A 72,089-nucleotide genomic window follows, 5' to 3' on the forward strand; every position below is an offset into this window, starting at 1 on the left:
TTGTCTATATCTATAAAGCATAGATACAATCCCCTGTTCCACTCGTAACACTTCTCCATTATTTGCCGTAAGCTAAAGATCTGGTCCTGACAACCTCTAAGAGGCCTAAACCCACACTGATTTTCATCCAATTTCTCCTCAACTAATACTCGCACTTTCCTTTCAACAATACCTGACAAGATTTTACCCACAATGCTGATTAAAGAGATACCTCTGTAGTTGTTACAATCTTTTCTGTTTCCATGTTTAAAGATTGGTGTGATTACTGTTTTCGTCCAGTCTGATGGAACCTGTACCGACTCCCACGCCATTTCAATTATCCTGTGTAGTCATTTAAGACCTGACATTCCACTGTATTTGATGAGTTCCGACTTAATTTCATCCACCCCAGCCGCTTTATTGCACTGCAATCTATCGACCATATTCTCCATTTCCTCAAATGTGATCCTATTTCCATCATCACTCGTACCCGTTTGTACATCGAAATGTGAAACTTTACTGATCGTATTTTCATCTGCATTGAGCAACTCTTCAAAATATTCCCTCCATCTGCCCAAGGCATCAACAGGATTCACCAGCAGTTTTCCTGAGCTGTCCAAAACACTTGTCATTTCCTTATTACCTCCCTTTCGAAGACTGCTAATTACACTCCAGAATGGTTTTCCAGCAGCTTGACCCAAAGTCTCCAACCTGTTTCCAAACTCTTCCAAGATTTCTTCTTGGATGCTGCAATTATCTGTTTGGCTTTGTTTCTTTCTTCAACGTAACTTTCTCTGTCTACCTGAGTTCTAGTATGTAGCCATTTTTGATACGGCTTCTTTTTCCTTTCACAGGTTGCCTTGACTGTGTCATTCCACCAAGCTGTTTGCTTCATCCTACCTTTATACACTACTGTTCCAAGACATTCTTTAGCCACTTCTAGTACTGTGTCCCTGTATCTTGTCGATTCCTTTTCCAATGACTGTAATTGACTACGTTCAACTAACTGGTACCTTTCTGAGATCACTGTTATGTACTTGTGCCTGATTTCCTTATCCTGAAGTTTCTCTACTCTTATCCTCCTACATATGGACCTGACCTCCTGCACTTTCGGCCTTACAATACCAATTTCACTGCAGATTAAATAGTGATCAGTGTCAGCAAAGAATCCCTGAATACACGTGTGTCCCTCACAGCCTTCCTGAATTCCTGATCTGTTATTATATAGTCAACGACAGGTCTGGTTCCCCTGCCGTCCCAAGTATACCAGTGAATGCTCTTATGTTTAAAAAAGGAGTTTGTGATTACTAAGCCCATACTGACACTGGAATCCAAGAGTTGTTTCCCGTTCCTGTTGGCCTTCATATCCTCTCCAAATTTACCCATAACCTTTTCATACACTTAGATTTCAAATCCTGGCATTAAAATCACCCATGAGCAGAACACTGTCCTTGTCCTTTACTCTAACAACTACATCACTGAGTGCGTCATAAAACCTATCCATCTTATCTAGATCTGTCCCTTCACAATGCGAATATACTGACACAATCCTAATTTTCTTGCTAGACACTGTCAAATCTATCCACATGAGTCGTTCGTTTACATACCTTATTGCAACTACGCTGGGTTCCATTTCTTTCCTGATGTAAAGCCCTACGCCCCATTGTGCTATTCCTGCTTTGACTCCTGAGAGGTAGACCTTGTATTCTCCCACTTCCTCTTCTTTCTCACGCCTTACTCCAATATCACTAACGGCTAAAACGTCCAACCCCATGCTACTTGCAGCCTCTGCCAGCTCTACCTTCTTCCCAGAGTAGCCCCCATTGATATTAGTAGCTCCCCACCCTCGTCACCATTCGTTTGCCGAGTAGTACCTTAGGAGTCCCTGATTTGTCTATCAGAGGTGGGACTCCGTCACCTCCAAAGGTCCGAGGCATTTTGCTCCGATTGTTGCCAGCATCATATTTAAAGTACCAGGGAAGCAGGTTGCTAGCCTTACTTGCCCCGGGTGACATTGAGTTTTACCCCTAACGGTTGAGGGACTAACCGGTGGATTTGGTAGTCTATGCCGTCTGAGCACAATGGTGACCACGACTCAGAATATGTCCGAGATGCCCAGCCTTATTCCAAAATAACTGGTATCCCGACTGTCAGGACCACTTACTTGGCCACTCATACTTGGCCCGTGGTTCATGAACTAGGACATGACAACAGGAACCCATACCATGAACCACATTCTTTCTAAATCGTTCTGCAACTTGTTTTGACCTTCTGATGACGTTACTAGTCGATAAATGACAGCATAATCTGCAAACAGTCTAAGAAAGCTGCTCAGATTGTTTCCTAAAACGTTTATATACACAGGGAACAGAAAATATCCTATACTCTACCTTGGGGGACGCCAGAAATCACTTGTGTTATACGCGACGACTCTCCGTCAATTACAACGAAGTATGACTTCTCTGACAGGAAATCACGAATCCATTCACGTAACTGAGACGATATTCCATAAGCACGCAATTTGATTACAAGCTGCTTGTGAGGCACAGTGTCTAAACACTTCTGGAACTCTAGAAATACAGAATCAATTTGAAATCTATTGCCAATAGCAGTGAACACTTCGTACGAGTGAAGAGCTAGTTGTGTCTCACGAGAACGATGTTTTCTAAATCCGTATTGACTGTGTGTCAATATATCCTTCTCTTCGAGGTAAATCGTAATGTTCGAGCACAATATGTGTTGCAAAATCCTGCTGCATATCGACGTTAATTATATGGGTCTGCAATTCTGTGGATCACTCCTACTACCTTTCTTGAATACTGCTGTTATCTGTGCAAATTTCGAGTCTTTAGGTATGCATCTTTCGTCGAGCGAACGGTTGTAAATGGTTAAGTGTGGAGCTATTGTATCAGCATACTCTGAAAGGAACCTAACTGGTATATAGACTGGACAGCTGGACAGAAGACTTGCTTTTGTTAAGTGATTTCAGTTGCTTCACTACTCCGAGGATATCTACTTTTGCTTTACTCATGTTGACAGCTGTTCTTGATTCGAAATCTGGAACATTTACTTCGTCTCCATTGGTGAAAGAATTTGGGAAGGCAGTGTTTCGTAACTCTGCTTTGTCATCACTGTTGACTATAACACTGCTATCGCCCAGAGAAGGCATCGTTTGTGTTTGTGGTTGGAAGGAGCGGAGATTGTCTCTCAGGAAGGCGTCAAGTGTATTTTTATTTGCTTTTTTGAATAGGTACATTTTTCGTTTATATTTGTAGGATTTAGCGGGTTACAATATTCAATCTCGCTAAGACAACCTTGTGTTCGCTAACCCCTATATCCGTTTTGCTTGTTATTAGCTCAGGATGGTTTGTTGCTAAGAGCTCAAGTCAGTTCTCACAACCAGGTCTGCTCATGGACTAACTGTTCTAAATAGTTTTCAGAGACTGTATTTAGCACAATTTCAGACGATATTTTATGCGTACCTCCGTATTTAAACATGTATTTTCGCCAACATATCGAGAGTGAATTAAAGTCACCACCAACTTAAATTGTACGAGTTGGGTACGTACACTCCTGGAAATTGAAATAAGAACACCGTGAATTCATTGTCCCAGGAAGGGGAAACTTTATTGACACATTCCTGGGGTCAGATACATCACATGATCACACTGACAGAACCACAGGCACATAGACACAGGCAACAGAGCATGCACAATGTCGGCACTAGTACAGTGTATATCCACCTTTCGCAGCAATGCAGGCTGCTATTCTCCCATGGAGACGATCGTAGAGATGCTGGATGTAGTCCTGTGGAACGGCTTGCCATGCCATTTCCACCTGGCGCCTCAGTTGGACCAGCGTTCGTGTTGGACGTGCAGACCGCGTGAGACGACGCTTCATCCAGTCCCAAACATGCTCAATGGGGGACAGATCCGGAGTTCTTGCTGGCCAGGGTAGTTGACTTACACCTTCTAGAGCACGTTGGGTGGCACGGGATACATGCGGACGTGCATTGTCCTGTTGGAACAGCAAGTTCCCTTGCCGGTCTAGGATAGGTAGAACGATGGGTTCGATGACGGTTTGGATGTACCGTGCACTATTCAGTGTCCCCTCGACGATCACCAGTGGTGTACGGCCAGTGTAGGAGATCGCTCCCCACACCATGATGCTGGGTGTAGGCCCTGTGTTCCTCGGTCGTATGCAGTCCTGATTGTGGCACTCACCTGCACGGCGCCAAACACGCATACGACCATCATTGGCACCAAGGCAGAAGCGACTCTCATCGCTGAAGACGACACGTCTCCATTCGTCCCACCATTCATGCCTGTCGCGACACCACTGGAGGCGGGCTGCACGATGTTGGGGCGTGAGCGGAAGACGGCCTAACGGTGTGCGGGACCGTAGCCCAGCTTCATGGAGACGGTTGCGAATGGTCCTAGCCGATACCCCAGGAGCAACAGTGTCCCTAATTTGCTGGGAAGTGGCGGTGCGGTCCCCTACGGCACTGCGTAGGATCCTACGGTCTTGGCGTGCATCCGTGCGTCGCTGCGGTCCGGTCCCAGGTCGACGGGCACGTGCACCTTCCGCCGACCACTGGCGACAACATCGATGTACTGTGGAGACCTCACGCCCCACGTGTTGAGCAATTCGGCGGTACGTCCACCCGGCCTCCCGCATGCCCACTATACGCCCTCGCTCAAAGTCCGTCAACTGCACATACGGTTCACGTCCACGCTGTCGCGGCATGCTACCAGTGTTAAAGACTGCGATGGAGCTCCGTATGCCACGGCAAACTGGCTGACACTGACGGCAGCGGTGCACAAATGCTGCGCAGCTAGCGCCATTCGACGGCCAACACCGCGGTTCCTGGTGTGTCCGCTGTGCCGTGCGTGTGATCATTGCTTGTACAGCCCTCTCGCAGTGTCCGGAGCAAGTATGGTGGGTCAGACACACCGGTGTCAATGTGTTCTTTTTTCCATTTCCAGGAGTGTATTTTAAATTAAACTCAAGTTTCCTTTGAATCATTCAGCAATTGTATGATCTGAATTTGGTGGTCGGTAAGAGGATCTGTCTGAACCTCTGGTTCAGGCCCTCCACTCGTCTCTGTACCAGAGGCCGGCAGTAGGTCCTGTCGAATATGCTGTATATGACGAGTTCTTATGGGGCTCCATGCTACATTGGACTAACATTGGAGCTCCCAGCTACCAATATTCCAATTCTCTGCGATATACCGGATCTTGCAGGCTGAGAGGTTTCCTCTGAAACAGGACAGGCGACTGCATCTGGTTGAGAGACAGTGTCAGCCACAGACAGCACCTGGAATCTGTTTGTCAGACTAACGGGGGAGGTCTTACGTGCGGCCGCCTGGGAAGTCTTTCGCCTGCTACGCCTCGAGGCGACCTCCCACTGGACCACGAGTGACGGGGTCGGTCAGTCTCAGTGCGAGCTGTGAATGGGCTGTCCACTGGTGAGGGCCCATAGGAGGACTCGGACGTGCTGTACGTCGTTGAATCCCAACAGCCGGCCCACGACAGTGATGCCCGTTCATTGCAGCCTCAAGCTCTGTAACCAAAGCCATCACAGCCTGAGCTAAGAGCGAAATGTCACCAACTCGGCTCGCATCCGACACAACAATCACACTCCCTATCCATACTAAAGACCGTGGAAAACTAAACTACTCAGACAAACAAACTATCAAGACGTGCTGCGGAGCTCTACTGTAGATACCTGATGAAAACGCAAGTACTGTGTCTAACAAATTAGGTTAATAGACAGAGATTAAAGAAACGAACTGCCGAAACACTCAGTTGAGACTAAATAATTCGTTTCAGATTTGGAATTTGTAATAAGTCACAAAATCGTTTTACTTTCCGATGCAAACCAAAATGGGAGAACTATGTCTATTAGATATTAAATTAACAAGCAGAATCTCAATAAACTAAACTAACAAAACATTCAGAAGGACTTATACAATTCGCTTCTGGTTAGTAACTCTTAAAACTCCCAAAGTCGATTACTTCCCAGTTGCCGCTTCTGTCTCAGCCGGTTGTTGCTGCCTGACTGGGTGACTAGCCCCAAAAGCGGTCACTAGCTTCCAAAGTGTACATGTTCAAATCGTAGTCAGTTAAAAGGGCGCTTCTGCAGGAATTGTGTGGTAGTAAATCTGATAGTCGTGGGGTCAGCATAGGTCAGTTGACAGGGTTTGGAACTACATTCATTCCACTGAGTCAACTAGTAGCTCCCATAGTTAGTTCTTTAAGGCAGTAACAGCTGATTCGTATTATAGATTTCGATAGATCCCCAACTACATCTACTAGCACTAAATTGATAATCACAGAGGGGAAGCCCTGTCCAGGAGTGGCGTCTTTGATCAGTAATCGTCTTCGGTCCCGGGTTCCAAACCCGCAATCGCTTACATTTTGATTAATAATCAGCGTTGGTGGCCAAAGACTTCCGGCATAAGATATCAACCTCGTTCTGCCAACGACCTTGTCAAAGATGGCGGAGGGGCAAACAGAGGTCTTGGGGTGGGAAACTGCCCCTAAAGGTGGAAGGATCAGCAGTAATCACGGCATGAGGATGCAGACGGCAATGGAAACCACTGCACTAAAAAAAAGCAACCTATATCCACAGGACATATGGCCTCTAATTGATAAGGTGCCATGATGATCTCTTCATTGAGAAATGATTCCGGGATAGTCCCCCATTCGGATCACTGAGGGGGGGGACTGCCAATGAGGATGCGACCTTGAGAAAAATATTGAATAACCAACAGAAGGATATCGTTCTACGAGTCGGGGCGTCGAATGTCATAGCTTTAACATGGTAGGGAAGCTAAAAATCTGAAAAGAGAAAGCTGAGGCTCAGTCTAGATATAGTAGGGGTCAGTAAAGCGAAATGAAAAGAAGGCAAGGATATGTGGTCAGATGAGCATAGGGTAATATCAACAGCAGCAGAAAATGGTATCACAGGAGTAGGGTAGAGAGTGTGTTATTGTGAACAGTTCAGTAATAGGGGTGTTCTTAACAGAATCAACACCAAACCAACATCGACAACGATAGTTCAGGTATATATGCCGCTATCACAAATTGAAGATCAAGAGAGGAGAAAAGTATGAGAAAATTGAACGTATAATACAGTATGTAAAGGGAGATGAAAATATAATAGTCATGGGGGACTGAAATGGAGTTGTAGGGGAGGGAGTAGAAGAAAAGGTTATAGGAGAATATGGGCTTCGGACGAGGAATGAAAGAGGAGAAAGAGTAATAGAGTACTCTAATAAATTTTAGCTACTAGTAGCGAATACTCTGTTCAAGAATCACAAGAGAAGGAAATATACTTGGAAAAGGAAGATTTGTTACGTTACACCATGGTCAGGCAGAAATTCCGAAATTAGATACCGAATTGTAAGGCGTACCCAGCAGCAGATAAAGACACAGATCACAATGTAGTAGTGATGAAGAATGGGCTGAAGTTTAAGAGATTAGCCTGGAAGAATCAACACGTAGATAAGTGGGTTACAGAAGTACTGAGGAATGACGAGACACGCTTCAATTTCTCTAAGGCTGTAGACACCGAAATAAGGAGCAGCTCAGTAGTCAGTACAGCTGAAGAGGAATGTACATCTCTACAAAGGTCAGTCTAAGAAGTTGGAAAGAAACACGTAGGTACAGAAGACATCCTTCAATTGATCAATGAAAGAAGAGAGTACAAAAAAATATTCAGGGGAGTTCAGGAATACAGAGAAACAAACTGCTCAGGAATGAAATAAATAGGAAGTACAGGGAAGCTAAACCGAAATGGGTGTATGTTAATTATAAAGAAATTAAAAAAGAAACGAATGTCGGAAGGACTGACTCAGCCTACATGAAAGTCAAAACACCTTTCGGTGAAAGTAAACGCAAGGGTCGTAATACCAAGAATTCCACTGTTAAATGCAGAGGAGAGACCGCACAGGTAGAAAGAGTAGACTTAAGGCCTCTATGAGGAGGAACATGTGTCTAATATGATAGAAGGAACAGGAGACGATTCAGATGAAATAGGGAATTTCGTATTAGAAACAGAATTTAAGATAGCTTTGGAGGACTTAAGAGCAAATAAGGCAGACAGGATAGATAATATGACGTCAGAAATTCTAAAATCATTGGCGAAGTGGCAACAAAACTATTCATGTTGGTGTGCAGAATGTATGTGTTTGGCAACATACCATCTGACCTTCGGAAAAATATTATCCACAGAATTCCGAAGACTGCAGGAGGTAACAAGTGTGAGAATTATCGCACAGTTATCTTTACAGATCATGCATTCAAGTTGTTGACAAGAATTATCGACAGAAGAATGGAAAATAAAATTGAGGAAGCGCTGAACGACGTTCAGTTTGGATTTAGAAAAGGCAAAGGCACCAGACAGCCAATTCTGACGTTGCAGTTGATAATGGAAGCAAGACTAAAGAAAAATCAAGACATGTTCATTTGATTTGTCGACTAGGAAAAAGTGTTCGAGAATGTAAAATGGTACAAGATGGTCGAAACTTTGAGAGAAATGGGGGTAAACTAAAGGGAGAGACGGGTAATACATAATATACACAAGAGCAAGGGGCAATAATAAGAGTAGACCACCAAGAACGAAGTGCTCCCATTAAAAAGGGTGTAAAACAGGGATGAAGCCTCTCCTCCCTACTGTTCAATCTCTACACTGAAGAAGCAATGATGAAAATAAAAGAAAGGTCCAGGAGCGGGACTGAAATTCAGGGTGAAAGGAGATCGATGATACGATTCGCTGGTGGCATTGCTATTCTGAAGGAAAGTGAAGATGAGATACATGATCTGCTGAATGGAATTAAGTGTAATGAGTGCAGAAAAGGGATTGCGACTATATAAAGAAGAAAGTAATGAGAAGAAGCAGAAATGAGAACAGCGAGAAACTTAACATCAAGACTGATGGTCACGAAGTAGATGAAGTTAAGAAATTCTACTACCTAGGCAGCAAAATAACCAATTAAGAAATAACCAAGAAGGACAGCAGAAGCAGACTAGCACTGGCGCAAAGGGCATTCCTAGCCAAGAGAAGGCTACTAATATCAAACATCGGCCTTAATTTGAGGAAGAAATTTATGAGAAGGCACGTTTGGAGCACAGCATTGTCTGGCAGTGAAACAAGGACTCTGAGAAAACCGGAACAGAAGAGAAACGAAGCATTTGAGATGCGGTGCTACAGACGAATGTTGAAAATTAGGTGGACTGATAAGGTAAGGAATGAAAATACTGACAAGGGGGTGGGAGAGGATAATAGGACATCTCTTAAGAAATATGGGAGTGACTTCCATGATACTGGAGGGATCTGTACCAGAGGCAGCAGTTTAACAAACACCGTTAAGAAAGAAAGTGTTCGGAATACATCCAGCAAATAATTTAGGGTGAAACTGGCAAGTGCTACTCTGAGATGAAGAGTTTGGCACAGGAGAGGTATTTGTGGCGGGCCGCATCAAACCAGTCAGAAGAATGATGACTCAAAAAAATAAAGCAATGTCATCAGCGAGTCGTATCATTGACATCCTTTCACGTTGAATTTGAATCCTACTCCTGAACCTTTCTTTTATTTCCGTCAGGGCTTCTTCGATGTACAGGTTGAACAGTATGGGCTGAACACTATATCCCGGATTTTCACCCATTCTAAACCGAGCACTTCGTTCTTGGTCGTCAGCTATTATTATTCCCTCTTGGCTCTTGTACATAATTGTATAGTATCTTTCTCTCCCGATAGCTTAACCCTATTTTACTTACAACTACGAACGTCTTGCACCATTTTACATTGTTGAACGCTTTTTCCAGGTCGACAAATCCTATGAAAGTGTGTTGATTATTCTTTAGTCCTGCTTCCGTTGTCAACCGCAGCATCATAATTGCCTCTCAGGTTCCTTAACTTTCCTGAGGCCAAATTGATCGTCATCTAAGAGGTCCTCAATTTTCTGTTCCATTCTTCTGTCAATTATACTTTCACCAACGTGGATGAATGTGTTGTTAAGCTAATTGTGAGCAATTCTCGCACTTGTTTGCTCTTTCAGTCTTCGGAATTGCGGGTAATACTTTTCCGAATGCCAGATGGTATATTGCCTGACTCATATATTCTACACACCTCCTTGAGGAGTCTTTGTTGCCACTTTTCCCATTGATTTTAGAATTTCTGATGTGTTGTAATCCATCCATTCTGCCTTATTTGATCTTAAGTCCTCCAAAACGCATTTCAATTCTGATTCTGATACTTGATCCTGTATCTCTTCTGAATCGATTCCTGTTCTTTTTTCTATCGTATTAGAGAACTCTTCCTGCTCATGGAGGTCTTTAGCGTACTGTTTCCACCTATCCGCTCTCCTCTGCGTTTGACAGTTGAATTCCCGTTGCAGTCTTAATATTACCACTCTTGCTATTAATTTCATCTAAGATTATTTTGCCTTTCCTGTGTGGTGAGTCAATCCTTCCAACATTCATTACTTTTTCGAATTCTTCCCATTTTTCAAGCAGCCATTTCGCCTGTGCTTCCCTGCACTTCCTTTTGTTTCATTCCTCAGCAACTTGTGCTTCTGTATTTCTGAATTTCTCTGAATAATTTTGTACTTTCTTTTTTCATTGATCAACTGAAGGATTTCTTCGAAGTTACTTTTTTGTACTTATGTTTTTCTTTCCAACTTCTGTGACTGTCCTTTACAGAGATGTCCATTTCTCTTCAACTGTACTACCAACGAGCATTGGCCTGACATGCTGAGGGATTAAGATTTACAAATCCCCAACACAGTGTGTTTACTTTCCTACAGTTATCCACCAGCAAGGACGAACCAGTTAGCTAGGTAATATGTTCTCTCCCCATTATAAACTGCAGGAATGACAATTCTGTCTAAACTGCACCATCTCGAGCCAAGGACCCGGCTCGTCATATAGCGTCAGCGTCAACCCACTTCTTTACTTATTGATTCTTCCTGACTAATCTGATAAACTTCAGCCTTCTTTTCAGAACTACAAGTTTGTGATCTGAATCTGTTTCTCCTCCTGGGTACACCTTATAGTCCAGAAACTGATTTCGGAATCTCTGTCTGACGTTGCCGTAATCTAACTGAAATCTTCCGGAATGAGATTTTCACTCTGCAGCGGAGTGTGCGCTGATATGAAACTTCCTGGCACATAAAAACTGTGTGCCCGACCGAGACTCGAACTCGGGACCTTTGCCTTTCTCGGGAAAGTGCTCTACCAACTGAGCTACCCAAACACGACTCACGCCCCGTCCTCACTGCTTCACTTCTGCCAGTACCTCGCCTCCTACCTTCCAAACTTTCCAGAAGCTCTCCTGCGAAACCTGCAGAACTAGCACTCCTGAAAGGAAGGATATTGCGGAGACATGGCTTAGCCAAAGCCTGGGGGATGTTTCCAGAGTGAGATTTTCACTCTGCAGCGGAGCGTGCGCTGATATTAAACTTCCTGGCAGATTAAAACTGTGTGCCGGACAGAGACTCGAACTCGGAACCTTTGCCTTTCGCGGGCAAGTGCTCTACCAACTGAGCTATCCAAGCACCACTCACGCCCCGTCCTCACAGCTTCACTTCTGCCAGTACCTCGCCTCCTACCTTCCAAATTTGAAATCTTCCGTATCACCCCGCCTTTTCCTCTTGTGATTCTTGAACAGAGTGGAACTGCTGTTACCAGCTGAAATGTATTGCTGAACTCAATTAGTCTTTTACCTCTCCCATTCCTTTCCCCAAACCCATATTCTCCTTTAGCCATTTCTTCTACTCCTTCCGCAACAGCTGCATTCCAGTTCCCATTGACTGTTAGATTTTCTTCTCCCCTTAAATAGTGTATTGCGCTTTCAATATGTTCCTGTAGCATTGTATGGTAATGAAACGTGGACAGTAGGAAAACCGGAAAAGTACAGAATCGATGCATCTGAAGACTAAGAGAAGGAATAGGACAAAAGGACATGTGTTAAGAAATGAGGGAATGAAAAGGAAGACAGAGATTGGAATAAATCCAGGAAATAACTGACGATTAGGTTCCAAGTGTGTAACATCGAAAATGCAGTAAAATGCCGTCTGCTTCGCCCAAAATTGTCGTCGTTTAATATCCGTTGGCAACTTGTACTGTACTTCTTCGTCTGGGTCTGTGAGTTTTATTACAGAAACTATATTTAATACGTAATCTATGGAGTAGTGTATTTATTTCTGAATCCATATAATTGATTGTAATTATAATGAAATTATTGTAAATTGCTGGGCAATAGCTAAGAGAACTTAAATCTGTCGATAGCAACGACGAAAGGGCAGAGCTTTGCCGTTGCTTATCTTTGCGTATGCAGAGTCTCTGTGGTGTTGCGAGCAGAGAGGAAGCAGAGCAGCTTGGGTGGTGAAAGAGTGCGAAAGGGTTTGTTGGGCACCCCCGCAGCCATGGTGTCCTGCTATGCTCGCGCCAATGTATACGCGCCTGATTCGTTAAATGGTGACTATTGAGAGCACGGCAGGAGTGGACAGGAGGAGGAAGCTGCAATTGTAAAACTGCTTGCCCCCTAACTATCCGTGGCTCTGGAGGCGACTCGGGATTCTCAAACAGCAGCAGCAGCAACAGCAGCAGCTCAGCATCGTCGACGACTACATTCTTCGTCGTCCGCACAGCTACAACATCGTAAGACTGTTTGCTGACAGATATAGTAACGTAGAGGCTTTACTCAGCTCCATTTCTTTTCCAAATGTGACTAACTTGAATAATAACTTGCAATAGTTAAAATTTGTAGTGTAACTTCGTTGCCATTGTCCTCAGACATTATTACCAGACAGTCTCTCTTCCCTTTAAATGCAATCAGCGAGTGTCGTAAGAATATGAAAATTTACTGCCAGCTTTGTGTGTTTGCTAGTGACTAGCTTCAATCTAAATTTTCTGCCTCAGTAACTGTTCTTTCTCGTATTTCAAAACAGAGGCTTAACTAATTTACAATTTTGAGTATTAACTTCATTCACTTAATTAACAAAAATTCCACCAGCAAAACAAATAACTAAAAATACAGCACAAATTAACAGTGCACAATTTCATTTATTCTGTATTTAGCTCAGCAAGTGACTTCTGCTGGCTTGATATGTGTTTTATTGTAAAATCAGTTGCTCATATGCTTAAATTTAATTGAATCCTTCAATAAGCAAAAGTAAATTCCTTGTCTTTATCTAAATTTTGAATTGTGTTACACTGATGTTACTAAAATCATTTTTTTTTACATAACAAAATTTTAGTTACATTTATTTAACCAGGAACTCCTATTAACCTTACTTTCAAAATTTACTACTTGAGAGTAAGTAACTGCAAATCTAATGCTTTCTGATTCGTTTATTTTCTCGTGAACTGCTGTGTTCTGAAAAAGTGTGGCAACCTTCTGTTTCCAAGCTAGTGGTTATTCGCTAAAATTGCTTTGCCACTACCTTTCTAGCGGGCTGTCGACCGTTTAATAATCCCCTTTGTACATAATCAGTGTTTTCTTTGTATTATCAGTAATTTTTGTAATACATATTACGTGGTACACATTTCACCCAGCGTGGTTCATGAGTGATTGCGGTATACTCCACCCATTAAAAAATTGTCATCAGTATTTAGATTGGGTTTAGAAAAGGTTCTTCCTTCAGAAGGGTCTGTTGCACACTTTCCTCTAACTGACCGGTGTTATTTTACTTCGGTGACGATAGCCTTACTCACTGCAATATTTCATTAGGCATATGCGGTCACGGTCAGTTATACCCCACCTCAGTAGGCCGATGAGGAAGGGGAATATTACAAGTGCTACTCTGAGATGAAGAGATTGGCACAGGAAAGGAATTCGTGGCTGGCAGAATCAAACCAGTCAGAAGACTGATGACACAAAAAACAACAAAAAAAAAAAACGTACATTCCCAGCCATATGTACCATACCAATCTCACAATCTTTTGACGGGTGACGGTATTATGTTGAAAGGTATGCCTTACTGTGATGCAAATTTAGATATAGATGTAGATGTTTGTTAAACTGAAACCATTACTCCTCTAAATAAATTTTAACTAATGTGTAGGCTAGCATTCCATTTTAAGTGATGTTAAACGATTCCTCACATAATCAGTGAGTATTCTGCGTTATACGAGGTGCATTCAAGTTCTAAGGCCTCCGATTTTTTTTCTCCAGACTGGAAAAAGATAGAAACATGCACATTGTTTTAAAATGAGGCCACGTTCATTGTCAATACGTCCCAGAGATAGCAGCACCGTACGGCAGATGGAATTTTACTGCCAGCGGCGAGAATGAGAACTGTTTTAAATACTTAAAATGGCGACGTTTTCCTTACTTGAACAGCGTGCAATCATTCGTTTTCTGAATTTGCGTGGTGTGAAACCAATTGAAATTCATCGACAGTTGAAGGTGACATGTGGTGATGGAGTTATGGATGTGTCGAAAGTGCGTTCGTGGGTGCGACAGTTTAATGAAGGCGGAACATTGTGTGACAACAAACCGAAACAACCTCGGGCTTGCACAAGCCGGTCTCACGACATGATCGAGAAAGTGGAGAGAATTGTTTTGGGGGATCGCCGAATGAGTGTTGAACAGATCGCCTCCAGAGTTGGCATTTCTGTGGGTTCTGTGCACACAATCCTGCATGACGACCTGAAAATGCGAAAAGTGTCATCCAGGTGGGTGCCACGAATGCTGACCGACGACCACATAGCTGCCTGTGTGGTATGTTGCCAAGCAATGTTGACGTGCAACGACAGCATGAATGGGACTTTCTTTTCGTCGGTTGTGACAATGGATGAGATGTGGATGCCATTTTTCAATCCACAAACAAAGCGCCAGTCAGCTCAATGGAAGCACACAGATTCACCGCCACCAAAAAAATTTCGGGTAACCGCCAGTGCTGAAAAAATGATGGTGTCAATGTTCTGGGCCAGCGAGGGCGTAATCCTTACCCACTGCGTTCCAAAGGGCACTACGGTAACAGGTGCATCCTACGAAAATGTTTTGAAGAACAAATTCCTTCCCGCACTGCAACAAAAACGTCTGGGAAGGGCTGCGCGTGTGCTGTTTCACCAAGACAACGCACCCGCACATCGAGCTAACGTTACGCAACAGTTTCTTCGTGATAACAATTTTGAAGTGATTCCTCATGCTCCCTACTCACCTGACCTGGCTCCTAGTGACTTTGGCTTTTTCCAACAATGAAAGACACTCTCCGTAGCCGCACATTCACCAGCCGTGCTGCTATTGCCTCAGCGATTTTCCAGTGGTCAAAACAGAATCCTAAAGAAGCCTTCGCCACTGCCATTGAATCATGGCGTCAGCGTTGTGAAAAATGTGTACGTCTGCAGGGCGATTACGTTGAGAAGTAACGCCACTTTCATCTATTTCGGGTGAGTAGTTAATTAGAAAAAGATCGGAGGCTTTAGAACTTGAATGCACCTTATACATAAGAAATTACAGCGGATTTCCTCCACCATTCCATTTGTGAGTGGAACAGGGTAGGAGTGATTATAAGTCACCCACCACTATACACGACCGCATACCGAACACTTGTGAATGTAGCAGAGTCGACTTGTAGTGATAGACATTGTACCATATTCACATTCCAATGTAGTGACTGTCGCTCGCTGTAGAGCTTCTCCATCGAGCTTAGCTTTATCATAAGGGACATGAACAGAGGTAGTTTACGACAATGCATTAATTGTCGTTCCATGGGAACTGGAAGCAGAATAACACTGTAAGCTCTCTCTGACACAACACCTGTCAAGGAAACGCATGCTTGCGTAGAGCTGACAGAAGTTCTTCTCACTGACTTAGAATCAGATCGAGGAACTGCTTAATAACAGGATGATAGAATTTTTACATCCAGCTTAGCGTCATCGCAAGATGGATAATTACAAACACTTTATGGACAGACCTCACAAGAGTAGACCAATTTGTTTTTCTTTTTATGTCGTGCTTAGGACAGTGGATGTATTGAGACGGAGGTCCGCTCTTCGTGATTTCCATGATCCAATAACTCAGAGAGCAATCTTAGATGACAACCGTCGCCGGTTCGCGATCGTAGATAGAGTTTGGCGTTATACAACCATTCGGAAAAGTGTAATAAGACGATCAAGTTTATGCTGTGAACCAGATGTGAAGGAGAAGATTCCATCAGTAGTATCAAACACTATATCCGAACTCGCCAGAACGCAGAAGTCTGATCCGTTATACTTCCTACGAATGTTCCATAACCCAGTATACGTAGATATCAAATGGGATTTCGTAATCGTTTGCAAAGAATATCGGCGGTACCTGCAGTAGCCTAATCAGGTCATTGTCTACTTAATCACACGTGAGAACAAGGCGAGAGTACAGATTTGATACCATAGATTACACATGCTAGGTTACGACAGCAAGCACATCACGTATGTAGACCAGTCAATTGCACAGAGGTCGCATAGTGAGGTACTTGACATCATATGTGTACACACACACAACCCCACCTTGACAAGAAAATAGCTCTGAGCACTATGGGACTTAAGTTCTGAGGTCATCAGTCCCCTAGAACTTAGAACTAATTAAACCTAACTAACCTAAGGACATCACACACATCCATGCCCGAAGCAGGATTCGAACCTGCGACCGTAGCGGTCGCGCTGTTCCAGACTGTAGCGCCTAGAACCGCTCGGCCACCCCGGCCGGCCCTTGACAACAGGTGTTGACCCGGCATCGAGTAGCGTTCCACATCAGTTTGCTGGGTAAAGAATCCACGCGAGCGCTCCTCAAATTACAGTCAACTAAAAGGGTATTTGCACAGCAAAATGAGCTATAGTAATTCTAAAATTCGTGTGGTTAATGCAGCCCCGTGGACAGAGTAGTAGACTCACATTCATTCTATAGATCCTAAGCCGAATTCAGTAACAGTTGCAACAGGTTCGCAACAAGCTACTATACTAGTTTATAACGACAGATTCTCATCCAGCGGTGTAACACTAATCACACACTCTTTCGATGGATGATGACATTATTCTTTAACTATTACTGATTTCCACTATGTGGTGGGAATTTGATATTGATGCAGACATCAGTTTCAACTGTTCCAACAGCTTTGCCGCAGTGGTAACACTGGTTCCCGTCAGATCACCGACGTTAAGGGCTGTCGGGCAGGGCTAGCACTTGGATGGGTGACCATCTAGTCTGCCGTGTCATCTTGGCAAGCGGGGTGCACTCAGCCCTTGTGATAAAAACTGAGGTGTTGCTTGACTTAGAAGCAGCGGTCCGGTCTCGTAAACTGACATACGGCCGCGAGAGCGGTGTGTTGACCCTGTCCCTCCATAGCCGCATCCAGTGACGCCTGTGGATGACACGGCGGCCTGTCGGTACAGTTGGGTCTCCAATGCCTGTTCGAGGGTGTTTGCTTTCTTTTTTTGTTGCAATTTTCAACTGTCTCCAGCGCTACCCTGCCCTGGTCGCGGGAGACGTGTGAGTGTTTAATTTTGAGAATGCTGAGTAGCGCTCCTTGCGTATAATGGGTTTAATGTTTTACTGAGATATGTACACACGAAAATGTGATTTGCTATCAAGAAACTGTTCGTGCTCCTGTAGATAAAATGAGAGCTATTTCTGAAACATAGATTAATTCAGCTGCGGTTGCCCTCAAGAAAGTACCGTTAATACTGTTTGTATAAATTTATTGATTCGTTATTGCAACAATATGTTATGTCTAGTCTTCAGTGGGTTATTCTATTCTCCACAAAATATTAAGGTAAAGCTACATTCTCGTAACAATAACTTTATAATCTTCAACAGTTCGTCTTGCATTTGATCTCCGCAGTTTTTCCAGATGGGAGGCCATCTGAACCATTATGGTGGCTTAGGTTGTTTTAAGTGCCACTCGTAACTGTTTTTCCCGGGAGAGATCACGCAGCTATCAAATACTGGACTGTTATTTCGGAGAAAGGTGGTCGAAATCTCTATTTGGAATTCCATATTGTTTTCCGTGTTTTTCTAAAATCACTTAATGCTAATTAAGAGATGGTTATTTTTAATGGGACGGGGCTGGTTCTTTACCCCAACCTTCCTCGGCCGGACATTGCTTCCTTTCTCCAAAGACCTCTTCTTCGACAGGACGTTACACCCAAATTTTCGTACCTACTTCTTTTGTAAACTGTTTGCATAAGAGGAATTTTGCTTTTTAGAGGTCATTCTTATTTTTACTGTTTTGGTGGGACACTCCGAATTCTTCTCCTGTACGAATCTCTTCACCTCAGAGTGGCGATTGCGCCAAACATCCTGATACTAATCTCTGCCTTCTACAGTATTGACACACTATATCTTCGTTTAATACTGTGACAATTACTCATTCATGTCTTAACATATGTGCTATCATCCTGTCCCTCCTCCTTTCAGTGCTTTAACGTTTCTCTCCTTGCCAGTTCTTGGGAACAACCTCATTCACTATCTCATCACTTCGTCTCTCATCCCTCTAAAGCACGATATCTCAAACGCTTCGACTCTCTTCTTTCTCGGGTTTCCCACAATCTTCTATTAACTTCCGTACTACGCTATGCACCAAAAGTAGAAACGCAGATGTATTTTCCTGAAATTAAGGCCGATGTTTGACACCAGTATGTTCCTTTCGGCCAGCAATGCCCACTTGGCTTACGCTACGCAGCTTTTCATCTCCTCCTAGCTTCGTTCGTCTATCCTAAATCTGTATTTCGTACTCTGCACCCTGTTCATTGCATTCAGTTGACCAGTAATCCATTCTCGTTTTCTCTGAGGATAGCTATATCATCAGTGAATGTTATCATTGACATCTTTTCTCTGGGAATTTAGGGCCCAATCATGAACTTTCTCAATATTTTCGTCATTGCTTCTTCAGTGTAGAGATTAAACAGTTGAAAAGAATACACTCTTTTTAATCCGATCACTTGGTTCTTGATCTCTCATGTTTATTATTCTTCCTGACAGAAAATTGAAACACCAAGACGACATGTTCGGATGTCACTGTAACTTCATACCCGTACACATAATCGATGTGTACGTAAATGGTTAGAGTGGCAGTTATATGTGACAGGTGGAATGGCCAACAACTAGACATTTTAAAATTTAAAATTGTTACCAGGCCTGGTGGAGTATATGAGGTGGGTGAACAGTGGCAGATATTGAGTGATCAGTTACAAGGATGCGGAGGTACCACGTACTTGTGTGAGCGTTATGACCATGTGACAGAGTTTTAAAGGGCCTCACTGTGGATCTGGATTTGGCCTGTTGGTTGTGTCTTGTAGTATCAAGATTTATGAGGTATTCGGATGTGACAGTGGCCCTATTTTCGACTGCATGGGAACGTGAGGGTAGGCAGATTCGTCTGACAACCACAAGACAGGGTCGCCATATTGTGCCCCAAGCATATCGTACCCCCTTCATATCCGGTCTGCAATTCGAGAATAAGAAATGGGCTCCCTGCAACATTCTGCGTCACTTCGCAACATTGGTTGAGTCTATCAGCATCTGGGCTAGGCAAATCACTGTTTCTTTCCGTGGACTGCAGTTAACACGGCAATACAAACGGTTGTGTTGGAAATAGTGCCATGACTGGGAAGCATGGACTGCTGATAAATAGTGTCGTATTGTGTTCAGCGTGGTGAACTGCAGTTCTGCTAAGGCTCTGCTAAGGCTCAGTCTATATATAGTAGGAGTAAGTAAAGTGAAATTGAAAGAAGATTGGTTGATTTGGGGGGAAGGGACCAAACAGCGAGGTCATCGGTCCCTTCGCATTAGGAAATGATGTGGAAGGAAATCGGCTGTGCCCCTCCAAAGAAACCATACCGGGATTTGCCTGAAGCGATTGAAAGGAGTATACTATGGACAATGGATGTCTCTGATGGGCTCAATAATGCCGATCGCTGACTGCGCGCGAGCGCAGAACCAAAGTTACTGCTTCATGTTGGAGTAAGAGAGCGCCGGGCGCACAGTTGTAGATAGCTGGCTGTGAGTGAAGGGGATGGTGTAGGCAGTTTTTCGGGTTTGGTTGTGAAGCCAACAAGTGTTAGATTAATATAGGAATTACGAGAACATTTAAGCAGAAGTCTTCTCACAAGCAAAGTAAAAATTTTGAAAATTATGTCTTGTGTTCTGCCAGCGCATTACTCTAGGTAAGTTGGCTGATAATTGTCAATTTTTGAGTAACCCCAGAATGTACGTAAACTGATTTGATAAAAGGGCTAGTCAGATATTTCGTTTATGTAATTTTTCTGAGATTTGTTAGCAGACTATATGTAATTTGATGATTTGCATTTATGTTGGACTAGTGAGGTCAGATAATACTTGCTATTTAAATTTCATTGTTTGTGAATCAATTGTGAGTAACGTAACTTAAATTGTCAAATGTTTTTGAAAAGCCAAACTTGACTTGGAATATAATTTTGGTAAAAAAACTCATTGTTAGTAATTCAGCACAATCTGTACCGCTCCCTATCCAGATCACTTGTTTTTCAAGGAAGTTTGATCTCCCTTAAATGTTTTCATTTATCAGCCAAAAGAGTTTCATGTGCGTTCCAAAGTATTACAGCCAGCATTTTACCCCACTGAGCCTCTTACTAGCATATTTACATTTTTCGCGAAATACCAAAATAAATCGCGTTCCATCTTTGCAACTTTAGAGGTAAGGCAATTTAATTTATTTCTTATTCGCGTTCCATCATTGCAACTTTAGAGGTAAGGCAATGTAATTCATTTCTTATGTGCACAGGGACCAAAGTTATGAGTACTGAACAGGGCCATATGATTCTGTACGTAAAGGGCTGAATGTATTTTGCAGCGACTGTACTTCTTTCTTGGTATTGGAAGTTTCATTACCCAATCGATTCGTGAAAACTTTTGCTAACAGTAACACGAGTAAGCACACCACTTGCAGTCACAACACGCTACACGTTTACTCGAGTTCAGTACCCATTCCACAGTTCAGACATTCATTCAACGTAATCTTAAAAAGTTTACTTTTGTTAAAGAACGATACAAAGCTGGGTAGCCGCACGGTCTTGGGCGCCTTGTCACGGATCGAGCGGCTGACCTCGTCGGAGCTTCGAGTCCTCCCTCGGGGATGGGTGTTTGTGTTGTCCTTAGTGTAAGTTAGATTAAGCTAGATCAAGTAGTAAGTTAGATTAGGGACCGACAGCCTCAGCAGTTTGGTCCCATAGATCTTACCACAAATTTCCGTTACAACTGGCGACAGCTCTTCGTTCGCTTTGTGAAATCTTTTGATACTTAAATAGTCAGATACATTTATTAAAATTTCTTCCCGAGTTCATCGGCGTTCTTACTCTCCGCTTTGTTTTCCATTGATTTGTTTGTTTAATTTTTTGCCTTTGGCATTGTACCTGTATTTTATTTACGATGCCGCGCAGTGTTATTGCGAATCAGACGCAAACTTTAACTGTTGATAATACTACCATAGATAATTTATCCGTTGACGATAACAATATTTAATGTAACAGTGAAAAAGATAGTGACAATTCTGCAGTGCCTAATTTGCAGCGCACCACAGACAATGTACATACTGATTCTCAAAATAATGGACAAAATCCTGATACTATAACTTCACCCACTAATTTCACTAGTAATCAGAAAATTTATTCCGGTATTGCGGACGCCGCTGATCTGTGCATGACTGAAGTGCACAATTGAATGCTATATTGATTACGGAATGAGATCAATAATTTACCTACTTTTCACACAATTAATCAGATCGCCAGCAGTATGTCAGAGGCCACAGTAGTGCAATGTACTCAATCTGTTTTTGAAAACCCATTCGATTCCATTAGCAGTATTTATGCAGATAATACAACAAATGAGAATCTATGGTTGTTGATAATGTCTCCATAGCACAAAGCACAACACAAGTGACACCTGACGCACCAATTCAGAGTAATATTGTAGCAATGCTCCAAACTCTCATGCAAATGATGGTTCGACAGATTAAGAAAAAAAAAATGGTTCAAATGGCTCTGAGCACTATGGGACTTGTCATCTGTGGTCATCAGTCCCCTAGAACTTAAAACTACTTATACGTAACTAACCTAAGGACATCACACACATCCATGCCCGAAGCAGGATTCGAACCTGCGACCGTAGCAGTCGCGCAGTTCCGGAATGCAGCACCTAGAACCGCTTGGTCACCGCGGCCGGCGATTAACAAAACTGATGCCATCATTTCTCAGTTCCATGAACAATCTTATAAAAAGTATGAACAATTTTCCAACATACGAGAAAAACAACCTGACACCACCTCTCTGTTACGAGAAACACGAGAAAAAGAAGTTGACAAAACTGCTGAGATCAATGAACGATTTAATAAAAATTATGAGCATTTCGCCAGCATACGAAAACAACTACATTACGACACTGCACAGTTCAGTGAATAATTTTCCCGCATATGTGACGAGCTTAAATCATATTAAGACCAGGGAAATAATTCCGTAGAGCCCGTTACAGACGCTGCAACGTCGCAAACCTCACATCTAGTTGAAAATTCCACCGACAATGCAGAGCAATATTTTACGGAGAAATTATCCGTGACCTCTATGAATCGGCATGATATTATCAGTTTTTCCTCCGACGCTACCGTCAGCGACAGCAGTTTGATAATCTCGGAAAACATTAATCAACCAACTGTGCCTACCAAATCTGATAACAAGGCTAAGTTTCCTCATGTCAGAAATTTCATTACATTTCCTTGATACTAAAGACAATACTGTCCGGAATCACGCACATGACCGCTCCGTTGATCCTCCCAAGCAGTCTGAAAACGTTAATAGTGAACTTATCGAGTCCCTTATTAAGCATGACGACACTAACAGTAAATAAGTTTTCTGTCAACCCAAAATGGTACACACAACACCGCCTCTTGTCATGACAATTTTACGTTCTCACCACAGCTTTCTGCTTCATCGTGTGCAAACAATTTTGTTTCAGTCAGCCTTTGTACTTATAAATTCTATTCCCCACAGATGACAAGATTCATACAGCAAAATCAAACGTAAAAAAAAATCCCTCAGATTAATGATGCGAACAATCAGAAATCAGATGAAACATTCAGTCTGAAGACAGAACAGAGTTTGTTTCCTTCCGTGAAGCATACCAGAAATGTTACGATTGTCACTGCTTCACAACGACAAATTTTTAGAAGAGCAAAACGATTTCCCTTTCACCGAATCTTTGAAGTGTGCCACTAATAATGCGCAGAAGAAAACTACGTATATCCCTCACAACCCACTGATATTTTTAGCAGCTCATTCTGAGAAACCTAATTTTTCTAACAACACTTAACGTTCGACCTACTACTGCTACGGATTCCTGTGAAACCAAGCAATATATCACCATCTCGTTTATCTCTTTCAAAGCAGCTACGTATAATCATGGCAACCTACAGTTAGAACCCAAAATTAACTGATACAATATGACGATGTCGATTACTACAGAAAGTAAAACACAGCAACATCGTGGAAGTAACATTCAGAATTTCAGTACGGATGCAGATGTTATTTTGAGCAAACAGTTTTATTATCGACGTTAAGCCAGCCCAGTCTGATGTCACACGCTTAAGAATGTTGGTCACAACACTTCGAATGCATTTCAACAGTCCACTTGTAACGAACAGAATATTCAGTCTTATGACGTTAGAGAACTACAGTTGACAGCAGCTTTCATAAAACAATTTTATCTTCTGGCACAGTTGACCTTACGCTGTCAAGCAACATTTGTGATATTTCAGATAAAATTTGTAAAACTGCTCAGAGTAATACTCTCAGCACCAGTGTAGAAAATCCTAAGCCACGAAAGCAGCGTCGTAGGTAGCATATTCAGAAGACCAGAACACATGCAGATGTCATTTATGTGAACAGCATTTTATTATCAACGATCAGTCAGTTCTATCTAACGAGACAGACCGTCAGGACACTGCGAAAAACATTTCCAAATTCTTTTCGCAACAGGCAACGCAAGGGGAAGAAAATATTTCATATTCAATTTACGTACAAATTAGTCAAGGTCAAGAGCAATGGTTAGTACAGCCTATTGTAACTTAGACGCCACGACAGACAGTGTGCGCAACAGTCAAGTGCCATGCCATTCTTGAAACCAGCAGCGACGTGGTCAACAATACCGTTGGACCGCACAGCAGCACGACACAAATTACTTCAAAGTAATGTAGCGCTACGCCGACCAGAATAAAACTCTGCTCCACATACATAGAGTCCACTGTCGTCAAAGCTACTTCCTTTTACTTACATTGCCGATTTGATTTAAGCAATGCACAGAGCCTATGAGATTAATCGTCAAATCATCAATAGCAAATTGACTGATTTCCAGTAAAATAACCAGAGCGGGATACCACCAGCGCCAAACTGTCAAGAAGATTTATTTGAAAACATCAATTTCCTAAACCAAGCACATCTACATTCATCTCAAAAATATTATGCCAAGCCAAACACACAGCTGGATCACTTATATAGCGTTATGTAAATACGACATAGTATATTCTGCCATCACATAAATTCCTTTTGTACGATTTTGCTCTCCCGGACTGCGACGTTACACACGATTTTGACACTGATAAACTGAATTTGGCAAAAATTTTTTTTGTCTTTCGTCGCTATGCAACACCGCAATCATACGTACTGAATTTCAATTTCCGTCGTGTAGCATTAACGAAAAATTACCGAAATGCCAATCAGGTGAATTTTAGCACCAAGAATACTGCTTCCAGTATGAACGAAATTATACGCACGCTTATTTCAGCAGCACGAATTTCAGAAGAAAATTTTACGGCATTTATTCTACGAAATTTCTATGTAACCACCTATTTTATTTACACTAGCGATATGCACCAACCTTGACGACATAAATTATTTGTTCAGTTCGACGTCTTGCATTCTGAAGACATTATACAACTGCTATTCATTTTTTAACTCTTTTCAGGTTTGTATAATTTTTTTGGCTACTTTACAGGAAATATTATTCTTGACTTTGTCTTGCAGAAGTCATTATTTGCATTACCAGTACATCTCATTTTACGCTTATTTTAGTTCTACATGCGAGTCCACATACCCATATTACACACCAGACTTTTACTTGACACACTTCCTATGCTTATAGAAATTCCATTGGTGCCTTGTTTTCACGATTCCTTGATTATTCAGCATTTTATGAGGAAGCGACGTGCCCAGCGCAGAGAATCTTGCAGGTCGATTCTCTTATCGTAAGTTTAGGCCTTGCACAATTTTTGTTTTCATACCGATGTGCATGAAAACGACAACTGAAAAAGGCAACACTTATTTTGACATGTGTCCAGCGGATCACATCCCTTGGGTGGTGTGACTGCTAACTGTAACTCACACACTTTTTTGTATTATAAAAATTTCTCTCTATGCTTTCCACAGGTATACTGCCAGATATGATCGTCTTCGCTACACGATATTTCGGCGATCCATCTTGCCGCCATCTTCAGGTGCGATCGCTGAGTACACAATGACGCCGGAACCTGAAGATAGTGGCCAGATGGATCGCCGAAATATCGTGTAGCGAAGACGATCATATCCTATAGCATACCCGTGAAGAGCACAAACATATGACGCCGGGAAAATCTACGGAATCAAGTATTTGTATCCTTTCTGTACATAGCCTCTGTATATCTTATGTTCATTTATTTCTGATACTATTTTGTCTTTACTGATACCATGAAATATGTCATTATTTATTCTATGCTACTCCATTCTGCCATTATTGCACACCCTAGGGCAGGCAGCATTACTTCAGACTGCTATGCTATTTCCTGATGAATTATTATTACATTTTTTGTTACGTTCGTCACATTTTGTACTTTATAATGTTGCCATGTTTCATTGATGCTCAATCTTGTGCTATAATTCGCTGTACATGTCTTGTACTTGATGAAGTCACTAGTTTACTTGATTTCACCTATGTACATTTAAGAAATCAATGTACCCTGTAACTCATGTCCATTGCATATACTCATCCATTCTGTATATGTTGCAGACCCAATGTACCAATGTCTCATTGTATCCAAACGAGACAATATGCTTATAAATAGAAGTACATGGAAGACCAGGAAATGCAGTACATAGAAAGCACGACCTAAGCAAATTATATGGAATATTAAATATCATTGAGACTTTTAACAATGTTTCCTGGCAGGCTTTTATAACCATTTTCCTATTGGTGTACTAGGTAAATTACGTAGATTGTCTATAAAGATTTAGGATTAAGGATATTTTTTCTCTGCATTTTGTGTGAGGTATAAGAGTATTGTTAGATGAGTGTTCATTCCCTGAGCTTCACCAATTTTTCTGCGAAATGATGGAATGCTGGTGTTTAATGAGTGTTTATGCCATGAGCTACTCTATAATAATGAGGATTATATTGATATATAGGTGATTTTGCTATAATGATATTGTATGATATTAATACATATTTTGTGTATGTTGTGTCCTTTCTAGGAAAATCTGTCTTACCTTGTGCCACATGGATGGATTTGTTTGTCACAGAAGTTTTGCACCTAAAAGAATTTTCACCATTCCTTATGAGAGAGCCTTCTTATGTTAGCATGCATGAATGCCTTGTTTTCGAGTTAATAATCACATTTCAATGTTCCACTATTTCTGCAATTCATTCGCATCTTTGCATAATGATCTCACGATTTATTGTAATATTTTAAATTTACCTAGTCAGTAAGCTATATTGCACTTAGTACTCCTGTCTTTAGGCTTTCATATACTATAATCAAATTTTTTCTTTGCTTTGGCCACAGCAGTTCTTGACTCAAAATGAATGACGATTGACTGTTAGTCATTTTACAGATAAAGTGCATTGCCCTTATCAATCATTCCCATATCCTTTCCTGTAGCTAGCGCATTGTTAGAGGTATAGGTCATTTACTAGACTGAAATTTATGAAGCCACAAGGGTGATATACACTCTTTAAATATTGTGTCTTTACACCTTTCCTGTAGCTAGCGCATTGTTAGAGATATAGGTCAATTACTAGACTGAAATTTATGAAGCCCCAAGGATGATATACACTCTGTAAATATTGTATCTTTACATATACAATGCCATACTTTCATTTTATGGTGATATTTGTCTAATATGTACTCATACAGGTCATACAGAACCATACTATTATACAATATGGCTATTTCTCCACCTTGTTCAAGTAAAAGCTATGTCAAGTTACATATTTTCATTATGAATTATGCACAGGCTGCTGAGTGCCTTATAAAGCTAACTTAATGATATTTAATGATACTTCCTCAGCTTTGATGTTTATGCTATGCAAAAACAGGCCACCTTAAGCCACAAAGATGTTTTATCACACTTTAGCTGTTAAGGTCAGTATTTATTTCATATACAACTAGGCCACTCTGAGCCACTAAGATGATTTCTGTAACATTTTATTAGCTAGTAAGATCAGCATTTTTGTATGTAAAAAGGCCACTTGGAGCCTCTGATAGATATTTTCTAATCAGTTTTTTTAGATATTAAGATTTCATGTACTAGGCCACCTGGAGCATCAATCATTTCGTAGTTATTAAGATCAGCATTTATGTATGTAGAAAGGCCACTTGTAGCCTCTGATTGATTTTTCTCTACTAGTGGTTTAGTTATTCAGATTTGCATGTATTCCAACTACAAGGCCACCTGGAGCCATTCAATTCTAGATTTTACTGTTAGGTTTTCTTAATATTCCATATACAAGGCCACTGAGAGCCACAGTACAATATTATGAACTAGTGATGTTCTCTGTAATATTAGGTTATTCTATGTCTATTTGCCAGACTGATGCTACATTTATTGATGTGGTCTTATTCAAAGTTCACTTTCAGTTTTGCCTATTCACTCTGATGTTAAGCGTTGTTACTTCACAGAGCCTGTAATTTCATTAGGATACTGAACTTTTTCTGATGAGATAGATTACTCTATGTGGATATAGGCAGAAACGGTCATATTCCACTACCTTACATTTGCTACTTTTTTGTGCCTTCCATTATCCAGCCTCCTATCTCTGTTCATGGTACTGGAGCAATTTACTACTGGTATTCATAGTTCAACACAAATGACTAAATATGTTGTGTGGATCTCATAACAATCTCTGCTATCAAGAGCAGTGATGATGCTCGTCATCACTTTACTGATAGTATGGTAATTGCCAACTACAGTTGTTGGCAATCTGTTCCCGAGTAGCTTTTGTATCTCTGCACATGACTGGAAAAAATTGTATGGAGTTTAGATTAATTGGTACATAGAAGGCAATACACATTGGTCACTAAGAAGTTGTTCAACCTGCACAAAACATGAAGATGTGGACTTTATGACGCAGCCACTTAAATATGCTCATAGGATTCAGTCGTTCAAAATGGTTCAAATGGCTCTGAGCACTATGGGACTTAACATCTGAGGTCATCAGTCCCCTAGAACTTAGAATTACTTAAACCTAACTAGCCTAAGGACATTACACACATCCATGCCCGAGGCAGGATTCGAACCTGCGACCGTAGCAGTCGCGCGGTTCCAGACTGCGCGCTTAGAACCGCTAGACCACCGCGGCCTGCAGCTTCAGCCGTTCCCTTGCCCAATCCTATTCCATTATCTCCAAGATTAGGATCTATATTGATTCTGATTTAATGATTTATTTGTCAGCAACCTTGTTTGCTAGATAATTTACTCATATTGTAACCAGATTATGATTTTACTAGTGCACCTGAGCACTATCAATTCTTTCAATTTTAATGATGTTTTACAGTTAGATAAATGAACCATACATTTGTAGTACAAGGTACTTCCAAATAACTCTGAAACTTATTAAACCCCGATGGAGGGTTATGAAAGGAGTATACTATTCACAACTATGATCGATAATGCTGATCGCTGACTGTGCGCGACCACAGAGCTAAAGATACTGCTCCATGTTGCAGTAAGAGAGCGCTGGGCGCACAGTTGTAGGTACCTGTCTGTGAATGAAAGAGGATGGTATAGGCAGTTCTTGTGTGGAGCTTGGCGAAGCCAGCAAGTGTTAGATTGATAAAGGAATTACGATGATGATGATGATGTTTTGTTTGTGGGGCGCTCAACTGCGTGGTTATCAGCGCCCGTACAATTATCCAATCTTTGCTCAGTCCAATTTCGCCACTTTCCTGGATGATGATGAAATGATGAGGACAACACAAACACCCAGTCATCTCGAGGCAGGTGAAAATCCCTGACCCCGCCGGGAATCGAACCCGGGACCCCGTGCTCGGGAAGCGAGAACGCTACCGCGAGACCACGAGCGGCGGACAATTACGAGAAAATGTAAGCAAAACCTTTGGCTCTGTGGTCGCGCACAGTTAGCGATCCGCATTATCGAGCCTAAAAGAGATATTTATTGTTTATAGTATACTCCCTACACAATTTAGGAAAATCACTGAAAACTTAAAGCAGAATGGCCGGACGCGGGTTCGAACCGGCGCCCGCCCGAACGCAAGTTCAGTGTGTTACCCATTGCGCCACCTTGCTCCATCTGGAAACAAAACAAGGATTTCTGGTCAGATAAGTATAGAGTAATAGCAACAGCAGTAGAAAATGGTGTAATGGGAGCAGGATTCGTTATGATTAGGGAAGTATGACAAAAAGTGTGATACAATGAAAAATAGCGAATTGTCTGTTCAAGAATCATAAGAGGAGGAGGTTATATGGGAAGATTTCAGCTAGATTACATCATGGTCAGACAGAGATTCGGAAATAAGATACCGGATTGTGAGACATAACCAGAACAGATATAGACTCTGATCACAATATAGTAATGATGAAGAGTAGGCTGAATTTCAGGAGATTAGTATGCAAGAATTTACACTCAAAGAAGTGGGATACGGATGTACTACGGGATAACGAGACATGTTTGAAGTTCTCTAAATCTATAGACAAAGCAATAAGAAATAGCTCAGTAGGCAGTACAGTTGCAGAGGAATAGACATCTCTAAAAAGGACAATCACAGAAGTTGGAAAGAAAACCATAGGTTCAAAGAATGTAAATGCTGTAAAGTTAGGGAAAGTTTACGAGGGACTTCTGCAACCGATATTAATGTATAGCTTGGCAGGGAGTGGGGAAGAAGGCTGTTAAATATGCTATGCTACGTGACGGCAGTGTGCAGGAGGTCGAGCGGTCAGGATTTGATAGTGGGCATGCAGGGCTGCCATTAAAGGACAAAAAGGAAAATGAAGTACAATGAACAGAATATATTTTCATATACGGAGTACAAATGGCGCGCCTAGGGTCGGAAGTTAGCAAGTTTAGGCGAGTGTAGGAGGTCGAATATTTAATTGAAATGGGCAACGGAAGGGGAAGTGCTTCATGTTAACTTACGTTGGTGGCCGGTTGCGAAAGGCAGAGCCTCCGGCTCTGCCTTCCAAAAAGACGTCTGTTCTGCTCGAGGTCTGGATTACAAGAAAGAGAAGCAACTGCATTCCGCTCCGCAGGACGCTCCGGCGTCCACACACGTGATCGGTATCCCGCGCACGCTATTGGCTAACATCAATGGCGTGAATTCGCTAGCAGTTGCAGCAGAGGGCTCAGGGCGTCTCCTGTCAGCAGCTTTAACTGGACAGAACCGCCTCGGTTTTGCAAGGCAAGCGACTTGTGTCACGTAGACACGGCGTGAATGACTCTGGGAGAAAACTTGTAAAGATTCCACTGGGCCTTGGAAATAAATTTCTTAAACCAATTTCCTAAATTTTCCTTGACTGGCTGACATCCTGTACAATGCGAAGAAACCATGGGTAGTGGAGGAAATACTTCAGTTGATCGATGAAAGAAGGAAGTACAAAATCTCTCAGGGAAATTCAGGAATACAGAAATACAAGTTGCTGAGGAACGAAATAAACAGGAAGTTCAGGGTAGTTAAGATGTAATGCCTGCATGAAAAATGTGAAGAAATCGAAAAAGAAAGTCGGAAGGACTGGCTCAGCATATAGGAAAGTCAAAACGACATACAGTGCTTTTAAATGTAAGGGTGGTAGCATAAAGAGGGCATTGGGAATTCCACTGTAAAATGCAGTGGAGAGGGCGGAAGGTGGAAAGAGTACACTGAAGGTCTCTAAGAGGTAGAAGATTTGTATGATGTGCTAGAAAAACAGCAGTTGATTTAGAAGGGATAGCGGATCCAGTATTAGAATCACAATTGAAGACAGCTATGAGGGACTTATATCAAAAAAGGCATAAGGGGGAGATAACATTTCAATAGAATTTCTAAAATCATAGGGGTAAATGGCGATAAAACGACTCTTCACGTTGGTGCGTACAATATATGACTCAGGGGACGTACCATCTGAATTTCGGAAAAATATCATCCACACAATTCGGAAAGCTGCAAAAGCTGACAAGTGGGAGAATTATCTCACAGTCAGCTTAACAGCACATACATCCAAGTTACTAACAAGGATAATATACAGAAGAATGGAAAACAAAATTGAGGATGCGCTAAACGACGATCAGTTTGCCTTTAGACAAGGTAAAGGCTCCAGAGAGGCAATTCTGACATTGTGGTTGATAGTGGAAGCAAGACTAAAGAAATGTCAAGTCTCATTCATTTTATTTGTCGACCTGGAGAAAACATTCGACAATGTAAAATGGTGCAAGATTTTCGAAATTCTGAGAAAAATAGGAGTGAACTATAGGGAGAGAGGGTAATATACAATATGTTAAAGACCAAGGAGGGAATAATAAGAACGGCTAACCAAGAAAGAAGCGCTCGGATTAAAAAGGTTGTAAGACAAGAATGTAGTATATCCCTCCTGCTGTTCAATCTGTACATCGTAGAAGCAATGTTGGAAATAAAAGATATGTTCAGGAGTGGAATTAAAATTTACAGTGAAAGGTTATCAATGACACGATTTGCAGATGGAATGGCTTTCCTGAGTGAAAGTTAACAAGACTTAGATGATATGCTGAATGCAATGACCAATCTAAGGACTACATAATATACATGAAGAGGATATCGAAGAAAGACGAAAGTAATGAGAAGTAGCAGAAATGAGAAGAGCGAGAATCTTGACATCAGGACTGATGGTCACAAAGTTGGTGAAGTTAAGGAAATCGGTTACCTAGGCAGCAAAATAACCGATGTCAGATGGAGGAAGGAGGACATCAAAAGCAGACTAGCAATGGCAAAAAGGGCATTCCTGGACAAGAGAAGTATTCTAGTGTCAAACATAGGCCTTAATCTGAGGAAGAAATTTCTGAAAATGTTCGACTAGAGCACAACATTGTCCGTTAGTCAAACCTGGACAGTGGGAAACCAGACCAGAAGATAATCGTAACATTTGAGATGTGGTGCTACAGGTGAATGTTGAATATTAGGTTGACTGATAAGCTATGGAACAAGTATCTTCTGCACACAATCAGAGAGGAAAGGACTATGTGGAAAACAATGACGAGGAGGAGAGACAGGATGATCGGACAAATGTTAAGACAAGTGTGAATGCCTCCATGGTACTAGAGGGAGCTGTAGCGAGTGAAAACTGCACATTAGCAAATTAAGACAAACATTGGAATACACCCAGCAAATAATTTTGAACTTAAGTTGCAAGTGCTACTCTGAGATGAAGAGGTTGGCACGGGAGAGGCCAGTCAGAAGACTGTTATGACACCCTCTCCTCCCCTTCCCCTCCAAAAAAAAAAAAAAAAAAAAAAGCGATCCAGGACGGTGTACAGTCCTTGCGAGTTCACTTTCTACACTTACCTAACACACATTTAGCAGCAGCCTGGCTGTGACGTCACCCAAGGGGGCGCATAAGCCGGCGTTTGACTGAAATGGACAGAGTGATAGCCCAGTGCAGAGTGAAGCGTTTTGTGTAATTTAAAAGAGCCAGGTTGGCGTACAGTGCTCGCTATTTCATTTTCTACTTTAACGTTTAGTTGCAGCCTGGCAGTGACATGACCCGAGGCAGCTCGTACTCCTGTGTTTGGCTGATGCAGATAGAGTGATAGCTCAGTGCGAAGAGTGTCTCTTTACTGCAGATGCAGACGCAGCAGATGGACGATCTTCCTAACCTCAGTCTGGAGCAGGCTAAGCACAGTGTGCTGCTACTGGAGGACCTGATGGGTTTGGAATTTGTGACCTGACGGATTGAGGGTTCTAACAGTTGATTTGGGCTTGCCTTGAGTCTGCTGGGAAGAAGATCACTTCCACAGCAGATCCAGCCGATGTGTTGTTGGCTGATGGTGTGGTTGGTGGCCAAGGTCTCTGATGAGCCTGTTGCAGGAGTCACACGCTTTCTTGTAGAACTTGAATTCTGTGGACCAGAAGATGTCCCTCAGCAGCAAGATGCCTATATCTTCATGTAATTGTTGCATGCTGTAAGTCCTGGGTAAGTGCAGGGCAAGTTTAAGCCCCCTGCTTTGGACCCTTTGCAGCATGTATGGTGTCAGCAGCATTGCACCACACCATGGCTGCATAGTCTCGCACAGGGATTATCAGTGTGAGGTAAAGAAAAGGCTGTGGTGAGGAGGCAGAATCAATTATTGGCTCAAAAGAGGGCACAAGGCGCAGAGGCGCCCTATAGCCCTCACCCTCATCCAAAGAATGTGAGGGTCCCATGAAAGGTGCTGGTATAGCTTGACGCTGAGATAAACTGCACTCATGGTGCACAGGATGGGGCCTACTGCAATGGTGAGTGGCGTCTTAGTGAAGACGACTGCCTGGCTCTTGGTGGGGTTAACACTTGTGGCACCCCTTAGTGGACCAGTTCCCCAGTGTCTCAAAGCCGAGATGCAGATGGCATCCCTTGGCGTGAGCGTTCATGCTACAGGTGAACAGGGTAGTGTCATCAGCATAGTGAGCTAACTCCTCCCAGTCCACCTGCAGTTTGTCAGCGGTATAAAGGGAGTACAGCAGGGGGCCCAGAACAGACAACTCAGGTACACCTGCTCAGACAGGCTGGACGGTGGACATCCCTTGCTCGGCCTGCGCATGGAACGAGCAGCCAGAATGGTATGATTTCTGGAGGACAACGTGCGATGTTGGCATGCTGTATACAAAGAGCTTGTAGATGAGGCCGTCATGCCTCATGGAGTCAGAGGCCTGGGAGACATCCAGGAATGCTTCCACAAGGTATTTCCTCGTCTCCAGGACCCTCGTTGTGGACTCCACCAGCCCTAACAGCCGGTGAGTGGTGGAATGGCTACCCCTAAAACCAAATTGTTCATCTTGGACGAGATGTTCCATATCGACATGCTGAAGAAAGTGATTCACGTAGATCGTCTGTAACACTTTCAAGAGAGCTGGTAGAAGACTAATGGGCTGGTAACTTGATAGCAATCGTGGGTCCTTGTTGAGTTTCAGGATAGCCTCTACATCCCCATGCTTCCACACAGAAGGGAAGACCCTCAAAACTAGGATCTCATTGAAGACATCCACCATAAGTCGATGTACCGCAGGTGGTAGTTGCAGCAGGTGCATGCCAGTGATGTCATCCCTGCCACTGGAATTTCGGGCATTCAGTGTCCAAAGTTATGAAGCTACATTCTCAGCAGAGTTTGGGACGATGACATATCCTCCTTCCTGGCAGCCAGGAACGTGGGGAGTCGTTCCTCAGTGAGGTGTATGTGGGCGTCATCAACCACATCCTCTACCTCACATGAAGTTGGCTTGGAAGGTCTCAGTGATATCTGGCTTTGGCGTTGGGTTTCTGGTCAATGAATGGAGGTGGGGTGCGTTGTCTGCGTCGGAAGGGTCAGATACGTGTTGGAGGTGAGTGAGCACCTCAGCCTGGTATCGTTCCATATCATTGGTCCTGTAGGAGGGATGGTCAGCATGGGCCACGACACCGACCACATCCATGTTAAAGATCACAAATGGTTCAAACGGCTCTGAGCACTATGGGACTCAACATCTTAGGTCATAAGTCCCCTAGAACTTAGAACTACTTAAACCTAACTAACCTAAGGACATCACGCACACCCATGCCCGAGGCAGGATTCGAACCTGCGACCGTAGCAGTCCCGCGGTTCCGGACTGCAGCGCCAGAACCGCTAGACCACTGCGGCCGGCTAAAGATCACAGGGATGTGGTCTGATGACAAGGCTTTTCTCTTCATAGCAGATACAAACCGGTGGAGCCCTTTGAGGATGGCGACGTCGAGGACATCAGGCAGCACATGATCTAGAAGATTCTTTGGGTCGAAGGGCCCCAAGATTACGGCGCCGTGCCACTGAGCAGAACGCAGGAGGCGACATCCGCTGCCATTGGTGAGGCGAGACTGCGTGGACTTCCCGCCAGTGAAAAGCCGCCCCTACACCGCCGGCAGGGCGTCGATGTCAGCACTCTGGAGAAGTTCCCGTGACAGCCAGTATGCTGCAATGAAGGTGATATTTCTGATAGTGGTGTGGACCAGCACACTGGTGGCTTCTATTGTGACCACCTGCAGTAGATGCACCTGTTGGTCCGGATAGAGGTCTTGACATAGCAGTGTCGCAGCAGGCAGTCAGTTTATCCGTCTGATAGCAGCTGAAGTCTTCCCTACTGCCTCTCTGGCCATATTTATATATGGGCGCAGTTGACGGCCGAAATGAACACCTCCCGTCATACACTCTACGGCCAGATAGCAGCATCTAAATGGCCTCATCTGCCATGAATCAATTTACAGCGTTCATAATTTTTATATGAATGGCGTAAAGTTGGCTTTAATTACAGAAAAAGTTTCAGCTCTGCTGCATTTAAACTATGCCAGCTAGAATTTGTAGAACGGAACTGACAGCACAATATAGTCTTTGAAATACAGCTTTAGGACACCTTGTATTGACTGTTATTTACGTCAGAGTCATGATACTTTATTTTTTAACAGGTTTCATCAGGTGCTGTAATCAGAACTTCCTATCATTAATATAAATGATAACTGATCTATTACAAAAGAGGACTTTTTTGTACTAAATTTAAATTTCAGTAAATTACTCGAAAGCTAGTAGAGGTTACATAGTTAAGGTGTTCATATCAAATTGACACTTCGTAACAATTTTCATATTTCTGAGCCTAATATTTAGTGCCATCACTTTCTCGTAAAAACGCCGATTTTGGCCAAATATTGGTCCGACCAAGTTGAGACTTGTAACAGTTGATTTTGGCATACATTTGCACATTCTGAACAACTTTTGGCTTTCTAGCTTTATTATTAAGCGCCACTAGTTCTTAATTTAAAACGATGTATTTAGGGAAACACAGTCATCTGATCAAACTGAGATTTAACAATTTTGACATTAATATACTGAAGCATATGTTGAAAAAGTTTAGAAAAGTTACCTTTATTCTTAATTTCATCCTCAGATTATGGTGCAATACTTGTATGCTACGCACAGGCGTGTGATGATGACGTGGCACTAGTAGCAGTGAAATGGGGAAAGTCCCGGCATACTCGATCGCCTCTGTATTTCTCAAATGATACAGCACTTGTTTCGCAACAGACGGTGCGTTAAACATCTATCTCCTCTTCCTCCTCCAACTCTTTGGAAGACCTGCGATGGAATAATGTGCAAGACATAGTTAACATTCCCTCGGAATTCTAAAACCATTGGGCAAAGTGGCAACCAAACTACTGTTCATGTTGGTTGATAGAAGCTATGAATATGGAGACGTACTATCAGACTTTCGGAATAATATTATCCATGTTACCTTTCAATTTGAATAAAAGAGCTTATCGTGAAATGAGTTCCATGTTGAACCCTATTTCCTACAACTTCTCCCATGAATTTAGGGCTGTCGTTTTACAAATACGATCAGCAGTACATTAAGGTGTGATTTCAATGTGCTTGTGTTTGCGTTGAGCACATGGCAAAATCATAAATGAAATGTTGGATAACATGCAAAACTATAATTGTAGTGGCAAGTGTGAACCTCTATGAGGTTTTTATTTCCGAGCTCAAACTGTGAGTAATGCAGGTTAGTCTGAAGGTGTACCACATATCTTTGAATGACTATATGTATACGTCTTCAGCTGCGATCAGAGTTCCTTCCTTGAAAGCTATAGAGATTAGATTAGCTAATAATTTAATAAATAGAGATAATGATTTTAATTTGCACAAAGCATGGAATCCGGCTCTATGGATAATTAAACTGCAGAGAAATCTTCATGGTGTCACCGCCGCCGATCATACATCGATAAGCGAATCGAATGTCTGTACGCCTTCTCTACAGGCGGCGCATGTATAAGCGTATTGCTCTGCCGCCGACCAGCATCTGTGACCCGCATATGCAGTACCGCCGCAGTGTCGCATATAAGGCCGCGCCTGGCATCTTGTCGTCAGTCTTGTGACTCACTCTGAGGATGGCCGGACGATACGCGGCCGAAATAACAGTAGAGGAAATTTTATTTGCGCGGCTGCATGCCCGAAATTTAATGGACTAGACCTGATCTTTTTGAGGAAGTTAATCTAGACGAAGGTATTAGCGACCATAACGTCGTCATGGCTTCTATGTCAGTGGAAGTTGCAAAAAGAAACAAAGAAACAGCGCAGAGTTTTCTTGTTTGGGAAAGCCAATAAAAGTGTCATTGTTGTAGAATTATGGAACATATTTTGTGTTGAGATATAATGACCTTTCTAGACTCTGAGAAGCTCATCTGCATCTTCATATTAAGCTCCAAGTATTCACCGCGGGACACAAAGGTAATGAGTATCTTTGGTTGGAATTTATAGGTATTGTCCACCGCGTGTTAGAGAAGAATGTGCCTAGCAAAAATATAGGGGAGTGAAAGGATCCACCTTGGTACAACAAACGTATTAGGAACTTGCTGAGAAATCAGAGAATTTTTCAGAGTCGTTTAAACCGTAGTCACTGTCCCGCTGACAAACAGAAATTATGCGAAATGAAAGCAGCTGTCAGAAGGACAATGAGAGATTCTTTAACGAATTTGAAAGCAATATTTTTTCCGCAGATTCTAAAAATTACCCCAAAAAATTTTGGTCGTAAGTAAAACCTATGAACGCTAAAAATAATTCAATAACTTCTCTTGCTGACAGTACGGGTAATGTAATGGATGATGATAAACAAAAGGCCAAAATTCTAAACCTAGCTTTCAAAAACTCGTTTACGGTAGAGGAAAGCAGCAGCAGTCCTCCTTTCAATTATCGAACAAACTCAAGGATGGCTGACATAGTGTTTAGTTTATCTGGGACTGTAAAACAGCTAAGATCCTTAGAAGCCAGGAAGGCATCTGGCCCAGACGGTATCCCCGTAAGATTATATGTTGACTACGATACAAATATAGCAACATTCTTATCCATCATCTATCAGAGATCATTGGAACAGCGGGAAGTTCCACGGGACAGGAAGAAGGCCCAGGTCATAGCATACTATAGAAAGGGTAGAAAATAGGAAGCAAATAATTACTGGCCAAATTTCACTGGCATCGATATGTTGTAGAATCATGGAACATATTTTGTGTTAAGATATAATGACCTTTCTAGAATCTGAGAAGCTCATCTGCAGAAACCAGCACGGTTTTAGGAAACAGCGGTCATGCGAGACATAGCTGGCCCTCTTTGTGCATGATAGACAACAGGCTCTAGATACCGGCTCGCAGGTTGATGCACTGTCTCTTGCTCCAGAAAGTGCGCGCTTAGGGTCTATCCGATAACATCTGCGGTCGGATAGAAAGTTTTCTAACAGACAGAATGCCGTATGTCGTATAATGAATGGGGTGACTTCAACAGACACAAGCGTAACTTCAGGTGTGCCCAAGGGTAGCGTAACAGGGCCAGTGCTTTTTACGATTTACACAAACGGTCTGGTTGATGGTTTTAACATCGGCATTAGACTGTTTGCCGATGATGCTGTAGTCTACAGAAAAGTATATCACACGAAAGGCGTGAACAAAGCAATGGGGATTTGCAGAAAATAAATGCGTGGTGTAATGACTGGTAGTTATCTCTCAATATTAGTAAATGTAAGCTACTGCACATAACAAGGCGAAAATCCCCATTAATGTACGAGTACAAAATAAATGCCCACTCTTTAGAAGCGGTAACATCCGTCAATAGTATCTGGGTGTGACTATTCGAAATTATCTCAAATGGAATGATCAGATTACACAAGTAACGGACAAGGTCAACTCTAGATTGCGGTTTACTGGTAGAATGCTGAAGCGATGCAGTTCTTCAACAAAGGAAATTGCATACAATACGTTAGTTCGTCTGCATTGGAACCTTACCAGTTGGGTCTCATTCAAGAAATTGAGAAGGTCCAAAGAAGAGCAGCAAGATTCGTGACTGATACATTTAGCCATCGCGAAAGCGTTACAAATCTCATAGAAAGTTTGAAGTGGGATACCTTTGCAGATGGACGACGGGCTAAACGGAAGGGGTGCTCACTAAATTCCGAAATCCGATCGTCGCTGGGGATGTAGAGCATATATTATTACCACCAACTTTCAAATAGCACAATGATCACCATTCAAAGATAAAGGAAATTAGAGCTCTTACTGAGGCGTCCAGACAGTCATTTTTCCCTCTTGCGATTTGCGTGTGGGGGGGGGGGATATGACTTTGGCGCGAATTGTGCCCTCCGCCACACACCGCTTGGTGGCTAGTGGAGTATATATGTAGATGTAGAAGGTTTTCATAGTGAAACCTCCCAAACCATTGTTGTAAATCGTCCTTTCAAGGATAGTTGATCCGTGGCTAATTACCAGCCTGCGGATTCATTAGTCCTCAAATTTATGGACAATGTCTCTAAGCTGTAATTTATGCTATTAATGTCGACATGTGATCACAGGTCTCTTCCCTGTGGTTATCGAGATACGACGTATCATTTGTAAGTAATGTTGAAATTATTGCAATACATAAGTTCAGGAAGTTTTTCTGATCCTTTGTGGCCGGCTTCTTATTGATTGTCGAAGTCACCATTTCAATGAAATGCCTTAACAGTCAGTGATGTTGTTCACACCTGGACTGCCCCGCCAAACTGTCTGTGGCCATACATTTTTCATCTCGACATGTGTGTAACCATGCGGCAAGAGCGCACTAGGTCAACCTTGCTCCTGCTCTTTCCGGGCAGCAACAATGTCCCATATTTTTACACGAAATGTCACAACGCGGTAACTGCCCAATTAACACGTCACTAGTGTACAAAGAATTAAAAACGTTTAAGTGCAAAAGTTTGTAATTTAAAGATAGTTTTCCCATGTATTTATTTTTCTATCTTAGTTGCTTTCACATTTAAGCTATAGATGGGGAATTTACGTATTTCTTCATACTCCGACTATTACGTGAGTAGGTATGTGACTGAAGAAATAATCTCAAAGATTTATACATTTCGATTTTTTCTCAGCCGTTCATATTTGGACATCCTATGTGATTACTACTACTACTACAAACAGTAACTATGTATTAAATATGAACACAACTAAGACAGAGAGATGAACATGTACTCAGATTTAATAAAGTTCTTGTTCCCTCTACCAGCGCAATGTTACCGTTTCAGAAGAGTTAGTATCTGGGAAAGAGTAACATTTTGATACGTTATACAATGTATCCGTAAAAGTGCCGCAACGGAGAAGCTAGTCTAGGGAAGGCATTTGGCTATCTGGAGTGTAAGAAGCCTCGGTCTGCATTGTTCGTGAAGCGCATATTGGAACGAGGGCACGGCAAAATTGGCATCGAAACGTAGAAGTTGGAGTCTGTATCACTGTTGCTGGACAATAGAGAAAAACACAGCGGGCGACAGGTGTTTCTGAGTGCACTCTGGACAAAGTCCGGGATGTCTCTCCGGCGTAATCCCAGAAATTCAACGAACCGTACAAGTCGCTTACTTGGCATTCTGGGAGCAACCGCCTGGAAGATTTCGCGACGGAGCGTGCTGCAGGAATCAGGCGTGTGCACTTGCAGCGTCTGGAAGTGGCGGTCAAGATTATGCTACATTAACTGTACTGCCTCATTCAGAGCACACAGAAGGACTGTACAGTTCTGTCAAGAATTGTGTTTGCTAACGAGGTAACCTAAATAACAATGTGGAAATGGCAGAGATATATTACTCACTAAAGCATGAATTGAACACCGTTGAGCTCTTTTCTGAGGAACCTGCAAATACATGCGTCTTGGTTACTGTAGAAATCTATGGCTAGTTTTCCGAATGTTGCTTTGTGTAGATCTTGTTACTTCAGAACTAAATGTAGATTAGAAATTCCTTGTCTCAAGGAATCCGAAAGGCATTTTGTGATATAGTTCGTTACGGGCTGTGTCTTTAAAGTAGCATAATCACTTTTAATTTCCACCTTTAACAGACGAAGAATCGAAGAATTGTAATTTCTCTATCTGTTCATTTGCATATGTCTGTCTTCAAAAACTGTACTGGAAGAAGCATTAAGCATTCCACCAAATATTGCCCACTACAGCTAATCTATTTCTAAACATGCTAAACAAAATGTCAGAGGAATATATATATATATATATATATATATATATATATATATATATATATATATATATATATATATATATATATATAATGTAGATAGAGAGGTACAAATTGACACACATGCTTGAAATCACATGGGGTTTTATTAGAACCAAAAAAATTCAAAAGTTAAAAAAATGTCCGACAGATGGCGCTTCATCTGATCAGAATAGAAATAATTACCATAAAAAAGTAAGACAAACCAAAGATGATGTTGTTTACAGGAAATGCTCAATATGTCCACCATGATTCCTCAACAATAGCTGTAGTCGAGCAATAATGTTGTGAACAGCACTGTAAAGCATGTCCAGAGTTATGGTGAGGCATTGGCGTCAGATGTTGTCTTTCAGCATCTCTAGAGATGTCGGTCGATCACGATATACTTGCGACTTCAGATAACCCCAAAGCCAATAATCGGACGGACTGAGGTCTGGGGACCGGGAAGGCCAAGCATGACGAAAGTGGCGGCTGAGCACACGATCATCACCAAACGACGCGCGCAAGAGTTCTTTCACGCGTCTAGCAATATGGGGTGGAGCGCCTTCCTGCGTAAACATCGTACGTTCCAGCAGGTGTTTATCAGCCAGGCTGGGGATGATGCGATTCTGTAAGATATCGGCGTACCTCTCACCCACCTCTCACCCGTCACGGTAACAGTTACACAACCAGAATCACGCATTTCCTCGAAGAAAAACGGTCCGATAACGGTAGATGTGGTAAATCCAACCGATACCGTGACTTTCTCATCGTGCAATGAAGTTTCTACGATAGTTCTAGGATTTTCGGTAGCCCAAATTCTGCAGTTGTGGGCGTTGACAGACCCTCGGAGCATGAAATGAGCTTCCTCGGTCCACAACACGTTACTCAACCAATCGCCATCTTCCGCCATCTTTTGAAACGCCCACACCGGAAATGCCCTCCGCTTCACCAAATCACCAGGTAGCAGTTCATGATGCCGATGGATTTTGTACGGATAGCATCGGAGCGTACGCCTCAGTGTCAACCAGACAGTAGTGTATGGAATGCCGGTGCGACGTGCGACTGCACGAACGCTGACGTTCCCCGTGCATAGACGAACCAGCTAGTCTCCATTTCTTACTGAACTGTCTCAGCAGCATTACGCCTTGTGCTCGGTCGTCCACTACGGGGTCTATCGTCTAAACAACCCGTGGCTTCGAACTTCGAAATCATTCTCACCACAGCTGCATTTGTCAACGAACCTTTACCCATTCGAATCCCCTTCCTATGGCGATAGGATCGTAACGCTGACCTAGCACATTCCCCATTCCGATAATACAGCTTCACTAAAATCGCCTTTTCAGGTAACGTCAACATGCTTCGACTGCTGGCTCATCTGATTCTCTCTCTTTTTTTTTTCTTTATTGTAATTTTAGCACCTCATACAGGCGGGCTGTCAGCAGCATAGTACGCCGCTCTTCAGCCTTGAGTGGTACAATCATATGACAAAGGGGCGACATAGACAATACAATGAAAATGGCGGGCAAAAAAAAGTAGAGACAAAAAACAATAAACATGAAGCCGTTCACGCTGGACGATAAAAACACTAACACTTGTTGGCACGGCGCACAGAACACGGAGGATGGCGACGGCAAATGTGAACAGTGGAGTTGTAACTGCGAAAGAACGCGAAACACAAAACGAAGCACACACACAAGACACTGATGGCGATGATCGCCGGCTCGCGAATGTTCACTGAGCGTGTGCGAGTCCGGTGACCTGCCAAGAGAGGAGGAAGAGGAAGGGGAGTGGGAGAGGGAGAGGGGAGAGCAGAGATGCCGTGGGCAGGGGAGAGTGGGGGAGGGAGGAAGGGGGAGGGGAAGCCCGGGGGAAGAGGGGCGGAGGAAGGGGGATGGGGGAAAAAGGAAAGAGAAGGGAGGGTGCGTAAAGGAAAGGAAACAGGAAGTGGGGGGGAGGATCAAAGTTGATAGGAGGGGTAAATGGAAGGGAGGAGGACATCATCAGGGAGGGTGTAATGACACATTCCTATGCAGAGACATACAATATCTTAAAAGCTGCGCCAAAGATAAATTGAGAGGCATGTATATTATAATCTTTGTAAAGTTCACATTGGATTCTTTTTTGTTTCATACTCCAAGGAGCTAAGGGACACTTTCGATTGTTGCCTCGTGGAGGATGGACGTGATTTTTGGACTGTGCGGAAAGGCAGCCATGTAGTTAGTAATTATGGTTTGTGCGACGAGCAGAGCAAGTCTTATTGTCTTGTGAATAAAAATAGTGAGAAGTATCGAAGTGTTACGAAAATTATTTAAAGCAACGTAGCATAGTATTCCTTGGTTTCCACCGTCTTCGTGAAGTGAACCGATGCCGACTTAGGAAGATACACACGGTCAACAAAGAGAAGAACTTCGATGGCGACTGATGAATTAATATTGTGGCAGAAGGACTAATTCTACGTCTAAGGTGAGAACTCTGATTAAATCAACAATGACGTAGAATTCAAAATGTAATTAATCGAAATGGTAAATTATATTACAGGCATATTTCACGCAGCACTGTATTTGTCCGCATTCAAGCCAGTCAATACGATCCGTCAAAAAGCCTTTCAAAAATTATAAAGTTAAAGAACACAATTGAATCAAATGTTTTTTTATTTATTTCGCCACACTGGCGACCGCTGACAGGGACAGTGCTGGTGGAACAAAGAGTAAGTACTTGATTGTTGTGCTACAAATGTACTTGTACTAATTACTGTTTCTCTGTTACATGACGCACATGGAAAATGACGAATAAGGTGAAACAATGTTAACTGTATAAACAGATGGCACAATAACCAGAAGGAACAAGGACAAGGATTTACAAAACTAACGTAATCGTGAGTGACGCAGCTCAGCCGGAATTAAGGTAGGAAAGCGCAAACGCATGCAGTGGCTGCACCTTGGCTTAGCTCCACTTAAAGCAGAACCTTTTCCTGTCCATATTAAAATCCTGGTAGTGTTTGTGGCAACACACAATTACACTTTGATAATTACTTTTTTATGTTCAACAATCGCAGAATTAGAAGACGTAGTGCGACATCTTGTAAATTTCCGACGCGCAACAAATAACAATCGCGAGATATTTCTATTAATTCAACTGCGAGAGAATTTAAAGATTTAGATTAACAGTAAAGTACAGATAAAAATAATATCTCCACAATGGAATCGGAGAACTTTAATTTGACAAATGTTCATGGACACGTCACCGATTCTGACAATAGTGACGTAAATGATGACGCAATTAGTTTTTCAGCACAACATAATGTAGAAGTAAATACGATTCAATTGCACTCCACAGGGATTAACAATAATGAACCACTTGCAAATGAAACCTTGTGCACAGTCGATGAAGCATCGATTACCAGATCAGATGAAAATATTTCGCGTGAAATCAGTGAACCTAGCCCGGTTTCGATTCAATCAGATCGTGGTAGAGAAACAATGGCTACAAATAATGGCATAAATACAAACACACAAGCTTCGTCAGTTACGCTTGAGGCATTATATAGTCTGATGTCAAACGTGAGCGAGCAATTATCTGATTTAAAGATCAGCCACAACACAACGAACACTAAACTGGCGAATCTAGAAGTCAGCCACAACACAACCAACACAAAACTGTCGAATCTAGAAATCAGCCACAACATGACAAACACAAAATTGTCAAACATGGAAATTGGGTTCCAACAGCAGTTTTCAAGTGTAAACACGCAATTTGAAAACATGCACAGACATTTCGATCAACGCTTAAATAAACTCACCAATGAAATCGATCAAAAGATCGAAGACAAAGTCATCAAAACCGTCAATAGTGTATACAATGTATTGGCAAATGATTTAGAAAAGAAATTGTCAGATCTTACAAACAAACAGGAACAGGAACTGTCAGAAATAGTAGAAACACACAATCAAACACAAACCGTACAAAAAGAAATACATGAAAACGTACAGGCTATTCAATTATATTTAACAAGAGTACAGTCCGCATGTGAAGAAATACCTGACCAAGTTAATAAAGTTAACGAAGAAGTCGGTTTTCTGAAACAGGAGACTCGACGTATCAACGCGGACATTATCAAAATAAATGAAACTTTAGAAAACGGTAATGTAAATGAATCAATAACTGACTGGGAAACAAAACTTTTTGAAAAATTAGGTAATGAAATCAAAGTAGCCGAGGACAGAATACGTAAGGAAATTGCTGGTAGACTAAATGTTTCAAATGATTTGCCTACGTCAAGCAACAGGCAGCGCGACACTTTTTCGCCCGTGCCAGATTATGATGTCAATAACGCAGAACATCACGCGCCTAGTTCGGCGTATGTGCACGCACCGGCGCAGGCAAACAATGGCTATTCGCCAAACGCGGTGCTGCAACAGGCAGTAGGTGTGTCGCCTTGCATCTCGACGATTCTAGTCGATGAGAGCCTGTTGAAACATAGACAGTTTCCAGTTTTCTCCACAGAATCCAGAAAAACTCATCCAGTCGTATTTGTAAGAGCATTTAAAAATGTCTTACCAAGAAACTGGACTGAGGCACAGAAGATTAGATATGTAGTAGGCTTCACACAAGGCGACGCGCTTTTGTGGGCCACAGACATGGCTGAACAGTGCGTCACCTACGAACAATTTGAACGGGCTTTCTTGGAGAAATATTGGTCTGCTGGGGTCCAAGAAAGACTGCGACGTGAGGCATTCAACCCGCAACCGTTCAACCTGAAAAACGGCGGGTTGAGAAAGTATTTCGAAAAGTACTTGAATAAGACGCGCTATTGGAACAATCCAATACCGCACGTAGACGTTCTCAAAATTCTGAAAAACAGACTACCCGCGAATTTACGCGAAAAATTGGTAACCATACCGGAAAACGACCTTGAATACTTTCTTTCCGTGCTTGACTCAATTGATCTAATATACGAAGAGCCGAGCACAAGTAATCGGAATGAATATTCCGGAACCAATCAAAACAACGGTAACGGATATCATTTTAATGGCAGTGGACAAAACCCACACAGTTGGCATCCGTATGCGACAAGGCCAAATAATGGAACCTGGAATTACGGAAATCGGAAGAATTCGGCGCCACAGAGACGTGAAGACCGAAGGTATCGTGCAGATTACGGTCCACGCCGGTATGGAAATGATAGAAATCACGTGAATGATTGGTCAGGCCCGCGTGATGAAAGGCGGCACACAAATGAAAATTACAATAGTTACAGTAATAGGAATGACAAGACCAAGGAGGAATAGCGACGGCCGGTCGCAAGAAAATGTTGCACGCAGCGGTCTGGAACCTAATTGGCGGCAGAATAACCACTCAGTACACTTTGTAGAGGTAACGGACAGTACTGAAGCAACGCCGTTGTCTCCCCCGGTAAACAACAATCGGTCGTAATGAGCCCCCACCGGCCGACCGATTTGACGACAGGGGGCACAAACAAGCACACATTACATCTTAGACAATTATTTTTAAGATATGATCAGGATGCGACCGTAGAAGATGATCTATGTGAAGAAGAGATGAAAGCACCAGACAAGGTAAGTGACCTCGTGCAGGCTGTAATAACAGCAAAGATAGGAACTATAATTACCAACGTAATTTTAGATACAGGCGCATCTACGAATATTATTTCTAACAGTTTATTTAAAGAAGTTTCGACAGCATTACAAGTACCAGTGTTGCCAACGGAAAATTGTAAAATCTTGACAGCTGTAGGTAACAAGTCAAAAAGTATTAAGTGGCAGACGCAAATACCTGTTACCATTAGCGATGTCACGATAAACTGTACATTCTTAATCGTTGACAAGTTAATCGTCAATTGTATTTTAGGTATGGAAGTTTTCCGGTAGCATAAAGTAAACATCGAAACTAGTAACCAACTGGGGGCATATGCCAGCTGAACAACGCATAGTTAACCACACCTAATGAAACATGTGATACTGTGAGTCTTTAACACTATAAAATAAACCATACGGTACTTTTGTAGTCTAACTCAGTTATTTAAGAGAGAGGAACGAAGACAAATTAACGCGAAGGCCAGGGTTTGTTCGCTTGAGACGAACAACAAGCCACGCGTCGAAGTTGCACTTCAACGCTCAGCTGATGTGCACGCGATAGCTGCATGTCAAGACAAGGTCATTGGCCGCGCTGTAGGCAGCGAGCCGGGGAGAAATCTTCCCCCTTCCCTGTCCGATCAGCTGAGTGTATACAAAGCGCGAAGGCGCATGCGCGGTCGAGTCCAGGCGTCACGTGACTCTGTTACACGATGGTGGCTATCACGAATAATGTTCACCAACAATGCAGAGTTTTCTCCGCGCCTGCAGTCCAGTCATGGTACACAAGCGCGCTTGCGCGGAACGTTTAAAAGTTTTGAGACCACGCTTACTATGAGACACAGTGACGAGAGCCATTCAAAAACAAGAAAGAAAAGGATACTCAAGTCTTGTAAATAGTAGCTTAGAAAATTTAATTATAAGCTGGTATTACGTAATAAAAGTGAACATACAAGGACATACTGGTCATGGACGGTATTGTAATATTATATTATATTGAGTAAAATCTTAGCTTGTACGGAAGGAGAAAGAAAATAGAAAAAAAATAAATAAATAATGCAGATAGATAACCGGAAGAAAGGCTATGTACACGAGAACAACACACAATTACATATTGGGAAAAAGCAGCAAAGAGGAAAGCAAAGAGATAACGCATACATTTACATTACACAGTAGCTAGCGATTTTTAGAATGAACAACAAGGTAAACGTGTGAATTTTTGTGACTAAGGAAAAGAATGACACAAGCGTTAAAATAGGAAAATAATAAACAGATTTATGCAGCGTGAGTAATGAACTGAATCGCTCTCAAAGCAAATACCTAGGATTTGAAACACATTAACGTTAGGAAACACCTAAAGCACTCAGCAAACAACTTTGTAGAATATATAAGCTATACACGAGGTTATATGTACGAAGGCTAAAGTGTAAAGGAGGAAAATATGGAATGATTGCGCATTAATGGACCGTAAGGCAGTTATGTATGTAAGAAGAAATATTTAGTTGTAAGTATTATTAGTATGAAGGGACGATGCTCAGCACACCCTGAATTATTTTGGAATATTGAAGGAATGGTGCAGGGTACCGGAAAAGGGCCCCACCAGCAATGTGTATATTAAGTGGTAGATATTTTTTGTGTGTATAAACGTATATATGAATGTGTGAAAGGCGAAAGAAGCTCTGTACATGTACGGAACTTAAACAACGTAGAAGTGTATAAGGAAAATTAAACTCTAAGACAACCTCTTATAAACATGTATACCTAACGTCAAGAACCAACTTAATTAAAACCGTAAGACTCTACGAGTTTACGAGAAAATGCGAAAAACCTGATACAAAGTGCAACATTAGCGATTCTTCACTCATGTATGCAGAAGGAAGGTATGGATTACTTTACACACTTGAAACATGAAATGATAAATCACGTTAAAATTATATCTTACATACATATCACGATTTACAGTCACAAAGAATGAAAATGATATCGCCGCTGTACGAGAAACAGGTAAGTAGTGTGATCGACGACCTGTAAGCAAAGGAATCGTCTATAAAATGAATTATGAACAAAACCATCATACAGAATTTCATGCTGCACTGAAGCTATGCAAGTCTGATTATTCGTGTACATAGATTTTCATGACAACCGATGCATTAAAATGTCTGTATTTTTTCTCCCATGATAACACAAGACGCCTATAAGCGTACTTAAATTGAAAATGATACACGCACACAAGGGCGTGCTGCTATTATGAAACACTGTACATATTAATAGTTGCTACACCCTGAACTTCAAGATTGTATGTTTATATGTCTATGTTAATGTAGGAAATTTTATTAGAGGTAACGATTTACAAGCACACTAGAACGTGCTTAAGCACAAAACACTGTACATATTAGGGTTATGCTACATATAAATGATTATTTCGTGCATTTTCATATTTTATAGGTAAAAACCGTAGCATACACGTAGTCGTTGCCATTACCCTAAGTAGAAGGTAGAAAATTCCCTTCCCAAGGTGCAGTGGAGCGGCTACAGGTGTATTCTCTGCACGCTGATGCATGTCGTTGCGTATGAAGAATACGTAACGAAGGTAAACCTTAACTTACACTCGAGTTCAAGAAAGAAAACAAAGGACTTGTTCCTTCTAACTGATTAATGGAAAAGGGTGTGTGTGTCAGTAAAATCCAAGACGAAGAAGCCACTATGAGTGGTCAAAAATTTTTTTTCAATTTTCGTCGATAGTTTTTTCCTGTAATTAATGTAACTAATGTATTGTATGTGTTTTATGTTATTCCATGGTATGTGATGTACTTTGTATTTCATGCCAAGTCCCCGTGACTTACAAATTTGTGAATATTTATGTACATTGACCAGAAGTATTGAGGGGAATGAATCTCGGTACAATAGGTAAAAGAGGTTAATGCGAAGAAAAAGGTGTAGTGAAAAGAAAGTTTCGATCGCAATACTCGCGGTTATGTAGAAATTAAAATTGTGCAAAGTAGTGCTACGTTGCAAGTGTCAGCGAGCCTAAATAAGTGACATCGAAAAATTGAAGCTAGTATCGTCAAACGACCCATGGCGTCACAATAGGAAAGGACAATGCCAAACAAGTTTGACATGGTACGCTTCTTACCTGGAGCGGCATCGACGGGATCGTCCTCCACCTCGCACATAGTGTGGTGTGTTCTTCGGGGCACATATTCCAATGTACCTCGTCGTATCCAGTCTAAGTACTGGAAGGAACTACAAAAAGCACACGCATACTGAGGTTCGGAAGTCTCGACGGTACCCGCGCGTCGGTGTATATTCAGTGCATTGGCGCGCGCATTCAACCAACGTCGCCCGCTAACGGACGACCAAACTATCAGGCGCGCGTATCACCCGCCCATATTCAACACGGGCTAGCGAACAAAGCTCGCCGCCCCAGAATAAATACAGAAAGCAATACAAGGACTTAATTTTCACCTCTGATGAGGAAGGAAACATTTGTAAATAACGTTGTATTCATTGTATATTTTATTGTACAAACTTTACCACATGATGTTTTCTCAATGTTAACCAAAACTTTGTATATTAGGATTAAGGTTTGTAAATATTAGCATAAGTATACCAAAAACTGACACACACTCAGTAATACCAAAGAATTCACAGTGCCATGAAAATGAGACAATAAAAATGAAGTTTGTAAATAAAAGACCCCCAAACCTATCAATTGCAAGGTCGACTACTGTATCCTGTCAACCAAATAAAATTTTCTAGTGACAGTATACAGTAGGGGGGCAGTTGTAATGACACATTCCTATGCAGAGACATACAATATCTTAAAAGCTGCGCCAAAGATAAATTGAGAGGCATGTATATTATAATCTTTGTAAAGTTCACATTGGATTCTTTTTTGTTTCATACTCCAAGGAGCTAAGGGACACTTTCGATTGTTGCCTCGTGGAGGATGGACGTGATTTTTGGACTGTGCGGAAAGGCAGCCATGTAGTTAGTAATTATGGTTTGTGCGACGAGCAGAGCAAGTCTTATTGTCTTGTGAATAAAAATAGTGAGAAGTATCGAAGTGTTACGAAAATTATTTAAAGCAACGTAGCATAGTATTCCTTGGTTTCCACCGTCTTCGTGAAGTGAACCGATGCCGACTTAGGAAGATACACACGGTCAACAAAGAGAAGAACTTCGATGGCGACTGATGAATTAATATTGTGGCAGAAGGACTAATTCTACGTCTAAGGTGAGAACTCTGATTAAATCAACAATGACGTAGAATTCAAAATGTAATTAATCGAAATGGTAAATTATATTACAGGCATATTTCACGCAGCACTGTATTTGTCCGCATTCAAGCCAGTCAATACGATCCGTCAAAAAGCCTTTCAAAAATTATAAAGTTAAAGAACACAATTGAATCAAATGTTTTTTTATTTATTTCGCCACAAGGGGGAGCTGGCGGAAGCCACCTCGGGAGAGGGTAAGGAGGGTGGAGAGATGGAGACCGGGTGGGACGTGGGAATACAGGCGTGGCAGCGGGCGGGGGTGGGAGAGGATCGGGGAGACGAGCGGGTGAGGAGGATCGGGTTTACGGGAGGTGTACAGAATCCGTATCCTATTCTCTCTCTCATTACAGCTCCTTTTATACACGATTGTCATGCGCAGTCACTGACGTTTTGCTGTCCAGCGCCATCTGTCGGACATTTTGTTAACTTTGTTTTTTTTGTTCTAATGAAACCCAATGTCATTCCAAGCATGTGTGTCAATTTTTAGCTCTCTATCTATATTATTCTGTAGCTTATTAAGTTTTCAAATGTATACTGACTTTTTGATCACCCGGTATTACTGTAACTCTACGTTCTCTGAAAATTTCAACGATCTATCCAGAATTCTGTTACGCTCGCACCAAGGCTTTTTTCAAATACGTAAGACTTCGACGTTGTGTGCTCAAAGAATCCTAAAATTATCACAGTGTACGAAGAAAATTGTTTATATTCCTCTCACAAATATATTGACAGAAACAATTTTATTCGTACACTGAGATTATTTTACGATTATTTGAGCACACAACGTCGAAGTCATGTATTTCAAAAAAACCTTGGAGCGAGCACAACACAATTCTGAATAGGTCGTCGAAATCTTCACAGAACGTAGGGTTACGGTAAATTTGGTAAAGTCAAAGTATGTTAAACCCAGTAGCAAATTATCGGGGCATACTATTTCAACGTGTGGAATTCCACTCGATCAGGATGCGTTACTAGCGATTCCAGAATATCCAGTGTCCAAAAGCAAACGATCGATCTAAGCATCCTCGGTCTAATTTCTGTAAGAGTATTAACAACTGAATAACTTTGCAAGAATTCAAGTATGATTCCGGTTGCACCTCTCCTTTCCATCCATTTTTAGATAATTTTACCAACCACATGTTATAAATGTGTGACCAGAACTACTCTGTCCCTGAACTTGAGGCACTTGCCGTTGTTTGAGCTTTCAACAAGTTTAGATATTTCTTCTGCAGACGTGTCACAGAGGTAAATGCAGAATATTGTGCATTTCAGTTCTTAATAATTGCCCCTGGGCTCTGTACTACCGGGAGTTCTGTTTTACAGTTATTTATGTACCCGCAAAAGAAAATACTGTTGCCGAGGCTTCGTCGAGGGCTCCTATTGGATTAGTTAAGGATTCTCATGAGCACAATTTTGCTGTATTACACATAACACAGACAACATTCAGGAATGTTTTATAGCACCTCTTGCTGACATTGCACTGGGTGTCCCGGAAGTAAGGACGAATTTGAATTTTGCGCCATTTTGTCATATGATGGTTGGCAGTCGTGGTTTTTTCATGTTTGTTATCTGCGATCCTTCCCATTAGTAGCCTGACAGCTTTTGTGTGGTAAGCATTGTTATTTGTTCTTTATTTTCGTCATTGAGCAGATGACAACTGAGCAACGTATACAAGTGATGAAAAACAGTGATAGTCCCGCGGCAACCGTTCGTGAATTGCGTGTGACATGCGGACGTAATGCTGCACTAACCGAATCATCAATTAGGAAGTTGATCCGAAAGTCTGAGACCACGTTGTTGCGTTTCAAACGTTAAGGAAATACGACGACCGCGTTCTGTTCGAACACATAAAAACGTCGCTGTCGTGCGTGACAATGTGACCTTAAGACCCAGAAAATCGGGTCGCCGTCGAGCTCAGCAATTGAATTTATCACCAAGTTCACGGCATGACATTTTTCCAAATCATATGAAAATGCATGCGTACAAGATTCAACTTACACAAGAGTTGAAGCCTGCAGATCATGGAAAGAGACATCGATTTGCTCAGTGGGGCTTGGCTCGACGAGCGGAGAACGAGAAATTCACAAAAAGAATAATTTTCTCAGATGAGGCGCACTTCCACATGAGTGGGTACGTCAATAAGCAGAACTGCAGAATTTGGGGTAATGAAAATCCGTGAGTGATTGTCGAAGATGAGATGCACCCACAACGCACGACTGTGTGGAGTGGATTCTGGGCAGGAGAAGTGATCGGTCCGTACTTTTTTAAAATTATGAAGAAGCTTCCGTCACCGTGAACGGCGGCCGTTACCGAAACATGCCTTCTGATTGGTCCGATCTTATTGATGAAAATGAGGATTTTTGGCTTCAACGAGATGGTGCGACAACTCACACATTCCGTGAAACGATTTCTCTGCTGAATGAAATGTTTCCTCAAAAAATTATCTGTCTGAGAGGCAACCAGTAATGGCCTGCCAGATTATGCGATCTTACGCCTTGAACCTTTTTTTATGGGAATTCGTGAAAACAAAAGTGTACCTTAAAAAACTACAAACAGTACACCAACTGAAGGATGAAATAAAATGGTTATTAACGGCATCTCACCAGATGTTTATAAATCCGTCATCGAGATCTTCAATAAACGCATTGCTCGTTGCCGCGCTGCCTTGGGTAGTCATATGGAGGATATAATTTTTCATACATTAGTGGAAGAAGTTATTTAATGTGTTTGTAAAAAAAGTATTACATTTTCTGTGAATTATGTATGTTCTACAGCACTTTAATATTCGTCTCTATTTCCCGCACACCCTTCACTTACGCAAGATAATGATCCTATCTTACGAGAGATGAACCAGTGCGACATAGACAAAGACACTGCCGCCATTACACAGCGTCATTTAATAAAAAACAGAAATTTATTGAAACGCAGAGATCCTTAAGGTACTCATAGGGTAGTTTCCATCCATGAGGAACTATTCAACAAACTCATCCCTGTTTTTATATTCACAAACTGCTTGCAACCTGCTATCTCATTATCGAGGAGAGACTAATCTGAAAATTGCTCTTCTCAGGTAAGTCTGGTCAAAAGTACAAACTACACACGGCGTCACATCTCTTTATCTCCAATTATTACTGTAAAACTGAAAGGAATAGCAGTCGTGGATCTTTTATGGCCGCTCCCAAGGACTGGCTGTGTATATCCTGTCATTTTCGTTACAGTTTAGTTAACATTTAAATTCTGAACTTTCACTCCTCTTCGAAGTACAACCACCAGGTCCATCACGAACACGTTCTAAATTCCAATGGGAGGCTGTCCATGTGGATGAATAAATATTGAACAATGATCCATATTTCTGATTTCGTCATAGGCAAGTCTAAATGCCCCGCCGCAAGAACAAAGCCGTATTAATTTCCGCATATCACTGCTCCTAAAATCCAGCAGAGAGGATAATGAAAAGCCAGTAAAGCTGCAGAGTAACACTCACTGAACAAGGTAAGGCTATGGAGAGAGAAAAAATTACGACCAAAAAGTCTCGAAATATTCACATCTCCCCCATGTAAAGATATACTCGTAGATCGGGTAATTCACTGGAAAAAGCTTGTGCTTGTATGAGAACGATGAAGGACTTAATAGCAGTAGTGGTTCTGTGTATTTTTTGTGTACTATAAGTAATTTGTTTTGTGAATTTCCCGAAACGAATTTGGTTTGGTTCTGTTGATTGACAAAAACCTTTGGTGAAACTGAACTACAATTTACTGTAATCACAATGAATTTGGAACAAGATACGATTTTATCTACGTTGCTGACGCGTACCTTTTCGGTATTCAAATCAATTCACTTTGAACAAAACACTTGAGCTTTCAACAGATGTCACTGTTATCGTCATCATGGGCACAAACCACTGACTGCTGTGGCTGGCAATGTGTTCCGGTAATATAGCCCTGATAACAGTGTCAGGAACCTTGCAGAGCTAGTCTGTGACATATGCGCAAGAAGGCGTATTGAGTAGCTTATAATAGCTCTATCCCGTCGTGGGATCGAGAGATGCAAGATGGCGGGAGAGGGTGGTGCGACATTAATACTTCTCTCCTGCCTCTCCTTACACGTCAAATACCCGTGTTTGCTTTCGCTCGTTATCCAAAGCCCATCTCCATGCTCAAATAGGTGTGTATCCTAGGTCTCTGTTAAAACTGTTGCAGTTTATTCTAATAAATTTCAACTGACATATGATAATGCTTGAGAAAAGACGGTCGCATTTTCAGATCGTATTTTATGTCGGTTTCCAGCAGTGTTTAGCCACGGTCCATTTCTTAAGCACCCGTCACTCATTCATGCTGTGAGTCTGAACTGCTATGGGCTGCCCAATGCACTTTTCCTCTCAGGCTTCACGGGTCCTTTCTAGACGGATCCAGCCGGTGCTATCGTGCTTATATAAGCCGAACATTATGCCAGCACTGCTGTCATTTGTTTTTACTCCTAACAATGACAAACAGCTGTCAAAAGCTCGAGTGTTTTATACTAAGTGGCGTAGCTCATAAACCGCATTGGTTTTATTTAAGTACGTTACTCTTTTGCCATGTCTCTTCTTGTAGATTGAAAACCTGTGAGTCATTAGGAGACTGCTATCACACTGAGGTGTGAAACTTTCTGAAATGTGTTCACCTTTTATCACAGTGTGAATATTTTTTACATTCACTACTAAATTAACTTGGTTTATTTCTCTTGAATACAAGTCGAAGACGATAACAGCTGTCAAATTTACTCATTAACGATATCCTGCCTCACTCTCCGCTCTCTGTGTTCGGGGACAAGCGTTTGAAATGGCTCGAATGGCTCTGAGCACTATGGGACTTAACATCTGAGGTCATCAGTCCCCTAGACTTAGAACTACTTAATTCTAACTAACCTAAGGACATCACACACATCCATGCCCGAAGCAGGATTCGAACCTGCGACCGTAGCGGTCGCGCGATTTCAGACTGACGCGCGTTGAACCGCTCGGTCACACAGGCCGGCCAAGCGTTTCAAGCTAATGTAACAACACTTAAACAGATCCATATCCTTACGCTGATCCATAAATGTGTACATATTCTCATGCAGCTAATTCATTCCAACTATACAGTAAAGATACTCAAAATAACCACGGGCGTGCTGCCGGTCAATAGTGTCCAACGGGCACAATATTTCGGCGATCATACATGTCGCCATCATCAGTTGAACTGACGGACTGAGCTCCTGTGAACGTGCCGGCACGGAGATCCGTACGCTATGACTGCTCACAGGGAACTGGGTTCGGTCGCGGCGGCGGCCGATTTAAATACCTTCTGCCAGCGGCGCGCTCCCTCCGCCGTCCGCGCCCCGCGCCACGGTCGCGCGGTGGAACAGATTGCGACGGCGTCTGAGATGACGTCGGTGTGATGGCTCTGTCCACCGTGGTCGTCACAACTATACGTTTGCTCGATTTACTCTTGATTAACCCAATCGCTGGTTCCCAAGCCTTGCTAAGATTATAGCCACAGTCACGGTGTATGAGGTCGTCATTGGTGCGAATTTCGATGGCCTCTCTAACAACGCTGTCCCAGTATCTCGACGTCTGTACCAGAATCCTCGTGCGGTCATACTCCATGGCGTGATTTTCCGACAAACAATGTTCAGCGACCGCCGACTTGCTCGGATACATCAGTCGAGTGTGTCTCTGGTGTTCACGGCATCGATCCTCGACGGTACGCATCGTCTGACCAATATACGACTTGCCACATTGACACGGAATCTGGTACACGCAGGCCTTCCTCAAACCGAGGTCATCTTTGGCACTCCCCACCAGTGCACGAGTTTTATTTGGAGGACAAAACACAGTTCCGACCTGGTGTTTCTTCAGAATGCGGGCGATTTTCCCCGAGAGTGCGTCTGTGTATGGAATAAATGCAGTGCCAACCTCCTCCCTCGTGACTTCATCCATCTCAACAGGTTGTGCTGCAGTGTTTGGGCGGAGAGCACGTTGAATCTGCCATTCTGAGTACCCATTTTTTCGAAATACAGTTCTCAGGTGTTCCAATTCCTGGGGTAGACTCTCTGCGTCAGAGATAGTGCGCGCCCTATGTACTAGAGTTTTAAGTACCCCGTTCCTCTGTGAAGGGTGGTGGCAGCTGTCTGCGTGCAAATACAGATCAGTGTGCGTTGTCTTCCGATACACCCCATGACCTAGGGTGCCGTCAGCCCTTCTCTTGACCAAGACGTCAAGGAAAGGTAATTTACGCTCCGTTTCAGTCTCCATAGTGAATTTCACTTGCCCGTGGGACACTGTAGACCGGCAACACACCCGTGGATATTTTGATTATCAAATACGCCGGGAGAAACTCAAGAATCACAGTAAAGATACTGTGTGATTTATACTAACCTTGGAGCAAATGTAGGTTGTTAAACGCACGTAGAGGTAAGAGTTGCCTTGTGGGTCCTGCTGCTAATTTTTGCCCTCACATCACTAATAAAAGAAGTCGCGCACTCTGGTAGTTAAGGTACTAGTCAGTAGATACGCTTGGTGGGCGCCCTGCCACAATAGCTAGTTTCACCAGTGACTAGTGAGATTACTTTCTTTCCACTGCCGTCAGTAGCTTTTAGGGGTAGGGGTTTGTGTCGATGTTACTACATTTATGCCTTTTCAAATACTCATTATGATATTTTCCAAGTATTACTCTCTTACCTAGGGTTTGTTCTAGTATTAGTATTGTACATTATACCTAAAATTGAATGATCATAAATTTTTTTCGTATTACGAACCACTTCCATGCTGGTAATATGGAGATTTACAAAAAAGGGTGAAAATTATGGGCATTATAGTATTTCTGTTCAATTTTGTGGTGAAGATGCCCCATAAAGAGATAATTCCTAGGACAGAAAAACAAAAGAAACGGCGTAAACAAGCAATAATAACAGATTTGCAAGAATTGTCGGAGGAAAAAATGGACCTAAAGGAGACAGTGCAATAGTTTTCCCTAGCTAAAGGAACCCTACAAAGGCTAACCCGTCTTGACTTCCCTTTCGATAACAGGAAGTAACCTATTTTGTCTACTTATATGGAACAGGCAATTCCTAAATACTTAGTTGAAAACGAAACTAAATTTTATGGCTTGATAAGAAACGACGTTCGACGTTTGGATTTCCAATTATTTGAAAAAATGGAATTCCCCATCCATTCAATGGGACTGGTTCGAGTATTTTGTGAACCATGAAAAAGGTGTTTTCTCCATCCTAAAACCCATAGCAACTTCTCTTTCTCTTGGAAATGACTTGACTTATGGACACTGTAAAACAATTTTTTAATTTTCTGTGGGCTGATGTTGTAAAACATCAGTCCCTCATGGGGTCAGCATCCCTTTGCTGAGTATGAGCTTAGTGACCCCCGTGTTCCTGAGCTGATGGAAAGTAGGCGCCACCAGTCCTCTGTCACCAGAAGCTCTGGGTGTGATTCAGAAATCACCATACGGCGTAACGGTGGATCATTGTGCGTCACAAGGGACGTGGATGCTGGCTTTACTACCCACATCGCGATGATTCTAAAAACCTCTTCTAAAACCCCTCAGTGTCAAGATGTGCTGTGGCCGATGAAATGTATGGCTCTTGACGTGGAAGAGTCGTTAACGGGTAAGTTCTGGGGAACCTGCCGCACCGCGGTTGTATAACAACGATATTGTAGTTCCTGTGTTATTCAGACGTACGATCTCCATGTACATCTACAAGGAGACTCTGCACATCACACTGAAGTCCCTGGCTGAGGGTTCATCGAACTACCTGCACAATTATCCTCTATTATCCCACTCTCAAACAGACAACGAACTCCTATATCTTTAAGTGCGAGCTGTGTGACTTCCCTATGTTTATTATGATGATAGTTTCGAACTATGTAGGTCGGTGTCAACAAAATATTTTGGCTTTCGGACGAGAAAGTTGTGACTGAAATGCCGTGAGATACCTTCAATTAAAACACAAGTAAAATGAAAGAGGAGCTAAACTAACAGCACAGGGAAATGTGACTGACATGGGTGAACCACTCACCATGTTAACGCATGCAGAACATGTACCTAATATTATAGGAAACAAGTTCAACGTATCACAAACTCTTAAACTCTCACCATATTATCTTGAATGTCACTTAAAATACATTGCAGATCAGTAGGAAAACCTGCCGCTTCCCACTGATCTGAGAATAAAACGCAGTTTGTAGAATTTAGCGCACGGTGACTACGCCGCAAGCACAAAATGGCTAAAATGGCTTTAAGAGCTATGGGACTTAACATCTGAGTTCAGCAGTCCCCTAGACTTAGAACTACTTAAGCCTAAGGGCATCACACACACACGGAAATGTGACTGACATGGGTGAGCCACTCACAATGTTAACACATGCAGAACATGTACCTAACATTCTAGGAAACAAGTTCAACGTATCACAAACTCTTAAACTCTCACCATATTATCTTGAATGTCACTTAAAATACATTGCAGATCAGTAGGAAAACCTGCCGCTTCCCACTGATCTGAAAATAAAACGCAGTTTGTAGAATTTAGCGCACGGTGACTACGCCGCAAGCACAAAATGGCTAAAATGGCTTTAAGAGCTATGGGACTTAACATCTGAGTTCATCAGTCCCCTAGACTTAGAACTACTTAAGCCTAAGGGCATCACACACACCCATGTCCGAGGCAGGATTCGAAACTGCGACCGTAGCAACAGCGCGGTTCCGGACTCAAGCGCCTAGAACCGCTCGGCCACAGCGGCCGGCTCCGCAAGCGCCACACATAGGATTGTCACCTCTGTGAAGATGAGTAAGGAGGACCTCATCCCATCTGCGTGGCTGGAAGATATTACGGCAATGTTATGTGTTGTGGATATTAGTTACTCTTTCTTGCAGGCATCAGTCTTCTGACTTGGTTGAAGCGGCCGGCCGCCAATTTCTCTCCTGTACCATACTTTCCATCTCAGAGTAGGACTTGCAGCCTACGTCATCAGTTATCTACAGTTTTTAGCTTCTACAATTCCCTCTAGTGAAATGGAAATTACTTCCTGATGTCTTAACAGATAGTCTAATATTATGTCCCTTATTATTGTCAATGTTTTCCAAATATTCGTTCCCTCACCAATTCTACAGAGAGCATCCTCATTCCTAACTTAATCAGTCTACCTAATTTCCAGTATTATTCTGTAGCTCCAAATAAAGGCTTAGATTCATTTTTGTTCTGGTTTCCCCACAGTCCATGTCACACTGCCATGCAACGATATCCTTGGAGCGAGCACAACACAATTCTGAATAGGTCGTCGAAATCTTCACAGAACGTAGGGTTACGGTAAATTTGGTAAAGTCAAAGTATGTTAAACCCAGTAGCAAATTATCGGGGCATACTATTTCAACGTGTGGAATTCCACTCGATCAGGATGCGTTACTAGCGATTACAGAATATCCAGTGTCCAAAAGCAAACGATCGATCTAAGCATCCTCGGTCTAATTTCTGTAAGAGTATTAACAACTGAATAACTTTGCAAGAATTCAAGTATGATTCCGGTTGCACCTCTCCTTTCCATCCATTTTTAGATAATTTTACCAACCACATGTTATAAATGTGTGACCAGAACTACTCTGTCCCTGAGCTTGAGGCACTTGCCGTTGTTTGAGTTTTCAACAAGTTTAGATATTTCTTCTGCAGACGTGTCACAGAGGTAAATGCAGAATATTGTGCATTTCAGTTCTTAATAATTGCCCCTGGGCTCTGTACTACCGGGAGTTCTGTCTTACAGTTATTTATGTACCCGCAAAAGAAAATACTGTTGCCGAGGCTTCGTCGAGGGCTCCTATTGGATTAGTTAAGGATTCTCATGAGCACAATTTTGCTGTATTACACATAACACAGACAACATTCAGGAATGTTTTATAGCACCTCTTGCTGACATTGCACTGGGTGTCCCGGAAGGAAGGACGAATTTGAATTTTGCGCCATTTTGTCATATGATGGTTGGCAGTCGTGGTTTTTTCATGTTTGTTATCTGCGATCCTTCCCATTAGTAGCCTGACAGCTTTTGTGTGGTAAGCATTGTTATTTGTTCTTTATTTTCGTCATTGAGCAGATGACAACTGAGCAACGTATACAAGTGATGAAAAGTTATTTAAAAAACAGTGATAGTCCCGCGGCAACCGTTCGTGAATTGCGTGTGACATGCGGACGTAATGCTGCACTAAGCGAATCATCAATTAGGAAGTTGATCCGAAAGTCTGAGACCACGTTGTTGCGTTTCAAACGTTAAGGAAATACGACGACCGCCTTCTGTTCGAACACATAAAAACGTCGCTGTCGTGCGTGACAATGTGACCTTAAGACCGAGAAAATCGGGTCGCCGTCGAGCTCAACAATTGAATTTATCACCAAGTTCACGGCATGACATTTTTCCAAAACATATGAAAATGCGTGCGTACAAGATTCAGCTTACACAAGAGTTGAAGCCTGCAGATCATGGAAAGAAACATCGATTTGCTCAGCGGGTATTGGCTCGACGAGCGGAGAACGAGAAATTCACAAAAAGAATAATTTTCTCAGATGAGGCGCACTTCCACATGAGTGGGTACGTCAATAAGCAGAACTGCAGAATTTGGGGTAATGAAAATCCGTGAGTGATTGTCGAAGATGAGATGCACCCACAACGCACGACTGTGTGGAGTGGATTCTGGGCAGGAGAAGTGATCGGTCCGTACTTTTTTAAAATTATGAAGAAGCTTCCGTCACCGTGAACGGCGGCCGTTACCGAAACATGGCTTCTGATTGGTCCGATCTTATTGATGAAAATGAGGATTTTTGGCTTCAATGAGATGGTGCGACAACTCACACATTCCGTGAAACGATTTCTCTGCTGAATGAAATGTTTCCTCAAAAAATTATCTGTCTGAGTGGCAACCAGTAATGGCCTGCCAGATCGTGCGATCTAACGCCTTGTAACTTTTTTATGGGAATTCGTGAAAACAAAAGTGTATCTGAAAAAACTACAAACAGTACACCAATTGAAGGATGAAATAAAATGGTAACTAACGGCATCTCACCAGATGTTTATAAATCCGTCATCGAGATCTTCAATAAACGCATTGCTCGTTACCGCGCAGCCTTGGGTAGTCATATGGAGGATATAATTTTTCATACATAAATGGAAGAAGTTATTTAATGTGTTTGTAAAAAAGTATTACGTTTTCAGTGAATTATGTATGTTCTACAGCACTTTAATATTCGTCTCTACTTCCCGGACACCCTCCACTTACGCAGGATAATGATCCTATCTTACGAGAGATGAACCAGTGCGACATAGACAAAGACACTGCCGCCATTACACAGCGTCATTTAATAAAAAACAGAAATTTATTGAAACGCAGAGATCCTTAAGGTACTCATAGGGTAGTTTGCATCCATGAGGAACTATTCAACAAACTCATCCCTGTATTTATATTCACAAATTGCTTGTAACCTGCTATCTCATTACCGAGGAGAGGCTAATCTGAAATTTGCTCTTCTCAGGTAAGTCAGGTCAAAAGTACAAACTACACACGACGTCACATCTCTTTATCTCCAATTATTACTGTAAAACTGAAAGGAATAGCAGTCGTTGATCTTTTATGGCCGCTCCCAAGGACTGGCTGTGGATATCCTGTCATTGTCCTTACAGTTTAGTTAACATTTAAATTTTGAACTTTCACTCCTCTTCGAAGTACAACCACCAGGTCCATCACGAACACGTTCTAAATTCCAATGGGAGGCTGCCCATGTGGATGAATAAATATTGAACAACGATCCATATTTCTGATTTCGTCATTGGCAAGTGTAAATGCCCAGCCGCAAGAAGAAAGCTGTATTAATTTCTGCATATCACTGCTCCTAAAATCCAGCAGAGAAGATAATGAAAAGCCAGTAAAGCTGAACAAGGTAAGGCTATGCAGAGAGAAAAAATTACGACCATAAAGTCTCGAAATCTTCACATCTCCCATGTAAAGATATACCTTTAGATCGGGTAATTCACTGGAAAAAGCTTGTGCTTGTATGAGAACGATGAAAGAATTAATAGCAGTAGTGGTTTTGTGTATTTTTTGTGTACTATAAGTAATTTGTTTTGTGAATTTCTCGAAACGAATTTGGTTTGGTTCTATTGATTGACATGAACCTTTGGTGAAACTGAGCTACGATTTACTGTAATCAGAATGAATTTGGAACAAGATACGATTTGATCTACGTTGCTGACGCGTACCTTCTCGGTATTCAAATCAATTCACTTTGAACGAAACACTTGAGCTTTCGATAGATGTCACTGTTATCGTCATCATGGGTACAAACCACTGACTGCTGTGGCTGGCAATGTGTTCCGGTAATATAGCCGTGATAACGGTGTCAGGAACTTTGCAGAGCAAGTCTGTGACATATGCGCAAGAAGGCGTATTGGGTAGCTTATAATAGCTCTATCCGGTCGTGGGATCGAGAGATGCAAGATGGAGGGAGAGGGTGGTGCGACGTTAATACTTCTCTCCTGCTCCCCTTACACGTCAAATACCCATGTTTGCTTTCGCTCGTTATCGAAAGTCCATCTCCATGCTCAAATAGGTGTGTATCCTAGGTCTCTGTTAAAACTGTTACAGTTTATTCTAATAAATTTCAACCGACATATGATAATGCTTGAGAAAAGACGGTCGCCTTTTCAGATCGTATTTTATGTCGGTTTACAGCAGTGTTTAGCCACGGTCTATTTCTTAAGCACCCGTCACTCATCCATGCTGTGAGTCTGAGCTGCTATGGGCTGCCAAACGCACTTTTCCTCTCATGCTTCACGGGTCCTTTCTAGACGGATCCAGCCGGTGCTAGCGTGCTTAAATAAGCCGAACATTATGCCAGCCCCTGCAGTCATTTGTTTTTACTCCTAATGATGACAAACAGCTGTCAAAAGCTCGAGTGTTTTATTCTAAGTGGCGTAGCTCATAAGCCGCATTGGTGTTATTTAAGTACGTTACTCTTTTGCCATGTCTCTTCTTGTAGACTGAAAACCTGTGAGTCATTAGGAGACTGCTATCACACTGAGGTGTGAAACTTTCTGAAATGTGTTCACCTTTTATCACAGTATGATTATTTGTTACATTCACTACTAAATTAACTTGGTTTATTTCTCTTGAATACAGGTCAAAGAGGATAACATCTGTCAAATTTACACATTAATGATATCCTGCGTCACTCTCCGCTCTCAATGTTCGGGGACAAACATTTGAAATGGCTCGAATGGCTCTGAGCACTATGGGACTTAACATCTGAGGTCATCAGTCCTCTAGACTTAGAACTGCTTTAACTAACCTAAGGACATCAGACACATCTATGCCCGAGGCAGGATTCGAACCTGCGACCGTAGCGGTCGTGCGATTTCAGACTGGAGCGCCTTGAACCACTCGGTCACAGCGGCCGGTCAAGCGTTTCAAGCTAATGCTACAATACTAAAACAGATGCATATCCTTACGTTCATCCATCGTTCATCCATACATGTGTACATATTCTCATGCAGCTCATTCATTCCAACTATACAGTAAAGATACTGTGTGATTTATACGAACCTTGGAGCAAATGTAGGTTGTTAAACGCACGTAGAGGTAAGAGTTGCATCGTGGGTGCTGCTGCTAATTTTGGCCCTCACATCACTAATAAAAGAAGTCGCGCACTCTGATAGTTAAGGTACTAGTCAGTAGATACGCTTGATGAGCGCCCTGCCACACTAGCTAGTTTCACCAGTGACTAGTGAGATTACATTCTTTCCACTGCCGTCAATAGCTTTTAGGGGTAGGAGTTTGTGCCGATGTTACAACATTTATGCCTTTTCAAATACTCATTATGATATTTTCCAAGTATTACTCTCTTACCTAGGGTTTGTTCTAGTATTAATATTGTACATTATACCTAAAATTGAATGAGCATAATTTTTTTTTCGTATTACGAGCCACTTCAATGCTGGTAATATGGAGCTTTACACAAAAGGGTGAAAATTATGGGCATTATAGTATTTCTGTTCAATTTTGTGGTGAAGATGCCCCATAAAGAGACAATTCCTAGGACAGAAAAACGAAAGAAACGGCGTAAACATGCAATAATAACAGATTTGCAAGAATTGTCGGAGGAAAGAATGGACGTAAAGGAGACAGTGCAATAGTTTTCCCTGGATAAAGCAACCCTACAAAGGCTAACCCGTCTATACTTCTCTTTCGATAACGGGAAGTAACCTATTTTGTCTACTTATATGGAACAGGCACTTGCTAAATACTTAGTTGAAAACGAAACTAAATTCTATGGCTTGATAAGAAACGACGTTCGACGTTTGGATATCCAATTATTTGAAAAAACGGAATTACCCATCCATTCAATGGGACTGGTTCGAGTATTTTGAGTACCATGAAAAAGGTGTTTTCTCCATCCTAAAACCCATAGCAACTACACTTTCTCCTGGAAATGAGTTGACTTACGGACACTGTAAAACAATTTTTTAATTTTCTGTGGGCTTATGTTGAAAATCATTTCTATACACCACGGCCTCAGGGGGTCAGCATCCCTTTGCTGAGTATGAGCTTAGTGACCCCCGTGTTCCTGAGCTGATGGATAGTAGGCGCCTCGAGTCCTCTGTCACCAGAAGCTCTGGGTGTGATTCAGCAATCACCATACGGCGTAACGGTGGATCATTGTGCGTCACAAGGGACGGGGATGCTAGCTTTACTACCCACATCGCGATGATGCTAAAAACCTCTTCTAAAGCCCCTCAGTCTCAAGATGTGCTGTGGCCGATGAAATGTATGGCTCTTGATATGGAAGAGTCGTTAACGGGTAAGCTCTGGGGAACCTGCCGCACCGCGGTTGTATAACAACGATATTGTAGTTCCTGTGTTATTCAGACGTACGATCTCCATGTACATCTACAAGGAGACTCTGTACATCACACTGAAGTCCCAGGCTGAGGGTTCATCGAACTACCTGCACAATTATGCTCTATTATCCCACTCTCGAACAGACAACGAACTCCTATATCTTAAAGTGCGAGCTGTGCGATTTCCCTTTGTTTATTATGATGATAGTTTCGAACTATGTAGGTCGGTGTCCACAAAATATTTTGGCTTTCGGACGAGAAAGTTGTAATTGAAATGCCGTGAGATACCTTCGATTAAAACACAAGTAAAACGAAAGAGGAGCTAAACTAACGGCACAGGGAAATGTGACTGACATGGGTGAGCCACTCACCATGTTAACGCATGCAGAACATGTACCTAAAATTCTAGGAAACAAGTTCAACGTATTACAAACTCTTAAACTCTCACCATATTATCTTGAACGTCACTTAAAATACATTGCAGATCTGTAGGAAAACCTGCCGCTTCCCACTGATCTGAAAATAAAACGCAGTTTGTAGAATTTAGCGCACGGTGACTACGCCGCAAGCACAAAATGGCTAAAATGGCTTTAAGAGCTATGGGACTTAACATCTGAGGTCATCACTCCCCTAGGCTTAGAACTACTTAAACCTAAGGGCATCACACACACCCATGTCCGAGGCAGGATTCGAAACTGCGACCGTAGCAACAGCGCGGTTCCGGACTGAAGCGCCTAGAACCGCTCGGCCACAGCGGCCGGCTCCGCAAGCGCCACACATAGGATTGTGACCTCTGTGAAGACGAGTAAGGAGGACCTCGTCCCATCTGCGTGGCTGGAGGAAATTACGGCAGTCTTCTGACTTGGTTGGAGCGGCCGGCCGCCAATTTCTCTCCTGTACCATACTTCCCATCTCAGAGTAGAACTTGCAGGCTACGTCATCAATTATCTACAGTTTTTAGCTTCTACAATTCCCTTTAGTGAAATGGAAATTAATTCCTGATGTCTTAACAGATAGTCTAACATTATGTCCCTTATTATTGTCAATGTTTTCCAAAAATTCGTTCCCTCGCTAATACTGTAGAGAGCATCCTCATTCCTAACTTAATCAGTCCACCTAATTTCCATTATTATTCTGTAGCACCAAATAAAGGCTTAGATTCATTTTTGTTCTGGTTTCCCCACAGTCCATGTCACACTGCCATGCAACGATATCCTCCAGACGTACATTCTCAGAAATCGCATAGCTGATGATATTCCCAAGGCAAAACACGGCAGAAATTTTAATGAAATTCACCCTACCTGGTGCCTTGGAAGATGCCATCGTACTGAAATATATATGTTTACAGACTGGTTCGAGCATTTTATTCAGAAGACCAAGTCCACAGAAAGGTCATAGCCTCCTGAATCTTGGTAGGCATAATACAAACCTAATCTTATGATTCTCGTCGTCAGTTCTTATGATGACAGGTGGCGATGCTAAATAGAAACATATATTGCATGTTTGGTAGTGAAGTGGGTAAGGAGCTGGCTACATAGTCTGCATCTGCAACGACTGAAATAATTAGTAATCGTTGGTAAAATGTAATTTATGTTGTACTTAACTTCTGTTACAGGCTTTTTCATACGCTGCATACATATAATTACACACAGATATCTAGAGAGGCATTACTTATGCCATACTTGACTAAGCGCTTTGTTCGAAGTTGCTTCCTATCAGCTGAAGGCTTATGCTACATTCCTAGTTGAGGTCCCGAGCAAGAGTGGACGAGAGCTCGCTAGACATTTGTCACAAGCCGCGGAGCGGTGCTAGCGGCGCTAGTCACGAGTCGCGAGTCCAGCGATATCTATTACGTACCGCGGTCGATATCTGCAACCCCTAACAAGTGTGGTATCGAACGTTGATACCACAGCTAGAATACTGACATCGTCAACCTTGCCCGGAACACTCATATTGCTGTAGTAAGCCTTTCTCATCATACCTCCCTTGGACTAGGATTATATGGGTCAGTTAAAACATCTTTACAGTGAGTATATTAGACAATGGATACGATATAATGACAAATCACTTAGACCAAAAGACATTTCACAACTTCTTGCTAAGGTTTAACTTAAGTGTCAGACTGAAATAATGGCTTCCACTGGGTTCAGAGAGAAAGAAATTCTTTCTTGCAACCAATAGGTTTCCTCTAAAGCTAATTCCGCATCCTCTGGGAGCAATATGAGGGAGTTATCTCCGCAAAGTCTCTAACAGAAAAAACAGAATGTTCCCCCAAACGATACTGCTGTTGTGCGTCTTCTGAAGAGGTGGAATCCACGAGTTCTCATCTCGGCATATCAAAGAATCCGAACGAGTATACTTTACCGTGTGATAAGGGTTTAGAAGAAGCTGGTTCATAATGCACATTTTTTTTTTTCAAATAGACATTTAGCCCATCCCAGAGTCCAAACAAAAGACAATATACTAAGGTTATAAGTCTACAGAAGCTGCGTTAATAACATTGTCTTCTTATAAACTGCCGTTAGTAGATACAGAGCAGAACAGAGCAGAGGAGAATATACTAAGGTCATAAGCCTACAGAAGCTGCGTTAGTAACATCGTCTTCTTATATACTCGCGTTACTAGATACAGAACAGAACAGAGCAGAGGAAGAACGTAGAAAGAAATTCCAAGTAAAAAGACAATAAAGGAAACAAAATAACATGAACGAATTTAGGAAGAAGTGCGTAAGAGAACGAAAGTCAGCCATAATAAGCGAAGAAAACGGAACATAAAAAAAAACTTTCGTGTGAAGCCTGCAATAGAAAATTGCCTCTCTTCTCGAAAGATATTGATGTTGGGTCATATAATTCAAACATAGATTCGAGCGAGTCCATTCCTGAAACAACATTTAGCGTTAGAATGCCTGCCAATGACGACACTGCTTGCCTCCTTTTGTGACAAGACGTATGCGGAGCACTGTAGCGGTGAACTGCGGGTACAGCGTACAAAATGTGGGCCCACTATGAATGTGCCCGTTGTGAGACTGGCACTCATACGTGTGTTTTTTATAGCTAAATTGTATTTCGTGACACTGAAACTAAGTAAATGTTGTATTTTTTTTAAATTTAAGCATATTAACAGACTTTAATAAGAATTCTATGTAGTGAAATATTACAAATATATTTTATTATATAAAAGTTTGTTTTTCTTATTTATTCTACGGGAGTCATATTAAAAGTACAACATTTTTCACAGCTTGCGTAAGGTTGTGCCAAGCAAATTATGTATTTTCGCATAGATAATGCCTCAGGAATTGTATAACAAGTGACAGATATGTCACAGCATGTGTTCAGCAAGTTTAAACTAGCTAGAAAAAAAGTTGTGGCAGTAAGGGTAAAAGAAATTGGAATCCCATTGTTCCACCTCCCCGAATAGTGATATCAAGTCGCCTCGCGTAAAATTCGGATGCAGCGGTTGACGGTGTGGCCTATCATTGGAAGGCCAGTGGAATGATTGACCGAGTAGTCTTAAGTAATAGGTTCACATGTTTTTCAAGAGGTTACATGTTAAGAATGTTGAGATGGATAAGAAGCAACGCATGTGTGTTATCTACCTTTTTATGCAGATTTTAAGTGAAATTCTTTATTAATTTTAAGAGTATGGGTTCACATGTGTACATGAATTTGTATGTACTTGCCAGTAATACTGGATAGTGTATGTATATTTTCCTTAAAAATGATGGTAGGAAGCTTCGAAACCTCTTCTTGTATTAAGATGGATGAAGTTTGCTCTGTAAAGCAACAGTTAAACTATATTCCATAAGCAATTTATTAAGACAGCCAGTTGGCATCATGAGGTACGCGAATGACGCTTTATGAGGGATCTAGACACTGCTATAGTTCAATTCTTTTATCTTGGCTGCTCGCGCATGCCCGCCGAGACGCGGGAGATTGCTGCGTTGCCAGTTGCACGCGCCGAGAGAAGCACCGCCATAGCCATAGTATAGTATAGTTCGCAAACTTACGTTTAGGGGGGAGCACACATTTTATGAAGTAACGCCACCACGACCGCATTAACCCTTTCGCTGCTACAGAGATGTGCTCCCCGCAATCCGCGCTGCGCGCGATTTTGTCATCACTGCACTGCTCACCTGTGCAGACACGTGGTGTTCCGACTGTTTTGACACACTTATCATTCGACTTCCCAAGAACTATTTGGCCCAAAAATTTGATTTTTACACATCTTCTTGACTGATACCTTCCCCCCATAAATGACTTAATTTTCTTTCGATGTTCAACGCAGTTATTGTGCAGTATTAAATGCAGTAAACCATTGCTCGAAATTTTGAAGAGTTTGCGGAGGTAAAAGTCCTCAGCGTATACTTTCCGTATGGTCGATTTTAGTTGCTACTAGACATTTCAAAAAATTACATTCAAACGAATAAAATTCATAAAGTAAGACACTTCGATATTGTTTTTAAATAAAGGAAACATTAAGCACCGAACAAGGTTTGAACTCAGAAGCTTCTGCTAAGCACCCAAACACCTCAACCATTACGCTAACAGCCGGCCGTTGTGCCCGTGCGGTTCTAGGCGCTTCAGTCTGGAACCGCGTGACCGCTACGGTCGCAGGTTCAAATCCTGCCTCGGGCTAGGATGTGTGTGATGTCCTTAGGTTAGTTAGGTTTAAGTAGTTCTAAGTTCTAGGGGACTGATGAGCATAGAAGTTAAGTCCCATAGTGCTCAGAGCCATTTGAACCATTACGCTAACGCAGATCGTCATTCAACACTTTTCCTTGAGGACTTTAAAGAATCACGCAAAATACCAACAAACACTGTTGGTATGACGATGAATTACTCACGTTTCGTCGAAGTCCATCAGGAAGTAAACGATTACGTCTATTCTTTATTGCGAAAAAGCGGTTAGTGAGAATGAATTTCCTTGCTATCGCCTGAATTAAGTGGCTTATGGCTTGTTTGGTTTAATTAATTAATAGAATATGAAGCAATTGGTATGAAGAATGCTTTTACCAAACATTCTTTTATAGAAAGTCTGCTATCAAGACATTTCCTTTGTTCAATTACTTTATTTATGACTGAATGTTTCTAAAACTTAAGACACTCGTCCGTGCTCTGCACTGCAGTCGAACTCTCGCAACTTCGTTCTCTGTTCATTGGCTGACTGTGTTTTGTGACGTCAGATGCACAGAACGAACCTAAACTCGGCCGCCATCGTAAATGACGCGCACTTTAATCAAGGTCGAGGATGAAGCCAAAGACTGAGCTCGTGGCGTCAGGAACACAACGTAGTCAATGGCAAGGCACCTCTAATTTTCCGAACATCAGACGGCGATACGGACACGCTGTTGCCTCTGAGGACAAAGGCATGATACGGACGCCACGTTTGTATCACGCACCTGTGGCATGGGCGACACCTCGTGCGTAAGTAAACACAGGTATTTCTTAAGGTCGTGTGTGTCACATACGCTTTTCGATTGACTGCCACGGATGATCAACGCCAAAATCCATGTGCAGCTAAGGTCACTTCTGGCCCAAAACTGAGAAGCTACATTTGCATCCAGTTTGACTGAAAATTATGCAATAACTGTTTGAATAAATTTTAGCAGAAGTACTCATTCTAAGAATCTGCAGTATGACCACTGTACAACATTTTTGTACTCGTAATATAGACATTCTACTTTCCTTGGATTGACATGAACCAGAAAGCTGAGAGCAAGTGAAATCCATCGTCTAGCTTGCATTTAAATAGATTAGAAATTGACTAGATGCAGTTTGCAGAGAGTACCCTTATTCCCCAGATGTCAAAATGTGCAATACCGTTTCTATCTTCAGAAGTAGCAGGCTTATTGGACACTGACAGAC

The sequence above is a fragment of the Schistocerca cancellata genome, chromosome 3, assembly GCF_023864275.1.
Source record: "Schistocerca cancellata isolate TAMUIC-IGC-003103 chromosome 3, iqSchCanc2.1, whole genome shotgun sequence".
Classification (NCBI taxonomy): Eukaryota; Metazoa; Arthropoda; class Insecta; order Orthoptera; family Acrididae; genus Schistocerca; species Schistocerca cancellata.